General features: G+C 46.1%; 3 protein-coding genes across 4 annotated transcripts; all 3 read left to right on the top strand.

Moving 5' to 3' along the window:
- Window positions 1–40,531: 40,531 nt before the first annotated feature.
- LOC125510756 (scarecrow-like protein 21) lies at window positions 40,532–44,565 on the top strand. The gene is made up of 3 exons (XM_048676013.1): window positions 40,532–40,780; window positions 42,245–43,950; window positions 44,054–44,565. The coding sequence occupies exon 2, from the start codon at window positions 42,298–42,300 to the stop codon at window positions 43,921–43,923; it is 1,626 nt and encodes a 541-aa protein (XP_048531970.1). The 5' UTR covers window positions 40,532–40,780; window positions 42,245–42,297; the 3' UTR covers window positions 43,924–43,950; window positions 44,054–44,565.
- A 1,511-nt stretch (window positions 44,566–46,076) lies between these two features.
- LOC125510757 (uncharacterized) lies at window positions 46,077–48,151 on the top strand. The gene has a single exon (XM_048676014.2). The coding sequence runs from the start codon at window positions 46,379–46,381 to the stop codon at window positions 47,876–47,878; it is 1,500 nt and encodes a 499-aa protein (XP_048531971.1). The 5' UTR covers window positions 46,077–46,378; the 3' UTR covers window positions 47,879–48,151.
- An 8,447-nt stretch (window positions 48,152–56,598) lies between these two features.
- Window positions 56,599–60,362, top strand: LOC125510755 (Major facilitator superfamily protein). Of its 2 annotated transcripts, XM_048676011.2 has the most exons (5): window positions 56,599–56,754; window positions 56,868–56,982; window positions 57,108–57,325; window positions 57,409–57,959; window positions 59,091–60,362. In XM_048676011.2, exons 1-5 carry the CDS (start codon window positions 56,752–56,754, stop codon window positions 59,986–59,988), a joined length of 1,785 nt encoding a protein of 594 aa, XP_048531968.1. In that variant the 5' UTR covers window positions 56,599–56,751; the 3' UTR covers window positions 59,989–60,362. The 2 variants fall into 2 exon arrangements, with proteins under 2 accessions (XP_048531968.1, XP_048531967.1); XM_048676010.2 differs by lacking the exon at window positions 56,599–56,754 and having other exon boundaries at window positions 56,862–56,982.
- The last annotated feature ends 11,727 nt before the right edge of the window (window positions 60,363–72,089 follow it).

Genomic DNA, 72,089 nt, shown 5'->3' with positions numbered 1-72,089 from the left:
AATAGTAGACCATATTTATGTCAAAGTAACCAAATGGTCGCACGTTAATAGCTTTCCGTCCACATCTCGTCAAATTGACAAATTTCTACCGATTCAGCAGGAACTGGGTCAATTTTTAACTACAACCGCCTCACAGTTTGGTCTTTTTTCTAAAATTCATTTATGGGTACACAAGTAGCTATTTCATCAGAGATCCACCAAGAGTATTGCAAGATTCCATCTCTAGCTATGAACGGCCATATCCGTCATTTGAACGGATTTTGAAATTGGCATAAGAAAATAAAAACATAAATATGTAAAATATTTGCATTGTGTCATTATATGTGACCTAGTTTTCATCCTATATTTTCCGTATACGTCGAGAACATTTTTCTTTCTTTCTGTTGGTTTTCATTCTACATTTTTCTTTAGACACATGTAAGATTTTCAAATGCTTGGTTAACATTTTTTGAAACGTTTTATGTGAAGTTTGTTTTTCAATATATATATATAGAATAATTGGAAGTATAAATAATAAACAAAAGTAAAAAAAGAATGAACGAACAAAAAATAGAACAGTTAAAAAACGAGTCGCGGCCCAGTAGTTGGCCCACTCGGCGGACGAAAAATATAAAAGAAAAAAAGGTGCCCTTGTCCCACAAGGCCCAAGCCCACTCGACACTAGCCATTAAATAGGTTATGGGCAAGAATGTACTAGTCTCTTTGTTTCGGTGTGGTGGTTTGTCTCCTTAGGGGAACTCAACTGGTACCTAGTTTGAATCACGTGGTGTGGTTTCTTTTTTGCTTTATTCACCTTTGTGGGACGGGTCCTTTTTTTAGAGTGGCGTTTTGGCGCCGTGGCATTTCTTTTTTGCTTTATTCACCTTTATGGGACGGGTCCTTTTTTCTTTGAAAGTGGTGTTCTGGATCTTAGATGTAGATACACCTATCATCAAATATGTATAGAAAAATCCCATGTGTACATCTGGACATTCTATGTTCGCACACAAAATTTCGGTGAACAAGGGCATTTTTGTTGCATGGGTAAAAAAGATTAAAAATGCCTTGTGAATAGCTGTAATCAAGCATCGAAAATTGACTTTTTCACCCAAGCCAAGAAAATGTCATTTTTCATCGAAACTTGGTGCACACACATATAGTGTCCGGATTTACACGCGGGATTTTTTCTCGATTTTTTTAACTTTTTAAAATATGTATTTAGATAATGGGTGCATATACACCTATGAGCCAAAGTGAATTTCGCCTTTTTCTGCTTTATTCACCTTTGTGGGACGTGTCCCACATGTCATTCGTACTATGTTAGTTGGCCCCGTCTGTAAATGTAGACCCAGTTTAGTCAACAAGTCAATCTATAGACGGACCGACACATAAGCCAAAATGACACGACACATAGGTAAAATTGATGATGTGGACGTCCAGTCATCCATGTTACAACACCATGACCATCTGGATTGGTCATAATCAGCTAGAAATAAGGTTGTCGACCACTATTGTCTGCTTATGACCATTTTGTGTAAGGCAATTGCGACCTTTTTGACCAAAATAGTCACTATGGTTTATGGTTTCGACTCTCCTAAACAGGCCATGACCAATTTGATCGAAATGGTCATAGATTTATGACGATTTCTTCCACGGTCACTGTCAGAAGGTCACAATTGAGCATATTTCTTGTAGTGCCTCTATCGCCATGGTCCCTGGCGGTAGGGTCTAGCAGCCTACCGCCAGCGGTTGTGGCGGATCCTACCGCCAGAAGGTTTGGTTTATCCGTTACAGAAGGTTTGCCCCCCCCCTACCGCCATGGTCCCTGGAGGTAGGGTCCAGCAGCCTACCGCCAGCGGTTGTGGCGGTAGGGTTTGATCCTAACGCCAGGCCGTTTGGTTTATCCGTTACAGAAAGTTTGCCCCCCTACCGCCACTAACTCTAGCGGTAGGGTCCAGCAGCCTACCGCCAGGACCTGTGGCGGCAGGGTTAAAAACTCTGAAAACAGAGCACTTTGTTCTGTTCTATCCCTCTTCTCTTCCCAGCACAACAGTTTTTCAATAAGAATCATGCCAAATCACAGAATATGATGACAAACTGAATTCATTCATGACACCTTGCAAACATTTTCACACCAAATTCAATACAAATGGCAAATTCATTCACGACAAGTTCACGACACATGGCTTCTTGCCTTAGTACTACATAGTTCATGATAAATTTGGCATGGCTTCATCCGGTTACATGAGGAGTCCACCGAAGCGATGGCTTTACTGAGTCATACGGGGCCATTTCCCCTTCTTGTCACGTGCCTCATCCTCCGCTTGTGCCTTGCGAGCTTTTGCAAGCTTTCTTGCCCTCTCCTCCTCACGAGCAAGCTTCGCTTGGCGTGCCCTCTCCTCCTCGCGTTGCTTCCGCTCCATCCTCTCTTTCTGACGACGCTCTTCCTCCAAGCCTCTTTGAAACCTTTCTTCGAACAGCCGCTGGCGTCTAAGACAATCTTCTAATTGGTCCTTTTGGATATCTTTTGGCACTTCATGATCTATCCAGCTGAAGTACTTGCATAGAGGAGGCGGTGACTGCATATAAAACGGATGTTGGTGTTTACACACATTTTAGAGTAGCATGTTACTTCTCTAGCATACCGGTGGAAGGTCATAGGCGTTAGTTGGAAGCGCACGATCCTAAGCATAATTGGGGCAAACAAAATATCTCCTTCCTTCGGTCCATGACTTCTTTCGGTCGGTGTGACGCCCGGATACTTAAGCTATAGTGAACCTATACTAATGATGCCACGTCACCTCGATTACAGTGGCTAATCTCGCTTTAGTTCAAAACTGATTCGAATTCAAATTAAAAATCAAGCAAATAATAAAAGTTTTCAAATATTAAAACTAAAATGTTCGGGTTGTGCCAAATAATGCGTATGTAATTATTGTGAAGAAACCACACTTCTGTAAAGTATTTAAATGCTCTATATAAACAAAACAGCAGCAAAAACAATTAACTAAATGCCTTTTGTATTTTATAAACTATTAAACTAATTCATTTTGGAGTAAAACCTCTTGTGGCAGTGCCATTTAATGCAATTTGAATTATGAGGCAAGTTACACTTTTTACAAAAATCAATTGGTGGCTCTACTAAATGCAAACAGTGTAGAAAAACTAAACAGAAAAGAAAAAGTGAAAAAAACAACAACAAAAATGAAAACCCCCTGCTGGGCCGTGGCCCAGCTGGCCACCAGGCTAACCAACCGCCCCAGCCACCCCCACCCCACTCGTCCATATCCCCCCCCCGAGCAACCGAAAACCTAACCCCATCCCCCACTCGCTTCCACTCCTCCCTCCCACGTCGCCCTCTCCTTCCCCCGATCCAGATCTGGATCGAGAAGGGGCAAACGAACCGCCCCGACCCCGTCGTCCTACCCCGCCACCTTGACGCCACCCGGAACGCCTCCGCCTCGGTCACCTCGTCGCCGCTCGGATCGCCGCCCCGCTGCACGTCCTCACCTCCTCCCTCGCTGGACTGCATCCTCTCCGTCCTCGTCTTCTCCGTCCTCCTCCTCGCCCTCCCGTTGCCCCGTACCCTACGCACCACGGTGAGGCCAACCCCCGGCCTCTCTTCCTCTCCCCTTCCATGTGCCCGATTCGCGCACCGGCCTTCCCCCTGCACGTCCCGGGCCACGCCCCGACGCCTCTCGTGCGTGCCTGCCGCCGCACGGACCCGCTGATGCCGTCGCGTCACCGCCCGTATCCGTGGGGCGCCCCCGCCGAGCCGCGCTGTAACGCCCCGAGACCGATGTGCCAGGTGTCCTCCAGTTATTCGCTGTCGTTGTCTTGTCATTGCTTGCGTGTCATGCATCTCATATCATGTCATCATGTGCATTTCATTTGCATACATGTTCGTCTCATGCATCTGAGCATTTTCCCCGTTGTCCGTTTTGCAATCCGGCGCTCCTTTGTCACCCGATGTCCCCTTTTACCTCTTTTCGTGTGCGGGTGTTAAACGTTCTCGGATTGGAACGAGACTTGCCATGCGGCTTTGGTTTACTACCGGTAGACCGCCTGTCAAGTTTCGTGCCATTTGGACTTCGTTTGATACTCCAACGGTTAACCGAGGGACCGAAAAGGCCTCGTGTGTGTTGCAGCCCAACACCCTTCCAAAGTGGCCCAAAACCCAGCTAAACCTCCTCCATCATCTCGGTCGTTCGATCACGATCGCGTGGCCGAAAACCGCATCTCATTTGGAGACTCCTAGCTCCTCCTACCTATAAATATAGCCACTCCCCCGAAATTCCGGATCAAATCCACCCCTAACCTAGCAAAACCCGCTCCTTCGCCGGCGGGACATGTCCGTTTCCGGCCGGACACACTGCGCCGCCGCCCAGCGCCAATGACGCGCTGCCACGTGTCCCTGTCTTGCTCCCGCCGCCGCCGGCCCACGCAGGCCCAAGGGAGGCCCTACCGGCCCGCGGCCGCCGCCGCCCGTTTCCTCTCACCCGTGCCGCCCCTCGCCTCCAGGAGCCCGCGCCGGCCACCGCGCGCCTTCGCCAGCGTCCGCCGCCCGCCGCCATCGTCACCTCCATCACCGGCATCGCCCGCCGGTCGCCGGATCTGCCGCGCCTCGCCTCGTTCGCCCCGCCGCCACGGACCTCGTCGCCGGCGCCCACGCTCCGGCAGCCGCGCCGCTGCGCCCGGCCCCTCCTCGTCGCCGGCACCCTCTCCGGCCACCGTCGCGGCCATCTCCGGCGAGCCTCCGTTTGCGAACTACTACAGTGCCCGTGCCAGATCTCAGATCTGGAAATATCTCGAGGGTTGACTTTCTCCTTTCGAAACCCTAACCTTTTGGCATCTTCATCGCATCATAAGTTTGCACCCGTTGCTCCAATTCGTGCGTGTAGCATATCAAAATGTTCGTCTCGACGAGTAAATCATTTCATCTCATTGCATCATTTTCATTTGTGTTCATCTTGATGCCCGAAATGCTGTTGGAAGAGGGCTATATGAGGAATATGTCAGCTCTGTTTCAGCAAATGGCATTTTGTCGTTTTTGCCATGATTGATGTGTGCATGCTATGATCCTGAGCTCTACATGTATTTTGTTATATGCCATGCCATCTTTACAGGGGTGTATGCCATGTATTTTTGTGATAATTGTGGTGACTAGCACAAGCTTGCAAAGTAGCGTAATCGTTGATGCTGTTTTCAGGGACTTAGAATTTCACCAAGTCCTTGTCCTGATTTTGTTGTTATGCCATATGTTCATGTTGTTTCCTAGTGATCCGTGCCTCTTTTGAGGATGATCATTAAGGATGTTTTGTTAACATTGTGGTGCTCTATCCATCCATGTCTTTGTTTGCAATTATGGAGCACCCTAGCTTGAGTCAATCGAGCTCTACTTTTGCTATAAAGTGAATCCTGGCGGATTGTTGACATGTTTAGCGATTTTGCCGAGGATGTTGCTATAGATCCGTGCATGCTATGTTGTTGTTCTTGCCATGTCTAGCTTCTATGCCATGTCTTCTTGATGGTTGTATGCTTAGTTTGTCATGCCATGCTCTGTAGTGAGTGCATCGAGCTCGTAAACATGCCTACTCGTTAACTGTTTTGCATGCTCCAGTTTTTCACTAAGTCTGAATCTGTTTATGTTTTTGCCATGTTCACATGCTTGCAATTGTATTTTCTAATCCCTTTTGGCTCAAGGTCACTAAGGGACTTTTGTTAAGTGCTTTGAGTAGCTTCATGCCATGCCTTGCTTTGCCATGTTAAGTTCCTGTAGCATGTAGTTTTCATGCTCTAAAGATTGCTTCTTGATGATAAATTCCAGACTTGTGTTAATTTCACTAAGCCTGAAATCTGTTATCATTTGCTCTTTTGCCATGCTTGTTTGAACCTGTTAATGAGTCAATTAGCCGTAGCTCAGTGTTCATCTTTTGTCAAGCATCTTGAGTGGATCCCTGCCATGTATTTTGTTGCCATGTTTGAATGCTGTAGCATATTTATCTTGATGCATTTAGATGGCTACTTGCTATTTATCGCAGACCGGTGCCATATTTGTTTTGCTTGCCATTTCCAAACCGTGCATCCGATTCCGGTGATCTTTATATTGATTTCAACCGAAATCATCTCACCTTTCCAGTGGCATTCTTGGATTTCCAAGTTGAGGCCAGATTAAATCATTCCTTTCCAAATCATGCATATGCATCACATACCGCATCCCGCATATCATACCATGTTCATGTGTTGGTTGTTTACTATGTTGTGTGCTTTTTTCCGGTGTTACTTCTTCGGGTTGGTTCCGATAACGTCGCGTTTGTGAGGACCCATTCAACTACGTCCGTTTGTCTTCTTCATGGACTCGTTCTTCTTCTTTGCGGGATTTCAGGCAAGATGACCATACCCTCGAAATCACTTCTATCTTTGCTTGCTAGTTGCTCGCTCTTTTGCTATGCCTATCCTGCGATACCTACCACTTGCTTGTCATGCCTCCCATATTGTTAAGCCAAGCCTTTAACCCACCTTGTCCTAGCAAACCGTTGTTTGGCTATGTTACCGCTTTGCTCAGCCCCTCTTATAGCGTTGTTAGTTGCAGGTGAAGATTGGAGTTCGTTCCAGGTTTGTAACATGGTTATTTTGTTGGGATATCACAATATCTCTTATTTAATTAATGCATCTATATACTTGGTAAAGGGTGGAAGGCTCGGCCTTATGCCTGGTGTTTTGTTCCACTCTTGCCGCCCTAGTTTCCGTCATATCGGTGTTATGTTCCCGGATTTTGCGTTCCTTACGCGGTTGGGTTATAATGGGAACCCCTTGATAGTTCGCCTTGAATAAAACTCCTCCAGCAATGCCCAACCTTGGTTTTACCATTTGCCACCTAGCCTTTTCTTTCCCTTGGGTTCTGCAGACTCAAGGGTCATCATTATTTTAACCCCCCCCCCCCGGGCCAGTGCTCCTCTGAGTGTTGGTCCAACCTGTCAGCCACCGGTGGCCACCAGGGGCAACTCTGGGCTGGCCTACTGGAAGTTTGGACAATCTGAGTGTGCCCTGATAAAGAGATATGTGCAGCTCCTATCGGGATTTGTCGGCACATTCGGGCGGTGTTGCTGGACTTGTTTTACCATTGTCGAGGATGTCTTGTAACCTGGATGCCGAGCCTGATCGGATTGTCTTGGGAGAAGGAATATCCTTCGTTGACCGTGAGAGCTTGTGATGGGCTAAGTTGGGACACCCTGCAGGGATTTGAACTTTCGAAAACCGTGCCCGCGGTTATGGGCAGATGGGAATTTGTTAATGTCCGGTTGTAGAAAACCTGATGTTGACCTTAATTAAAATACATCAACCGCGTGTGTAACCGTGATGGTCTCTTCTCGGCGGAGTCCGGGAAGTGAACACGGTGTTGGAGTTATGCTTGACGTAGGTTGTTCTAGGATCACTTCTTGATCATAGTTGTTCGACCGTGCTTTCGCCTTCTCTTCTCGCTCTCATTTGCGTATGTTAGCCACCATATATGCTAGTCGCTTGCTCCAGCTCCATCTCATACCTTTTACCTTACCTATAAGCTTAAATAGTCTTGATTGCGAGGGTGTGAGATTGTTGAGTCCCCGTGACTCGCAGATACTTCCAAAACCAGTTTGCAGGTGCCGATGATAATCGTGCAGGTGACGCAACCAAGCTCAAGGAGGAGCTCTATGAACATCTTGTGCTTTGTGTTGTTTCGTCCTAGTCGATCAGTAGTGGAGCCCAGTTGGGACGATCGGGGATCTGTGTAGCACTTGGGGTAGTCTTCTTTTATTTTGGTTCCGTAGTCGGACCTTGTGTGTATCTGGATGATGTAATGCTTTATTCATGTAATTGTGTGAAGTGGCGATTGTAAGCCAACTATGTATCTCTTTCCCTTATGTATTACATGGGTTGTGTGAAGATTACCTCACTTGCGACATTGCTTTCAATGCGGTTATGCTTCTAAGTCGTGCTTCGACACGTGGATATAGCCGCATCGAGGGCATTACAAGTTGGTAATCAAAGCCTTCCCCGATCTTAGGAGCTCCCTGCTTGATCGAATCGCTGGCGTTGTTGAGTCTAGAAAAATGTTTTGAGTCATTTAGGAATTATATATCGGAGAGTTAGGAATTATTTTTACTCCTCAGTCCCTTCGTCGCTCTGGTAAGGCATCTTGATGTAGAGTTTTGACTCTTCTCTTCTCAAATTTCACTAAAAAGATTTTAGGATCACGCGGGTATCTTGGAATCGTTCCGATGGTTTTGTGACAAGAACATTGTTCTTGGTGCCTCCTGTCATTTAGGGGTTGTGGTAGTGTCCCGGGGAGTTGAGCTCCGAGGTGTTGTCGTCACAATTTTATCGTTGCAGTTCTGGAATACTTGAGTTTAGTTTCGCCGACATCGAAAATCTCTTTTATGCAGTTGTTGGTGAGATAACCTCGACGCCACCCAGTATTGGGGCGGGAGTTCGGGAGTATTGCCATAACTCGTATAACAGATGCTTTTCGAAGGTTGAGGTAGACGATTTTCGAAGGTTTCTTGGTTATGTGTTGAAGGATGGATACAGCTGGATGTAGGATTTGTTAGTTTTGGGTGAGATATTATGCTTCCCTGTATCCCCAACACCTGATTGCATAACCGGAAAATTTTGGGAGTTTATAAGTGGGAATTCAAGTAGCTCTTAGGATATCTTTCCGACAGATGTATGATACGAAATTGGGGTTCGACGTCTAGTGGTCCGCCTATTCACGGTTGCTTTTACAGTGGTCTCGTTGTGTCTTAAAGAGTCCTTGGCTATGCCGACTCAGGGACGCTTCGTATGTCATGTGCACTGCCTTGTACATGATGGTGATGTACGATCGAGCCCGTGTAGGCCCCACCACGAAAACTTCGGACGAAATCTCTATCATATGTTTGTTCCGGCTTATTTTGCAAGCCAATCCTTGTTTTGTTTTGAGTTGTGGTATTCGAGTTGCTTCGAAGTCAAGTGTTGATTCCATACCTTCCCTAAGCGGTGTTCTCATATTCCTATGTGAATACTAATCCTTCTCGTTTATTGAGATTGTCATGTCAATCCTTTTCACCGGTGTGTTTCTCTTCAAGTGGATCCGATCATTTCAACAACCGCAAGATCAAGTATCATTTCTTCTCAACGGTGTTTGTTTCATCCGTCTCCAAGTTGTCTTTGTTTTCCTGCCCTCCCACCCTTGTTTCTTCAAGGACTCAGATTTCTTAATCAAGTAATATTCATGTGAAGTCTCTCGATTCTTTTCCTTCATATTCTTACCCGGTGATTCTCAGGAAGATTCTAATGGAGCCTCAAGTTTATAATTCTTTGTTCTTTTATTTTCCCCGGTGTGTTCAATGCAATCTTTCGATGGTGATCACATCCTTTTCCTCATTTCAAATGCTTTTCTTATGCCGGTGCACCTCATATTCATTCACTTCTCGCTATTTAATTGTTCCGGAGTGCTCAAGATATCTTGAAGATTCGTGTTTTCCACTCTGCATTCGTTCAAGATCTTTCGAGGTTGTTATCTTATTCAAGCCATTTAATTCAACCGGTGCAATCTCTCTTTTCAAGTAATCGTTCAACGGTGTTTCTTTTGAGTGGTCCCTAACCCATAGGTCTTTTCCCAGGATCTTACCTGACTCTTCTTATTCTCCCGGAGTTATTCTCAAATCTTCCAAAGTTTGACGTAAGAATGAACTGTCATCAGTCAAATGTTTTTCTCCAAGATCTTTCAAATTCTTTTCATCGTTGGATCAAATTTTCTATTCTTCATTCCGGAGTGCCTCTACAATTATTGTTGGTACTTCTCATCGTCATTCTCAGGTTTTGAAGACCGAAGAAGACTTTTCCTCCATATCTATCCGCACTCTCAGAGATTCATGGCTCTAGCTTGATGTCATCCTCTCATAACTGTTTTTGATTGTGAGAATTCCTTTCACCTATCTGGAGTCCATCAATTCAGGTTTATTCATTCTCAGCTTTCAGTTATCATTCTCCAATCTTACCGGTGCTTCGTTCAAGTGATCTCTAATCGGCTCGTGATCTCTTCGTTCTCATGTATCTAAATCCTCTCAAGCATCTTCGTTCATTTTATAATTCTTCCCGGTGTTTCTTTATCTTCTCTTCGTTCATTTTCAATTCTTACTGTGGTTCGTTCAAGAGTTCCTCTTCCTTCGTTTATCATATTAATTCATTCGTTGTTTCAATCCTACCGGCGGTTCACTAAAGACCTTCCCAAGTTTACGCTATATCTCTCTTAATCCTTCCTACGAGAATAAGCAGCATGCCAAATCCTTTGGTTGTCATCAATTTAATTGATGAAGGATAAGCGTAATGTAATTCTTATTCTTGTTTCATTGACTAAATTCAACTCCTTATTCCGGAGCCTCATCAAAATTCTCGGTTTCAATTGTTTCATCTTCTCTTCCCGCAATTCCAAGCTCTCTCAATTATATCATCGCGAAGCTCCATCTAAATCATTGCAAGGATTCACCTTGTGTTTTCAATTTCTCTTTCTTTTCATTCCTTTGTTTACCGGAGTTCTTCATGGAGGTTGAAAGTGCGTTATATCGACTAGAGGGGGGGTGAATAGGCGATTTTTATGAAAGTCTTCAAAACGTGGGAGTTATGAAGACAAACAGTGAAGACTTTGCCTATTACTATGCAGCGGAAGTTAGATTACACTAGGCAAGCCATGGTCAAGTATTCAATAGAGTGAAAGCACAAAGACAAACAGCTGCAGTGTAATAAGGATCAGGTAGGAAGAAGTTATGAAGCCAAACAGATCATACATTCACGTTGTGAAGACAAAAGATAGAGCAAGCATGCAATGGCTTCACAATGAGTAACAGTAAGAAAAGGAAGTGAAGATGAAACCAGTGACTCGTTGAAGACAATGATGTGTTGGACCAGTTCCAGTTGCTGTGACAACTGTACGTCTGGTTGGAGCGGCTAGGTATTTAAACCTTAGGACACACAGTCCCGGACACCCAGTCCTGAACACGCAGCTCAGGACACCAAGTCCTCACCGTATTCTCCTTGAGCTAAGGTCACATAGTCCTCGCCCAATCACTCTGGTAAGTCTTCAAGGTAGACTCCCAAACCTTCACAGACTTCGTTCACTGGCAATCCACAATGTCTCTTGGATGCTCTGAACGCGACGCCTAACCGTCTGGAGGATTCACAGTCCTCAGGTGTAATAAGTCTTCAGATCACACAGACAAGAAGACTTAAGTGATGCCCAATGTTCTCTGGCTCTAGGTGGTTAGGGCTTTTCTCCTCGCTAGGAATTTTCTCTCAAAGGCTTCGAGGTGAGTTGCTCTCAAACGACAAAAGCCGTGCACTGAAATCTGAGCAGCCAACCGGTTATGGTTGTAGGGGGTGGGCTATTTATAGCCACTTGGCAACCCGACCTGATTTGTCCGAAATGACCTTGGGTCACTAAGGAACTGACACATGTCGCAACGGTCAGATTTCAAACTCTCATGGCAATTTTACTTGGGCTACAAGCAAAGCTGACTTGTCCGGCTCTGGACAAGATTTGCTCTCATTGTCTTCACTCGAAGACATAGGTTTTTGGTTTAGGCATCACTTCAGTCATTCTGACTGGTTCTCCTGGACCCCACTTAACAGTACGATGGTTCCTATGACTCAACACAAAAGAAAAAGAACTATGAAAGATCTAAGTCTTCGAGCTCCATAGGCTTCATAACGTGTCTTCTTTTGTCATAGTCTTCAACGTGAATATCTTCATATAACACTTTTGACTTCAGTGTCTTCATACATTTTTGGGGGTCATCTCTGGTAGTAAAACCGAATCAATGAGGGACTTCTACCTGTGTTATCCTGCAATTCTCACGAACACATTAGTCCCTCAACTAGGTTTGTCGTCAATACTCCAAAACCAACTAGGGGTGGCACTAGATGCACTTACAATCTCCCCCTTTTTGGTGATTGATGACAAACTAGTTGAAGTTTTCAACGGGGAATATAGTCTGTGAAATTGTAAAGGATGAGGAATTGTCTTCATAAGTTGCAAGGGCTCCCCCTGAAGATGTGCATATAAGTTAATTTGCTTTTGGAATGCAAATGCACATGGCAGGTTGTACTTTAGGAGATCCACTTCAGCTTATGATGACAATCCACTATGCATGTGAAAGTATATGAAGATAATGACATGCATAATGGAAAATGGACGTCTGCAGAATGAGCTAAGTGCGGAATTTATCATCGCACATGCGGAATTTATCTTCGCAAAACAGGGTGGCAAACAAGTAGCAGACGACCATCGAGTCTTAGTGTTACAACTCAAGGAACCAAATGAAGCAAAAACGAGAGTTGTAAGCACGAAGCAAAATGTAGCAAAACATAAAGTATCCGCCCATATGGACCCGCTTGAAGACTATCAACCCATATGCTTCTCCCCCTTTTGTCAGCAAGGATCAAAAAGGTTTGAAGACATAGAGTGTCTACTCGTTCGCAGAAGCAGCAGGGTCATTGGAGGTGTTTGGCGGTGCAGAAGAGCTTGGAGGTGCTGAAGCAGGTGGCGGTGATGTAGCATCGTCTTCTTCATCAATGATTCTGGCAGTGACTGTGGCAGCAGATGAAGAAAACTCAGAGTCTTCAAGTGATGGTGTGTTGCGCATCACAGCCCTTCTAGGAGGTGTGGTGTCAAACTTGAATCGTTCTGTGAAGCCATCCTCTTCAAGTTCAGCTTCAGTACATATCATTGAGATCCCTTTCCAGGTACGACGACAGGTTTCATGAGTGACGAAAGCATTTTTGGTGGCAAGATTTCGAAGACGATTAACATCCACCAAAAGGCTTTTCATCTGACGCTTTAGCCAGTCGTGATGCCTATCTTGTTTTTGTTGAAGGGCCACAAGAAGCTCTCGGTCAGTGAGAACACGAGTGCGCTTCTTGGGTATTGAAGCAGTTGCACTATCAGTGGCTTCAGTTGAAGCAGGGTGTGGCGCACGTGTAGTGCCAGCCAAAGGATACACCCTGGAGATGGCTTCAACACCTTCATCATTCTGAGTGAAGCTCTGGTGTTCTGCATTCTGAAGACTTATAGGTTGCTTGGCAGGCTCAGGATATATAGCTTCAGCAGAGGTATCCACATCTGGCAGGAAGATCCGATGGTTTCGGGCTGAGGGCTGGTACGAGATTGCAGAGTGCAGTTTGATCAGCCTCATCACCCAAGGAGCATAGAACTTCAAACCAAATAAGTCTGAGCCTGACGCTGCAAGTTGGCGTATGAAGAAATCCTGTGCGTTGAAGCACTTGCCATGAAGGATGCAGAATATCATAGTCTTCATTGCACCCTCAATCTTTGCATTTGGAGAGTGCCCCTTAATGGGCCAGAGAGTCCGCCGGATGATGTGATATATGGTCCTGGGCAGGTACTCAAGGTCTTCAACGAAGAACTCAGTTGGATAGGGTGCATCATGGGGCAATGGCTTCATCATTGAGAGCATCTGACTCATATTGGGTTCAGGCCTCTGGAATATGCTCTCAATAGCTTCATCATGTAGTTGATAGCCTTCCTCGAAGAATTCGCCAGGAGTGGGCAGGCCGGTGAGCTCAATGATATCAAATGCATTGGCTTCATGATGGACATTGCCGGTCATCCACTCCAGGGCCCATGTCTTCGGATCTCTATTGTATCCTTTAATATGGAGGGTGGCATAGAACTGAAGCAGAAGCCCTTCATTCCAGTGCTCTTCATCATTGACAAACTGCAGCAGACCCACTTGTTTAAAGCAATCCAGCGCTTCCTCTAAGCAGGGTAGACCAACAATGGCTTCAGCATCAAGGCGCTTGTGCGGGAAGATGCGACCTTGGTTGTATAGGACGCATGGATAGTAGCTGCACTGAGGATAGCTCCAGAACCTATCTGATGAAATCCTTTCCCTTGAATAGGGGTTCTTGGAGCTATTGAAAAATGTATTGTCTGCCTTGAAGCTATTGATGTCAAATGAGCCAGGTGTTGATGCAGGACCTGGGAACCTTGGAAGCCTTGGGACTGGCTTCTGGACATGAGGCCTATGCTCAACATGGTAATCAAATTGAGGACCTGCAGCAGACTCAGGAACAGAAGTGTCTGGATCAGTAGCTTCGCTGTCTGCTGAAGCTTTTGGTGGGGAGGGCTCCACATTGGCTTCAGTGTTTGTTGTGGCAGCCTCAACATTTTCAGCCTCCACTCGACTAGCTGGAGGGTCAGTCACAAGCACGTTCTCCTGGAGAACTGCTTCTTGGTGTAGCGGTGGAGTGGGATCTTGTGGTACTTCTTCATTTTCTTCGGCTGATGCAGCCGGAATGTCTTCAGCATAGACTTGAGGCCTTGGACCTTTGCGAAGCCTGCGGAACGCAGACGACGCTTGTGGGGTTGGAGTGGGCTGGGCCTCAAAGTCCTCTTCCTCTTGAGGGCGATCCGCCCATGACGCGTCTTGTGCAATTGGCGTCAGAGGACGACCAATGCTGATGAGCTCGCTTTGTTCATACTGAGGAAGGGCTGCATCATCTTGTACATTGTCCTGATGACCAATGTCTTCAGCAGCAATGGGGTCGGCTGCTGGTATGTCTTCAGCTTCAGGAGCCTCTGTGGAAGCAGGCTCATGAACCGTCAGTTGACGTTCTGCGTTTGGGTGCACCATAGCAATAGGTTCAACTATCAAGGGCTCTGTGGGAGCAGCCCGAGATTTCTTGATCTTTCTCTTCTTCTTGCTGGGGGCAGTAGGAGAGGCTTCAGAGCTTTTCCTTTTCCTTGCTTCAGCCTTAGCAGTTCTTGTCTCCTTTAGCTCTGAAGCTGTTGACCGGCTCTTTGGCTTCGAGCCAGTCATTGCAGTTGGGAAGACAATTGGAACCGCTTCTTGCCTAGATGCCTCTGGTTCAGCCATAGCAGGCTTCTTCTTCTTCTTCGCGGCCATCTTGGGGTCAATGCCTGGACGCCCAAGTGCCTTGCGCTTTTCAGCCTCATTGTAGGCTTGTACACATCTTTCCGCCAGAGACTTCATCCGCTCACGTGAGCCCTGAGCTTCTGCATGTTTCTTCAGAAAATTTTCTTTGAGCTCATGCAGCATGGTCTTGAAGCTCTTCACTTCTTGCACGCTGAGCTTGGCCATATGCTTCTTGAACTGAGCCTTTTCATGATCAATTTTCTGCTTCAGTTCAACTATGCGCTGGGCAATAGCAAGTTCTGAAGCAATAGCGCCTTGGAATGCGACGCTGAGGCCAACGGGCAGCTGCAGATATTCGAAGCTTATGTCAGGCGAGGCAAACCATTCATCGATGAAATTGTGGATGATGGCGACATCAAACAGAGGCAAATTGTTGAAGATTTCAGCTTCTTCTTTGCTTTTGATGAGCTGCTCTAGAGCGTCATCTCCAAGATCTTCATCACTTGATAGATCAATGGCTTCGCTGCGCAGAATGGCAGTAACTGTGAGTTCTTTGCTGGTGTGTGGCTGAGGCACCTTGTCCTTCTGGGGCTTGGAGACGTGGGATACGTCTTCAGACTGCACACTGTCTTCAGGAGGTGCAGTTGCCAATGGCTTCGCCCTTGAGACTTTTGAGGAAGGAGCCGGCTTTGAAGCTTTTGGCTTCTTTGATTGCTTTAGCTTCGGTACAGCAGGAGCCTCATCAGACTCAGAGTCAGCTGGAGGGTCATTCACAGCAGTTCCTTGGACTAAGATGTGGGTGATGAGGCCCTCAAGGTTGGCAAACGGACCGATGACATTGGGTTCTGCATAGCGTGTGCCATCTGCCCTTGGTGCGGAGGGGCCAGGGTTGAAGTCTAACCCAAATTTCTTCTTGTTCAGCTTCGCTGATTGTTGAGCAAACTGGAAGTTGCGCTTGAACAGATTGTCGTCACGACACCAGAGTAGTGACGACGGATGTGCATCATCAGGCTGTGGTCCTCGGACCATGCATGGGTAGAAGCCTTGAGCAATGGCTTCATCTCTGGTCCTGGGTATGAGATTCTTGAAACGGATGTCCCCCCATGGTCTCCTGATGGCACTTTTCTCAGCATACTCCTGGGTGACGAAGCGGTATTTGAACCATTGTTCTGCCCAATAGCATCGAATCTATTGGATTCGAGTCTTGCGCTACCCATAGTTCTCTTCAGGATCTGTTTTATACATTTCTGCTAGGTCTTCAGGCAGATCTTTGGAAGTTCCTTCACGTCTCTGTCTGCCCCCTTTCCTTTCTGCTGCTTCTGAAGCCATAAACTTTAACTTGAAAGGCTTCAAAACTTTCAAAGGCTTCAAAGGCTTTCTTTTACTGGACCAACAGGAACTGGCTTCAGGAGAGTTTATGTGATGCTGTAGGAATTCTGCAAATGAATGCAGACTATGAGAACCGAAGGATTCTCCCACGGACATGTACCTGTGACAGCATTAAGGTGCGAGGGAAGGGGAAGAGGTCATATGCATTCTCAGAAGGTTTTGAAGATTAATCAATTTAGAAGACATTGACCTCATCGTGCGAAGACATTCACTCATAGATAAGAAGTTGGTTCCAGATTTGTACGAACCCATAGATCAGTACAAGTGAGGAATCTAACTACTTTATGAAGCACAAGTGAATATACTAGGCATGTTATGAGATGCAGATTGAGAGATCTATCTTATGTGAAGAGAAACTTCTTATGGTAGAAAGTGACAGAACCATGAGATCAAAAGAGGCTGTAAAAAGAAGTTTTATTTACCACACTTGGAACTTCTAGACGGAAGTAAGAGATGATGCCGAGCAGTTCAGTCCTCCGTGCCCTAACTTGGTGACGGAAGACACCTACGACGACGGCGGAGACGATGTCCGCAGTCGGCGTGAGGACGGTGTCGGAGAAGTTGCGGCAGCGAAGCGCTTCGTCGCCGGCGTCGTCGAGTGCTAGCGGTGGCGCTAGGGTTCGTGCGAGGGTGGAAGAAGGAGATAATGACCACCGTAAGTGTGAATTTATAGGCTCAGGGGCGGCACTGTGCTATTACACAGGTGCCCCTGGTGATTCGCATCTGAGGAACGCGTGGCCAGTTTGCGGAAGTTTTGGGTTTGTTCCACGTCCCACGCACGCCTGGATTGTCGGGCGGTCGTTCCTGCTTCTCCGGATTTTATGTGGAGGAATGAGCATTGAAAACGGACTTTATGGTTGTCTCTTTATCTTCTGCTGACAAGGACGCAGTGAAGACATTCGACAGTTTCAACAGAATGCATATGACTTGGAAAGATAGAATTTGAGATAGAAAGCATAGAGAGATTAGGGTCCGATCACATTCACTTAGTTCAAAAGATTCAACCAAGAAGACATAGCTATAAGTGAATGATGTAGAGGACAGAATACTAGTATGTGTATATCTATATAATTAACGTAGTGAAAATAATCATGAAGACATGTTAAGTTCGAAGCCAAACCAAATGTGAATTTATTGCAAGGTAACGCCATGAGTGAAACACTTCAAAATAGAACGTTTGGTGGTGGTGTTACCCACCGTATAGGAAGTATTAGACCCAGACACGGCGCACAATTATCGTGGCGCTCCGAAGTCAAATTCCACATTAATGTATTCACACTTAGAATGTATGTCTTCATTGATTGAAGATATACTTTACTTTGTGTGTTGCACATCTAAGTCATCAATATGCATAAGTGTTAGGATGTGTGCCTGATCACAGGACATTTGAGGATTCCAAGATATTTAGCTCACACCGTAACTTGCAAAATATCTTCTCATCCAAGGGCTTGGTGAAGATATCTGCCAATTGCTCTTCAGTGTTGACGTGTATGATATCAATGTCTTCCTTCACAACATGATCTCTAAGAAAGTGATGACGAATTTCAATGTGCTTTGTCTTCGAGTGCTGAACTGGGTTGTTGGCAATCTTGATGGCGCTTTCGTTGTCGCAGTAAAGTGGCACTTGCTTCAGATGAATGCCATAGTCCTTGAGTGTTTGCTTCATCCACAGAAGCTGAGTGCAGCAAGATCCAGCAGCAATGTATTCAGATTCAGCAGTGGAGAGAGATACACAGTTCTACTTCTTTGAAGACCAACATACAAGTGATCGTCCCAGAAAGTGACATGTGCCTGATGTAGACTTGCGATCAACTTTGTCACCAGCATAATCAACATCCGAAAATCCAACCAAATCAAACTCTGAGCCTTGGGATACCATAATCCTAGAGTTGGCGTGTGAGCCAAATATCGAAGAATTCGCTTCACAGCTAAGTGATGTGACTCCTTTGGTGCCGCTTGAAATCGAGCACACATGCAAACACTAAGCATAATATCTGGCCTAGATGCATATAAATAAAGCAAAGAACCAATCATGGAGCGGTATACCTTTTGATCGAACTCTTTACCATTGTCGTCAGGACCTAGATGATGTTTGGCTGGCATTGGTGTTGTGAAGCCTTTGCAGTCTTGCATACCGAACTTCTTCAGGCAATCTTTGAGATACTTCTCTTGAGATATGAAGATGCCATTGCGTTGTTGTCGTATTTGAAGACCAAGGAAGAACTTCAGCTCCCCCATCATGGACATCTGATATTGCTCTTGCATCAGATATCCAAACTCTTCACTGTACTTCTGATTGGTGCAGCCGAAGATAATGTCATCCACATATATTTGGCACACAAACAGTTCACCATCATATGTCTTCGTGAAAAGAGTGGGATCCAGGGAGCCAGGTATGAAGCCTTTGCTCTTCAGGAAGTATTTGAGTGTGTCATACCAGGCCCTAGGGGCTTGTTTGAGGCCATACAGTGCCTTGTTGAGCTTGTATACCATGTCAGGATGTTTTGGATTTTCAAAGCCAGGTGGTTGTGCAACATACACTTCTTCTTCAATCTTGCCATTGAGAAAGGCACTTTTCACATCCATTTGATATAGAAGTATGTTATGATGATTTGCATAGGCCAGCAGTATGCGTATGGCTTCAAGCCTTGCCACAGGAGCAAATGTTTCATCGAAGTCAATGCCCTCCACTTGAGTATATCCTTGAGCAACGAGACGAGCTTTGTTTCTGACAACTTGACCATGCTCATCTTGCTTGTTGCGGTATATCCATTTGGTGCCTATTATGTTGTGCTTCCGTGGATTAGGACGCTTGACCAGTTCCCATACATTATTCAGCTCAAACTGTTGAAGCTCTTCTTGCATAGCTTGAATCCATTCAGGTTCCATGAAGGCTTCTTCAACTTTCTTGGGTTCTGATATTGATACGAATGCGAAGTGCCCACAGAAATTTGTTAGCTGAGTTGCCCTTGAACGAGTGAGTGGACCAGGTGCATTGATGCTGTCAATTATTCTGTCAATCTGCACTTCATTGGCAACACGAGGATGTACAGGGCGAAGACTTTGCTCTTGCTGATCTGTGTTGTTGTTGGGAGGAATGTCTTCAGGCTGAGCATTGTCTTCATGTTGATCAGGTGCTGAGATGATAAGTTCTTCTTCAGGATGAGCTTCAGAAGGTATAATATCTCCAGTTCCCATTAGCTTGATTGATTCACTAGCTGGAACTTCATCTAGCACATTTGGCAGTTGCTCTCTTTGTGAACCATTTGTCTCATCGAACCGCACATCCACTTTTTCAACTACTTTGTAATGAAAGAGATTGAAGACTCTGTAGGAGTGCGAATCCTTTCCATATCCAAGCATAAAGCCCTCATGTGCTTTTGGTGCAAACTTTGAGGTGTGGTGTGGGTCCTTGATCCAGCATCTTGCGCCAAATACTCTGAAGTAACTGACATTTGGCTTCTTGCCAGTTAGGAGTTCATAAGATGTCTTGTTCAGAAGCTTGTGAAGATAAACATGATTGATTCTATGGCATGCAGTGTCAATGGCTTCAGTCCAGAATTTTCTTGGAGTCTTGTACTCATCTAGCATTGTTCTGGCCATCTCAATGAGTGTTCTGTTCTTGCGTTCGACGACGCCATTCTGCTGTGGCGTATACGGAGCTGAGAATTCATGTGTGATGCCCAAGGTATCAAGATATGTATCAAGGCCAGTGTTCTTGAATTCAGTGCCATTGTCACTTCTGATGTGCTTTATCTTGGCGCCAAAATTGTTCATAGCTCGATTGGCGAAGCGTCTGAAGACATCCTGCACTTCAGTCTTGTAAAGGATTATGTGCACCCAAGTATATCTAGAGTAATCATCAACAATGACAAATCCATAGAGGCAAGCAGTAGTAGTAAAAGTTGAGTAGTGAGTGGGACCGAAAAGATCCATGTGGAGCAGTTCGAAGGGTTGTGTAGTAGTCATGATTGTCTTCGAAGGATGTTTTGCCCTTGCCATCTTCCCTGCTTCACAGGCACCGCATAAGTGATATTTCTTGAACTTGACGCCCTTGATGCCTATGACATGCTTCTTCTTCGCAGGGGTGTGGAGGTTCCTCATGCCAGCATGCCCAAGCCTTCGATGCCAAAGCCAGCATTCTGAAGCTTTTGCAAGAAGACATACTGCAAGTTGTGGCCCTGCTGAGAAATCTACTACATACAAATCATCTTTCCGATACCCTTCAAACACTAGAGACTTGTCAGATTCCATTAGTACTAGGCAACGATATTTTCCAAACATTACGATCATGTTCAAATCGCAAAGCATTGAGACAGACATTAAGTTGAAGCCAAGGATTCAACAAGCATGACTTTATCCATGCGTTGATCCTTTGAGATTGCAACTCTACCTAGACCCAATACCTTGCTTTTACCAGTGTCAGCAAATGTGATGTGGCTCTTGTCGGTTGAGTCCATAAGAAGGCTTCTTTTGCCAGTCATGTGATTTGTACACCCACTGTCAATAATCCATTCTGAAGACTTTGAAGTCGCTGGTGTCGTGCCCTATAGTGTAGTTAGGGGGATAGACTTCACGAAGAGAATTGTGAAGCAAAAACATTTGACGAACCAGTGGGTTATGAAAACTTAAATCCAGATTAGGACTAATAGGGAGAGTAGCATGCGATTCAGGAACGAAGTACATAATGATGCCATTCGGGCATTTTATCTTGCGCCCTACAAGATTTTTAAGGTCCCTAGTAATAGCATCAGAAGATTTTGTTTTTCTGCTGGAGACCTTTCCCTGCAAAAGAGAGTTAAGCTTTCTTAACCACCCACATCTTCAAGGGTGGCTTAGAAGCAATAAGTCTAAGTGCAACATCTGAGAATTTTGGCTTTGAAGCCTTAGAAAACAGTCTTGCAGGTGGACAATAGTACTCATAAGAATAAGCAGAATAATTTTTGGTCATATGAACATGACGGTTCGATGAACCGCTCTCATATTCATATGCCTGAGTATGGTTTCCCTGCAAAACATTTGCGTTAGTGTGACTCAGGTGAGTCCTCTGATTGTATGAAGCCTTTGGACCGTATGAAGCCTTTGGTCTGAGGTTTGTCTTCTTCAAGTGAGGTGTCATGAAGACATTCACAGGAATATTTTCCAGACACCTTTTCGTAACCCAGATCTTCTTCATAGGCGGTCCATTCCTGCAGTTAGTACCAATGTACCTGGCAAACACTTCACCATTCTGATTCTTAAACAGTTTATAGTTTGCATCAAAGGATTCATCAATGATAATGGGGTTAGCACAAGTGAAGCCAGATAAATTGGATGGATCTGCTGAAAGTTCCTTTGCAGCAACCCATGTGGTTTTGGGGTACTGCTCAGGTTTCCAGTAAGAGCCATCTGCATTTATTTTCCTTACGAACCCAACACCCTCTTTCCTAGGGTTTCGGTTCAGAATCTGCTTCTTGAGGACATCACATAATGTCTGATGTCCTTTAAGACTTTTGTACATCCCTGTTTCAAGCAATGTCTTCAACCTAGCATTCTCATCAGCAATAGCAGTGGTATCCTCAGCAGAGGGGTTAGTTACCACATCAACAGTTGAAGATATTGCAACAGCAGTAGCAGTGGAACATTCAGCAACAGAAGTAGCGTTATCACGCTCAATGCATTTAAGACATGGTGGTTCAAATCCTTCCTGAGCGGAACTGATCTGTTCGGCGCGAAGTGACTCATTTTCCTTTTGAAGATCTTCATGAGCCACTCTCAACTTCTCAAGTTCTTGCTTCCTTTGAAGATAATCATAGGAAAGCTTTTCATGAGTCGTTGAGAGAGTATCAAGACGATCTTCAAGTTCCTGATACTTAACATGAAGATTTTTTATGTCTTCAATTAAGGATTCAGATCGAGTCATTTCAGCACCCAACAGATCATCGCTTCTGTCTAACAGTTTTTGAATATGTTCCATAGCTTTCTGTTGTTCAGTTGCAATTTTAGCAAGTGTTTTGTAGCTGGGTTTTGAATCACAGTCAGAGTCATCGTCACTAGATGTTTGATAGCGAGTAGTGCGTGTGTTTACCTTGGCACCGCGTGCCATGAAGTAGTAGGTAGGAGTGGAGTCGTTCTTGTCATTTGCATCGGTGTCGGTGATGAAGTCATTGTCTTCAGTGTTGAAGATGGACTTGGCGACGTATGCTGTAGCCAGACTCGCAATGCCAGAATCAGACTCCTCCTCAGACTCCACCTCTGCCTCCTCAGAAGCGGACTCCTCCTATGAATCCATTTCCTTGCCAACAAACGCATGTGCCTTGCCAGATGAGCTCTTCTTGTGTGATGAAGACTTTGAGGAAGACTTGGAAGAAGACTTTGAGTATTTCTTCTTCTTCTTGTCGTCAGAATCATATTCCTTGCTCTTCTTCTTCCTTCCGTTCTCATTGTCCCACTGTGGACACTCAGAGATGAAGTGTCCAGTTTTCTTGCACTTGTGACATGTTTTCTTCTTGTAGTCATGAGCAGAAGCTTCATCATTCCTTGAGCTTGATCGTGAAGACTTTTTGAAGCCTTTCTTCTTGGTGAATTTTTGGAACTTCTTCACTAGCATTGCAAGTTCCCTTCCAATGTCTTCAGGATCATCAGAACTGCTGTCAGATTCTTCTTCAGATGAGGAAACAACTTTTGCCTTCAAGGCACGAGTTCGCCCATAGTTTGGACCGTAGATATCTCTTTTCTCAGAAAGCTGAAACTCATGTGTGTTGAGCCTCTCAAGTATGTCAGACGGATCGAGTGTCTTGAAATCAGGACGTTCTTGAATCATCAGGGCTAGGATGTCAAACGAACTATCAAGTGATCTCAGCAGCGTCTTGACGACTTCATGTTTGGTGATCTCAGTGGCGCTGAGGGCTTGAAGCTCATTTGTGATGTCAGTGAGCCGGTCAAATGTGTGCTGGACATTCTCATTGTCATTCCGCTTGAAGTGGTTAAAGAGGTTGCGAAGAACACTGATTCTTTGATCTATCTGGGTTGATACGCCTTTATTGACCTTGGAGAGCCAGTCCCAGACCAGCTTGGATGTCTTCAAGGCACTCACACGGCCATACTGTCCTTTTGTCAGATGACCACAGATGATATTTTTGGCAGTAGAGTCCAGTTGAGTGAACTTCTTGACATCAGCAGCAGTGACACCTTCTCCAGCCTTGGGAACGCCATTCTCGACGACATACCATAGGTCGACGTCAATGGCTTCAAGATGCATGCGCATCTTATTCTTCCAGTAGGGATATTCAGTTCCATCGAAGATGGGGCACGCAGCGGAGACTTTGATTATCCCTGCAGTCGACATAGCTAAAACTCCAGGTGGTTAAACTGAATCACACAGAACAAGGGAGCACCTTGCTCTGATACCAATTGAAAGTGCGTTATATCGACTAGAGGGGGGGTGAATAGGCGATTTTTATGAAAGTCTTCAAAACGTGGGAGTTATGAAGACAAACAGTGAAGACTTTGCCTATTACTATGCAGCGGAAGTTAGATTACACTAGGCAAGCCATGGTCAAGTATTCAATAGAGTGAAAGCACAAAGACAAACAGCTGCAGTGTAATAAGGATCAGGTAGGAAGAAGTTATGAAGCCAAACAGATCATACATTCACGTTGTGAAGACAAAAGATAGAGCAAGCATGCAATGGCTTCACAATGAGTAACAGTAAGAAAAGGAAGTGAAGATGAAACCAGCGACTCATTGAAGACAATGATGTGTTGGACCAGTTCCAGTTGCTGTGACAACTGTACGTCTGGTTGGAGCGGCTAGGTATTTAAACCTTAGGACACACAGTCCTGGACACCCAGTCCTGAACACGCAGCTCAAGACACCAAGTCCTCACCGTATTCTCCTTGAGATAAGGTCACATAGTCCTCGCCCAATCACTCTGGTAAGTCTTCAAGGTAGACTCCCAAACCTTCACAGACTTCGTTCACTGGCAATCCACAATGTCTCTTGGATGCTCTGAACGCGACGCCTAACCGTCTGGAGGATTCACAGTCCTCAGGTGTAATAAGTCTTCAGATCACACAGACAAGAAGACTTAAGTGATGCCCAATGTTCTCTGGCTCTGGGTGGTTAGGGCTTTTCTCCTCGCTAGGAATTTTCTCTCAAAGGCTTCGAGGTGGGTTGCTCTCAAACGACAAAAGCCGTGCACTGAAATCTGAGCAGCCAACCGGTTATGGTTGTAGGGGGTGGGCTATTTATAGCCACTTGGCAACCCGACCTGATTTGTCCGAAATGACCTTGGGTCACTAAGGAACTGACACATGTCGCAACGGTCAGATTTCAAACTCTCATGGCAACTTTACTTGGGCTACAAGCAAAGCTGACTTGTCCGGCTCTGGACAAGATTTGCTCTCATTGTCTTCACTCGAAGACATAGGTTTTTGGTTTAGGCATCACTTCAGTCATTCTGAATGGTTCTCCTGGACCCCATTTAACAGTACGGTGGTTCCTATGACTCAACACAAAAGAAAAAGAACTATGAAAGATCTAAGTCTTCGAGATCCATAGGCTTCATAACGTGTCTTCTTTTGTCATAGTCTTCAACGTGAATATCTTCATATACCACTTTTAACTTCAATGTCTTCATACATTTTTGGGGGTCATCTCTGGTAGTAAAACCGAATCAATGAGGGACTTCTACCTGTGTTATCCTGCAATTCTCATGAACACATTAGTCCCTCAACTAGGTTTGTCGTCAATACTCCAAAACCAACTAGGGGTGGCACTAGATGCACTTACAGAGGTTCTACATGATGGTTCATCAAGGATTTAATTCCTTCTCGAAATGTTCATCGAGATTCTTTTCAGGGGAGCTCAAGCATTCTTCATCTTGCAATCCGGAGTGCAATTCTTTCTACCATATTATTGGAGGTGGTATTATGTCATTCTTGATAATTTGAGTTCATGTTTCATGATTCGCATGTTGTGAAGAATGAGGTATTTTAAATCCATCAATCTCGTCATTCGAGTTATCTTGGTTTATATTTCACCTAAAGCTTCCCCTAAGGATTGTTGCTATTTATGGTGCGTATAAAGGACCCAAGTTCTTCTTTATCCTCCCGATGAAATACTTTCTCGTCTCCTTGTTCATACCAATCCAATTCTTTTTTCCGTGAGTGGCAGGTTGTCACCTCATAATTTGAGATGTATTCCATAAGACCATATCAAGCGTATTCTTTTCGTTGTTGGTGTTCCAACAACTCCGCTCGAACCGTCTCCTAAGGATGCCTTCTCAAGCTCTTTTGTGGCATAAGATGGCATTTTCTTCTCCATTCTTTTATTTCAATTATCTATCTTCTATTCTTTTGTTCTGGAGCCATTGTGATGTTGCTCTTTTCTCTCATCATCTTGGATCGTGTTCTTTTTGTGCTTATCCATTTAACCGGAGTGTGTGCCCGCTGCTCAAGTTCTTTCATTTTATCAAGCCTTGCATATCTTTCCAACCGGAGTGCTGTTTGAAGTTGTTCTTCCTTGTTTCTTTTTTCTAACGGAGTGTTTTCAACTTCGTTCATCTCCGTTGTATTCTTTTCTTGAAATGGCTTAACCTTTCAAGGTTCTTTGGTTTCACTCATTTGTCAAAGAAGCAACTTAGTTTTTACCTCTTCTCTTTCTCTTCCGTTTTCCCTCCGATGCCATTCTAGATCTCGGGACGAGATCCTCTCGTAGTGGTGGAGTGTTGTAACGCCCTGAGACCGATGTGCCAGGTATCCTCCAGTTATTCACTATCATTGCCTTGTCATTGCTTGCGTGTCATGCATCTCATATCATGTCATCATGTGCATTTCATTTGCATACATGTTCGTCTCATGCATCCGAGCATTTTCCCCGTTGTCCGTTTTGCAATCCGGCGCTCCTATGTCACCCGGTGTCCCCTTTTACCTCTTTTCGTGTGTGGGTGTTAAACCTTCTCGGATTGGAACGAGACTTTCCATGCGGCCTTGGTTTACTACCGGTAGACCGCCTGTCAAGTTTTGTGCCATTTGGACTTCGTTTGATACTCCAACAGTTAACCGAGGGACCAAAAAGGCCTCGTGTGTGTTGCAGCCCAACACCCTTCCAAAGTGGCCCAAAACCCACCTAAACCTCCACCATCATCTCGGTCGTTCGATCACGATCGCGTGGCCGAAAACCGCACCTCATTTGGAGCCTCCTAGCTCCTCCTACCTATAAATATAGCCACTCCCCCGAAATTCTGGATCAAATCCACCCCTAACCTAGCAAAACCCGCTCCTTCGCTGGCCGGACATGTCCGTTTCCGGCCGGACACACCGCGCCGCCGCCCAGCGCCAATGACGCGCCGCCACGTGTCCCTATCCTGCTCCCGCCGCAGCCGGCCCGCGCGGGCCCAAGGGAGGCCCTCCTGGCTCGCGGTCGCCGTCGCCCGTTTCCTCTCACCCGCGCCGCCCCTCGCCTCCAGGAGCCCGCGCCGGCCACCGCGCGCCTTCGCCGGCGTTCGCCGCCCGCCGCCATCGTCACCTCCATCGCTGGCGTCGCTCGCCGGTCGCCGGATCCGCCGCGCCTCGCCTCGTTCGCCCCACCGCCACGGACCTCGTCGCCGGCGCCGCCCCACGCTCCGGCTGCCGCGCCGCTGCGGCCGGTCCCTCCTCGTCGCCGGCACCCTCTCCGGCCACCGTCGCGGCCATCTCTGGTGAGCCTCGGTTTGCGAACTGCTACAGTGCCCGCGCCAGATCTCAGATCTGGAAATATCTCGAGGGTTGACTTTCTCCTTCCGAAATCCTAACTTTTTGGCATCTTCACCGCATCATAACTTTGCACCCGTTGCTCCGATTCGTGCGTGTAGCATATCAAAATGTTCGTATCGACGAGTAAATCATTTGATCTCATTGCATCATTTTCATTTGAGTTCATCTTGATGCCCGAAATGCTGTTGGAAGAGGGCTATGTGAGGAATATGTCAGCTCTGTTTCAGCAAATGGCATTTTGTCATTTTTGCCATGATTGATGTGTGCATGCTATGATCCTGAGCTCTACATGTATTTTGTTATATGCCATGCCATCTTCACAGGGGTGTATGCCATGTATTTTTGTGATAATTGTGGTGACTAGCACAAGCTTGCAAAGTAGCGTAATCGTTGATGCTGTTTTCAGGGACTTAGAATTTCACTAAGTCCTTGTCCTGATTTTGTTGTTATGCCATATGTTCATGTTGTTCCCTAGTGATCCGTGCCTCTTTTGAGGATGATCATTAAGGATGTTTTGTTAACATTGTGGTGCTCTATCCATCCATGTGTTTGTTTGCAATTATGGAGCACCCTAGCTTGAGTCAATCGAGCTCTACTTTTTCTATAAAGTGAATCCTGGCGGATTGTTGACATGTTTAGCGATTTTGCCGAGGATGTTGCTATTGATCCGTGCATGCTATGTTGTTGTTCTTTCCATTTCTAGCTTCTATGCCATGTCTTCTTGATGGGTGGATGCTTAGTTTGTCATGCCATGCTTTGTAGTGAGTGCATCGAGCTCGTAAACATGCCTACTCGTTAACTGTTTTGCATGCTCCAGTTTTTCACTAAGTCCGAATCTGTTTATGTTTTTGCCATGTTCACATGCTTGCAATTGTATTTTCTGATTCCTTTTGGCTCAAGGTCACTAAGGGACTTTTGTTAAGTGCTTTGAGTAGCTTCATGCCATGCCTTGCTTTGCCATGTTAAGTTCCTATAGCATGTAGTTTTCATGATCTAAAGATTGCTTCCTGATGATAAATTCCAGACTTGTGTTAATTTCACTAAGCCTGAAATCTATTATCATTTGCTCTTTTGCCATGCTTGTTTGAACCTGTTAATGAGTCAATTAGCCGTAGCTCGGTGTTCATATTTTGTCAAGCATCTTGAGTGGATCCCTGCCATGTATTTTGTTGCCATGTTTGAATGTTGTAGCATATTTATCTTGATGCATTTAGATGGCTACTTGCTGTTTATCGCAGACCGGTGCCATATTTGTTTTGCTTGCCATTTCCAAACCGTGCATCCGATTCCGTGATCTTTATATTGATTTCAACCGAAATCATCTCACCTTTCCAGTGGCACTCTTGGATTTCCAAGTTGAGGCCAGATTAAATCATTCCTTTCCAAATCATGCATATGCATCACATACCGCATCCCGCATATCATACCATGTTCATGTGTTGGTTGTTTACTATGTTGTGTGATTCTTTCCGGTGTTGCTTCTTCGGGTTGGTTCCGATAACGTCGCATTTGTGAGGACCCGTTCTACTACGTCCGTTTGTCTTCTTCATGGACTCGTTCTTCTTCCTTGCGGGATTTTAGGCAAGATGACCATACCCTCGAAATCACTTCTATCTTTGCTTGCTAGTTGCTCGCTCTTTTGTTATGCCTATGCTGTGATACCTGCCACTTGCTTGTCATGCCTCCCATATTGTTAAGCCAAGCCTTTAACCCACCTTGTCCTAGCAAACCGTTGTTTGGCTATGTTACCGCTTTGCTCAGTCCCTCTTATAGCGTTGTTAGTTGCGGGTGAAGATTGGAGTTCGTTCTAGGTTTGGAACATGGTTATTTTGTTGGGATATCACAATATCTCTTATTTAATTAATGCATCTATATACTTGGTAAAGGGTGGAAGGCTCGGCCTTATGCCTAGTGTTTTGTTCCACTCTTGCCGCCCTAGTTTCCGTCATATCGGTGTTATGTTCCCGGATTTTGCGTTCCTTACGCGGTTGGGTTATAATGGGAACCCCTTGACAGTTCGCCTTGAATAAAACTCCTCCAGCAATGCCCAACCTTGGTTTTACCATTTGCCACCTAGCCTTTTCTTTCCCTTGGGTTCTGCAGACTCAAGGGTCATCATTATTTTAACCCCCCGGGCCAGTGCTCCTATGAGTGTTGGTCCAGCCTGTCAGCCGCCGGCGGCCACCAGGGGCAACTCTGGGCTGGCCTACCGGAAGTTTGGATAATCTGAGTGTCCCTTGAGAACGAGATATGTGCAGCTCCTATCGGGATTTGTCGGCACATTCGGGTGGTGTTGCTGGACTTGTTTTACCATTGTCGAGGATGTCTTGTAACCTGGATGCCGAGCCTGATCGGATTGTCTTGGGAGAAGGAATATCCTTCGTTGACCGTGAGAGCTTGTGATGGGCTAAGTTGGGACACCCTGCAGGGATTTGAACTTTCGAAAGCCGTGCCCGCGGTTATGGGCAGATGGGAATTTGTTAATGTCCGGTTGTAGAAAACCTGAATTTGACCTTAATTAAAATACAACAACCGCGTGTGTAACCGTGATGGTCTCTTCTCGGCGGAGTCCGGGAAGTGAACACGGTGTTGGAGTTATGCTTGACGTAGGTTGTTCTAGGATCACTTCTTGACCATAGTTGTTCGACCGTGCTTTCGCCTTCTCTTCTCGCTCTCATTTGCGTATGTTAGCCACCATATATGCTAGTCGCTTGCTGCAGCTCCATCTCATACCTTTTACCTTACCTATAAGCTTAAATAGTCTTGATTGCGAGGGTGTGAGATTGCTGAGTCCCCGTGACTCGCAGATACTTCCAAAACCAGTTTGCAGGTGCTGATGATATCGTGCAGGTGACGCAACCAAGCTCAAGGAGGAGCTCTATGAAGATCTTGTGCTTTGTGTTGTTTCGTCCTAGTCGATCAGTAGTGGAGCCCAGTTGGGACGATCGGGGATCTGTGTAGCACTTGGGGTAGTCTTCTTTTATTTTGGTTCCGTAGTCGGACCTTGTGTGTATCTGGATGATGTAATGCTTTATTCATGTAATTGTGTGAAGTGGCGATTGTAAGCCAACTATGTATCTCTTTCCCTTATGTATTACATGGGTTGTGTGAAGATTACCTCACTTGCGACATTGCTTTCAATGCGGTTATGCCTCTAAGTCGTGCTTCGACACGTGGGAGATATAGCCGCATCGAGGGTGTTACACGCGCCCCGCTCCGGCCGGCTCCTTCCGCAGCGCGCGCTGCACCATGATGTCTACTACACAACCTTCTTCTTGTAGACGTTGTTGGGCCTCCAAGTGCAGAGGTTTGTAGGACAGTAGCAAATTTCCCTCAAGTGGATGACCTAAGGTTTATCAATCCGTGGGAGGCGTAGGATGAAGATGGTCTCTCTCAAGCAACCCCGCAACCAAATAACAAAGAGTCTCTTGTGTCCCCAACACACCCAATACAATGGTAAATTGTATAGGTGCACTAGTTCGGCGAAGAGATGGTGATACAAGTGCAATATGGATAGTAGATAATGGTTTTTGTAATCTGAAAATATAAAAACAGCAAGGTAACGAATGATAAAAGGGAGCGTAAACGGTATTGCAATGCGTTGAAACAAGGCCTAGGGTTCATACTTTCACTAGTGCAAGTTCCCTCAACAATAATAACATAGTTGGATCACATAACTATCCCTCAACATGCAACAAAGAGTCACTCCAAAGTCACTAATAGCGGAGAACGAACGAAGAGATTATGGTAGGGTACGAAACCACCTCAAAGTTATTCTTTCCAATCAATCCGTTGGGCTATTCCTATAAGTGTCACAAACAGCCCTAGAGTTCGTACTAGAATAACACCTTAAGACACAAATCAACCAAAACCCTAATGTCACCTAGATACTCCAATGTCACCTCAAGTATCCGTGGGCATGATTATACGATATGCATCACACAATCTCAGATTCATCTATTCAACCAACACAAAGGACCTCAAAGAGTGCCCCAAAGTTTCTACCGGAGAATCACGACGAAAACATGTGCCAACCCCTATGCATAGGTTCATGGACGGAACCCGCAAGTTGATCACCAAAACATACATCAAGTGAATCACGTGATATCCCATTGTCACCACAGATATGCACGGCAAGACATACATCAAGTGTTCTCAAATCTATAAATACTCAATCCGATAAGATAACTTCAAAGGGGAAACTCAATCCATTACAAGAGAGTAGAGGGGGGGAGCAAACATCATAGGATCCAACTATAATAGCAAAGCTCGCGATACATCAAGATCGTATCACCTCAAGAACATGAGAGAGAGAGAGAGATCAAACACATAGCTACTGGTACATACCCTCAGCCCCGAGGGAGAACTACTCCATCCTCGTCATGGAGAGCACCGGGATGATGAAGATGGGCACCGGAGAGGGATTCCCCCTCCGGCAGGGTGCCGGAACGGGTCTAGATTGGCTTTCGGTGGCTACGAAGGCTTCTGGCGGCGGAACTCCCGATCTATTGTCCGTTCTGGAAGTTTTAGGATACGTAGGTATATATGGGTGAAAGAAGTACGTCGATGGACCGAAGGGGGGGCCACGAGGCAGGGGGCGCGCCCTAGGGGGGTGGGCGCGCCCCCACCCTCGTGGGCACCTCCCTTCTTTTCTGATGTGCACTCCAAGCTTTTCCGGTAGCTTTCCTTCCAAAAATAACTTCTCTAGTTGATTTCGTTCCGTTTTGACTCCGTTTGATATTCCTTTACTTCGAAACACTGAAATAGGCAAAAAAACTGCAATTCTGGGCTGGGCCTCCGGTTAATAGGTTAGTCCCAAAAATAATATAAAATTGGATAATAAAGCCCAATATTGCCCAAAACAGTAGATACCATAGCATGGAGCAATAAAAAATTATAGATACGTTGGAGACGTATCACACCATCATCGCTCACACCCACCTGTTGCCGCGTCTGCTGATGCCGGCCCCATGCGACCACGCGCACCGCAGCCCTCGCCGGCCATGTCCATAGCGACCAGCCAGCGCCCACGCGGCTTCGCGCTCGCCCGCTCGTGCGTGGTCGCGTCCTTCCGCCTACATCCGCTGCCGCCACACGCGCATCCGCTCGCGACCCTGTCCTTCCTCTCATCGGCCCGTGCCCGCCGCTGCCCTTACGCCGGCGTCCCACTCCGGTGACCGCCCGCGCCGCGCCGCCGACCACGCGCTCGGCGCCGGCGCCCCTCTGCGCCCGGTAGGCTCTCTCCTGGTCGGGCGCCCGCAGCGCCAAGCGCCCGCTAAACCCGCATCAGCCCCCTGGCCCAATGACATATGGGCCCCGCCCACAGAACGTGTTAAAAAATAGAATTAAAAGAATTTAAAAATTAAATAAAAATGATGATAATAATAATATTAATAAATTTAGTTAATTAATTAACTTAATTAACTATTGCTAATTAGCTAAACAGTCAATGACATGCGGGACCCACGCGTCAGTTTGACCAAGTCAACTGACTGTTGACTGCTGACATCACCCTGATGTCATGCTGACATCATGATGGCATTTCCAAATTAATTTAATTCTGTTAATTCCAAAAATGATTAAAATTTGAAAATTAATATAAATTAAACCGTAGCTTGGATGAAAAAAACTTTGTACATGATAGTTGCTCAGAACGGCAAGACGAATCTGGATACGCAGCCCGTTCGTCCGCCACGCATCCCTAGCATAGCGAACACGCAACTTTCCCCCTTCGGTTCGTCTGTCCAAAAACGCGAAACACCGGGGATGTTTTCCCGGATGTTTCCCCCCTTCACCGGTACCACCTCTTACCGCGTTAGGGCACCCCTAGCACCGCTACTTGTCATGTCATGCATCGCTATGCATCTGTTTGCTTAATATTTATTGTTTCTTCCCCCTCTTCTCTCGCTAGACACCGAGACCGACGCCGCTGCTACCCAGTACGACTACGGTGTTGACGACCCCTCTCTCTTGCCAGAGCAACCAGGCAAGCCCCCCTGATCACCAGATATCGCCTACTCTCTTTTTACTTCTTGCATTAGAGTAGTGTAGCATGTTACTGCTTTCTGTTATCCTATCTTGATGCATAGCCTGTCCTTGCTACTACCGTTGTTACCTTTACCTGCAATCCTAAATGCTTAGTATAGGATGCTAGTGTTCCATCAGTGGCCCTACACTCTTGTCCGTCTGCCATGCTATACTACTGGTCCGTGATCACTCGGGAGGTGATCACGGGCATATGATATATACTTATACTGTTACATTACTTATGATACTATTCGGAGATGGGGGCTGAAGGGGCAGGTGGCTCCATCCCGCTAGAGGTGGGCCTGGGTTCCCGACGGCCCCTGACTGTTGCTTTGTGGCGGAGTGACAGGGCAGGTTGAGGCCACCTAGGAGAGAGGTGGGCCTGGCCCTGGTCGGCGTTCATGGATACTTAACACGCTTAACGAGATCTTGGTATTTGATCTGAGTCTGGCTACTGGCCTATACGCACTAACCATCTATACGGGGACAGTTATGGGCACTCGACGTCGTGGTATCAGACGAAGCCTTCGTGACGTCAGCGACTGAGCGACGCGCGCCGGATTGGACCGTAAGCCTGCTCTTGTATTAAGGGGCTAGTTCTGCTTCCGGCCACGTACGCAACGTGCAGGTGTGCAATGGGCGATGGGCCCAGACCCCTGCGCCATAGGATTTAGACCGGCGTGCTGAGCTCTCTGTTGTGCCTAGGTAGGGCTGCGACGTGTTGATCTTTCGAGGCCGGGCATGACCCAGAAAAGTGTGTCCGGACAAAGGGGATCGAGCGTGTTGGGAAATGTGGTGCACCCCTGCAGGGAAGTTAAACTATTCGAATAGCCGTGATCTTCGGTAACAGGACGACTTGGAGTTGTACCTTGACCTTATGACAACTAGAACTGGATACTTAATAAAACACACCCTTCCAAGTGCCAGATATAACCCGGTGATTGCTCTCTAACAGGGCGACGAGGAGGGGATCGCCGGGTAGGATTATGCTATGCGATGCTACTTGGAGGACTTCAGTCTACTCTCTTCTACATGCTGCAAGACGGAGACTGCCAGAAGCGTAGTCTTCGACAGGATTAGCTATCCCCCTTTTATTCTGGCATTCTGCAGTTCAGTCCACCGATATGGCCCTTTACACATATACCCATGCATATGTAGTGTAGCTCCTTGCTTGCGAGTACTTTGGATGAGTACTCACGGTTGCTTTTCTCCCCCTTTTCCCCCTTTCCTATACCCGTTTGCTGCGACCAGACGTTGGAGTCCAGGAGCCAGACGCCACTGTCGATGACGACTACTACTACTCGGGAGGTGCCTACTACTACGTGCAGCCCGCTGACGACGACCAGGAGTAGTTTAGGAGGATCCCAGGTAGGAGGCATGCGCCTCTTTCGATCTGTATCCCAATTTGTGCTAGCCTTCTTAAGGCAGACTTGTTTACTTATGTCTGTACTCAGATATTGTTGCTTCCGCTGACTCGTCTATGATCGAGCTCTTGTATTCGAGCCCTCGAGGCCCCTGGCTTGTAATATGATGCTTGTATGACTTATTTTATTGTTAGAGTTGTGTTGTGATATCTTCCCGTGAGTCCCTGATCTTGATCGTACATGTTTGCGTGTATGATTAGTGTACGATTGAATCGGGGGCGTCACAGTCGGTGGACTCCTTCACCTTGCAAACATCTCCACACCAACATGGCGGAATCTTCACATCTTTCTCTTTCACCTTGTCCAAAGATGCGTCCTTCCACTTGTGTGGCATGTCTTCTTGGTGAGCACATAGTGGCCTCGTCATGGAACCGGATGAAGCCATGCCTACAACAAATAAAGATGTTAAGTCAAATATGAACACATTGACATGTAAAGAGGCAAATATATCAACACATGCATGAACATATTAAAAGTAGTACCATTCACATTATTTCAACCATCCAGATTGAGCAACACGTCGATAGGCCTTCCCCTATCAACCCGACGTGTCCTAGATCCAGCGGATCCACGACCACGGCCCCCTCCAAGGCTAGTCCTTCCTCCACGGCCACGGCCACCTCCAAGGCTAGTCCTTCCTCCACGACTACGACCCCCTCCAAGGCTAGCCCTCCGTCCATGTGTTTGACTAGTGCCCGTGTTGGTTCTTGGTTTCTTGCATGTCCTAACATTGTGTCATGTGTCGTTGCATTCTCCACAATTTTTGTTCTCCGGTGGCTCCATGAAATGACCACTACCAAATTGCTTCATTCCGGTGTATCCAGCTAGATCATCCATGTCACTCCGGAATCTCTTCTTTCTTCTTCTTCCCCTCATAGGCACCATGAGTGCGGGATCTGGCACAATGTCTGGCCCAACATACCTAGGCCACTGTGAGGCATCAAGGAAAGGATTGAACCGAGGCGCCCATGTCAACCTTGTTCGTTCCAATGTGAACTCGTGCAACCGCACCGTTGTGCCATCGGATACGCGCATGTTTCTCGCCCGTGTTGCGGTCATCAAATGCGAGCAAGGCCAATGATACTTGTGTGGCCTCTCACACTGGCACCAACGGTTTTTGAGGTGCACCTCGTAAGCAACTCCACCATAAGACCTACCATCCCTTGTTGTCCCACCCGGCTCATCGATTTGATAAATCATTTCTTTTTCATTATACGTGACCACTTGTTGTTTGGCAGACTTGCGCACTTGATGGAACAACCAATCCTGAACCTTGAATGGATAGTCCATCTTTTCGCCAGTTCACTTGGCCGTGCTTTCAGAATGCTTTAGGAAATACTCGTTGAGCTTGATGAAAGTGTACTTAAGTATTGCGGTCACCGGCAAGGAACAGACACCCTTCAACACATTGTTGAAACATTCCACCATGTTGTTTGTCATGTCCCCATATCGCATACCTCCTTCATCGTAAGCGTGTGACCACTTTTCTTTATCCGGCTCGTGCCTAAGCAAGAATTCTTTCCCCCCTTTGTTCTTCTCCAAAGCCTTGAGGAGTTTATCATATCGGCTTTTGAATGTGTCGGTGTTGAATGCAACACAAACAAGGGTAAGGTCTTTGCAAAACTCCTTGCTCTTGCATGCCCGGTAAAAGTTTGCAACAAAGTGTCTCATGCACCAATAGTATTGAAGCTTTGGAAGATCGGGAATATCAATGTCTATTGCTTTGAGAATCCCATGATGGCGATCTGATATAATGCATACCTCTCGCTTGCCTATCACCTTGGTTCTCACATGCCCCATGAACCACTCCTAATTATCATCGTGCTCCGAAGGCACCAATGCAAATGCCACCGGCAACACGTTATCATTTGAAGAGTGGGCCATCGCCACCATCAATGTGCCCTTGTATTTGCCGGTCAAGAATGTACCATCTATAGACAAGACCGGGCGACAATACGTGAATGCCTCAATGCATTGTCCAAACCTCCAGAAGGCACGACGAAACACTCCTCAATTGACTCCACCCGATGGTGCATTCTCGGGTTTCGATGAGCAATGGTTGCCAACATCTTGGGAAGAATTTTATATGCGGCCTCATAATCACCATGCAACATCCTAATAGCGTTTTCCTTCGCCATCCATGCCTTCCCATACTTGACCGGGAATCCGAAAATTTCCTCAATCGAAGACATGAGAAACTTGACCTTCACGGTTGAATCATGTGCTATTTGATGCAACAATTTGTATCCTAGATACTCAGAAGTGAGTTGACGGTGTCCTTTGCTTCGGTCGGCCTTGTCCTGGGCACGCACGTGTGAGTGCCAACATGACTCTTCAACACCCATTACCCGGTTTCCTTGATTTTTCTACCGCGGACCATCCATTTGCAACCTTCTTAGTCACATTTGACTGTGTACCGAAGTTTTTGATTTGAATGACCAACAACAAACGGCCTATGGTTCCTAATGGCATAGTCACACAACCATATCTTGAACTCTACCAAAGAACCAAACTTGATGCCTGATACGTCTCCAACGTATCTATAATTTTTGATTGCTCCATGCTATATTATCTACTATTTTGGATGTTTATGGGCTTTATTATACACTTCTATATCATTTTTGGGACTAACCTATTAACCCAGAGCCCAGTGCCAGTTTCTGTTTTTACCTTGTTTTAGGGTTTCGAAGAAAAGGAAAACCAAACGGAGTCCAATTGACCTGAAACTTCACGGAACCCATTTTTGGAAGGACAGAAGCCCAGAAGACTTGAAGTGCACGTAAGGGAGGCTTCGAGGAGGCCACGAGGTAGGGGGCGCGCCCACCCCCTGGGCCCTCCACCCTCGTGGGCCCCTCGTGGCTCCCCTGACATACTTCTTCCGCCTATATATCTCCATATACCCTAAAAACATATGAGAGCACAATAGATCGGGAGTTCCGCCGCCAGAAGCCTTTGTAGCCACCGAAAGCCAATCTAGACCCGTTCCGGCACCCTGCCGGAGGGGGCAACCCCTCTCCGGTGGCCATCTTCATCATCCCGGTGCTCTCCATGACAAGGAGGGAGTAGTTCTCCCTCGGGGCTGAGGATATGTACCAGTAGCTATGTGTTTGATCTCTCTCTCTCTCTCTCATGTTCTTGATTTGGCACGATCTTCATGTATCACGAGCTTTGCTATTATAGTTGGATCTTATGTTTCTCCTCCCCCTCTACTCTCTTGTAATGGATTGAGTTTCCCCTTTGAATTTATCTTATCGGATTGAGTCTTTAAAGATTTGAGAACACTTGATGTATGTCTTGCCGTGCGTATCTGTGGTGACAATGGGATATCACGTGATTCACTTGATGTATGTTTTGGTGATCAACTTGCGGGTTCTACCCATGAACCTATGCATAGGGGTTGGCACACGTTTTCGTCGTGATTCTCTGGTAGAACTTTGGGGCACTCTTTGAGGTCCTATGTGTTGGTTGAATAGATGAATCTGAGATTGTGTGACGCATATCGTATAATCATACCCACGGATACTTGAGGTGACATTGGAGTATCTAGGTGACATTAGGGTTTTGGTTGATTTGTGTCTTAAGGTGTTATTCTAGTACGAACTCCAGGGCTGTTTGTGACACTTATAGGAATAGCCCAACGGATTGATTGGAAAGAATAACTTTGAGGTGGTTTCGTACCCTACCATAATCTGTGCGTTCGTTCTCCGCTATTAGTGACTTTGGAGTGACTCTTTGTTGCATGTTGAGGGATAGTTATGTGATCCATTTATGATATTATTGTCGAGGGAACTTACACTAGCGAAAGTATGAACCCTAGGCCTTGTTTCAACGCATTGCAATACCGTTTACGCTCACTTTTATCATTCGTTACCTTGCTGTTTTTATATTTTCAGATTACAAAAGCTATTATCTACTATCCATATACCACTTGTATCACCATCTCTTCACCGAACTAGTGCACCTATACAATTTACCATTGTATTGGGTGTGTTGGGGACACAAGAGACTCTTTGTTATTTGGTTGCAGGGTTGTTTGAGAGAGACCATATTCATCCTACGCCTCCTACGGATTGATAAACCTTAAGTCATCCACTTGAGGGAAATTTGCTACTGTCCTACAAACCTCTGCACTTGGAGGCCCAACAACGTCTACAAGAAGAAGGTTGAGTAGTAGACATCAATGCCTTTCTTCAAATGAGCATTCTCATCCTCATTTTCTGGTCGAGGATCACTGAATTTGGGGCACGGCGTTGGCTCAGACAACCAGAATCTCAGCCCACCGTCAACGACGGCATTGTCCGCAAGACTCACATCCCTAAACAACGGCGGTCCTCTCTCCTTGCCGGTCACCTTCTTGTAGATTTCATTTTCTTGCGCAGTCAACCCATCCTCATCCAATTCTTCCTCCGGACCCTCGTCATCCGAGTTATACCCACACATACAGTTATAAGGGAGGGTACGGTCCGTGTCTTGTTGCCGCACAATGACATCCAAGTTACCAATTGGATTGTAATGAATCTCTTCATTCTCCGAGTAAGCATCCTCTTGAGCAACAATAGCATCATCATCAACATGACCACTAGCATCTTCTTCAACATGAGGAATAGCATCTTCTTCAACATGAGGAATAGCATCATGACGGAGTACTATGGCGCTAGCATTGATATGATCTTCATTGGGTTGGCTACTTGGTGGTTGGCTAGAACAATTGGGGACATACACCTTGGTACTATCATCATGTATGGGGGAGGATGCATTGCGGTTGAGATCAATTTGCAAAGGAGGAGGAGGATCAACCTTTGTGGCAAAGATCTCAAGAGACTTGTCTTGTGATGCGTCTACTTTTTCCTTGTACACATTCCAATGCAATTGGGAGGTGATGGGCATACTCTTTAATTGGAACTTTACTCCCAATCCAACGTCATACCTCCCAATAAGCTTAACCACGACATTTGAGACATTCCAATGTAAAACGCTTCTCACTTTAACTACAAGATCATCAAAGCTTGGACTTGTGTCAAAAACCATAGCCTCTTCCCCTTCATCGTCATTTCCAAGCATAAATGTTGACTTGTCCAAATAATAAACATTTACGAGCTTATGCATCTAAGAAATTGGAAACAATATAATCAATCCATATATGTCCTCCAACCAACACAAATGGACAAATGAACTAAATTTTGTATAAATTGGACAAGTAACTACTATTCATACTAAAGTTAACCTAACCATTAACCCTAACCCTAACCATAACCCCTATAACCCTAACCCCCAACATAACCACCATAACCCTAATCCTAACCCTAACACCTAACATAACCATAACCCTAACCACAAATGCATCATAAATGCACACAACAACATCAACACCTAGGGTTTGCAATAAATTGACCAAATCAACACAAAACAAAGATCTCAACCAATCAAAAGGAGGGGGAATGGGGGAGGTACCTTGGGTGATGAAAATGCTCCGGATCCACCGATGAAATCTCAAGCAAGTGGAGTGCATCTAGGGGGGTTTGTGAGGGGGAGAGATGGGGGAAAGGAGCTGAGCACGAGGAAGAAGATGAGTGGGGAAGAAGAGTGGTGGTGGGGCCCACAAACAAGCCCCTTCCCACCTTATCCACCACACATGACCCTACCGCCAGAGGGTCTGGCAGTAGGCTTCAGTAACCTACCGCCGTACCCGATGGCGGTAGGCCCTTTTCCACGTCAGCGTCTGCCAACGGCCGTCAGTCGCCGTCAAAGGACCTACCGTCAGAGGGGGCGGCGATAGGACGTGCAAACCTACCGCCAGACCCCCTGACGATAGGCAAAAAGGTCAGATCCCGAAATATTTTTGAATGGGGTCAGATTCTAATTTTATTTGCAAAAAAGGTCAAAACATGAAATTTTGCCCCGCCCCGCACCCCAAATCGCTGCCGCTACTGTCCCCGGGTGGAAAATATCCGGTGCTACCGGCGGCCCCAGCACTGGCCCACCGCCGGTTCTGCCGGCTGGTAATGCTGCTGCCACTTTACTTATTCTAATCAACCAGAGTCCAGAGGCCTCGTCTCATTTTCTTCTTCCCCACCATCCATCCACCCGTCTCCATCACCCATTTCCCCTCCCCTCCTCCCCCTTCTCTCCCCGCCCGCTCTTCCTCCGTCAATCCCCCCTATCTCCTTCCTCCCTCTCTTGTACTACTCGGAGCACCTCCACCCCTGACCCTTACCCTGACCGCCCATCCATCCGTTTCTTGTTTCTTGCGCTGTCCGGTCAAGAATCTGAGATCCTGTCCGCCGCCGCCGCTTGTTTCTTGATGGCCGCATAGGTATGGCGGCCCTGCCCTGTCTTTCTTGCGCTTGTTTTGCTTGTGATGTGATTCATGTTGCTCAGCAGCCCTGCTACTTGTTTGGTTGCTCTTGAATTTTGTAAGTTCATGGCGTTTTGTGCTGTTGCTGCTAACCAATTTCATGAATTTGTCCTCGGTTTGCCCCTCAAAAAATGCCCCCACGCCGCACCTCGGAAGAATAAACTAGGTTTAGCTGTTTGCCTCTATTATCTCTAGTCACACTCGTGTATTATTTTCTTTGTATAAATAGAAGTCTATTTTATCTGCGGCTCAATACAACTAAATTCCCAGTGATAATAGTCTGTTTTATTGTTTTTAAGAGAAAGATCTGTAATTTAATTTATGCCCTGTTCTTGATATACCATTGCTTCTCTGCTCATCCACTTGCTTCAAGTCCTATGGGGCCTGGTCACCCTCAGGTTCATAATTCAATTTCTTTTTTCCAATTTGATAGGCTTCTTCTCGACGAAATTGGGAATGAAAGTATGCCTAGTTTCTTAAAAAAAATGCATCGATTGAATTCTCGCTGGTTGCTATTGGCTATGCTGTAGTAGATGAAAAGACAACTAAAGTGGGGATGCTTTTTTTTTCTTTCTTTCTGGAACACGGCTGCAACACATCGCTAAGGTAGCACCAGTGATACAACGACCAAACAAAACAAAACAAAAACGAATTACAACTAGGCGATTAAACATAATCTAAAAGGAAAGGAAGAAAAAAGAAAAAGCCTAAAAGCAAACTGGGAATAAAGTGGAGCCTAAATTGACCAGAGAATAATGCATTCGTGTCAGCCGTTCATTTTGCTACTTGGCTTCTGCACAGCCACTCAGCCAGCCAGAAGCAGGCTTATGCACAAGCCTGAAGCCACCAATGTTCGGTAGGGGACGGCGGGGTGTATACATGATTACATGGTGGAACTATGGCCTTGAATGTGAGCTGTTATTGATGTATTTCAAAATAGAATCTCAGTAATTGAATCATCTTGATCTGATTTTCTGAGGTTCAATAAAAGCTTTCCTTTATCTAATAACCTGTGTTCAGTCTGTTTGATTCGCAATTGTCTTATCAAAATATTGGTAGCTAAACAAGGAGTGGCAAGAAAGCATATGGTGAAATTGCTTCTTCTTACTTCTTACCGTGAAATGATTAGAAACATCAACTTCAAATTGATGTGGCTTGACACTGTTTGGTCAACAATTAAATTTATATGAGTTTGTTGAAATGATGTTTGTCTACTTGAACATATGGTCTTCATTGCATTTGCTCTATACTTTCTGAAATATAATTTGGTTCAAAACCATATGCCCATGTAAAATTGATGTGAGTTCAGGTGTTAACTTCAAAATTGATTCAGGATGCGCTTATGCATTCCTTCCTTGGCTTCTGTGACTTTGATGGTGTGCGATTGATGATAGCAACATACTAATTATACTTACTTTAAAGATGGCAGGATCAACTTCATTTTGAGCTTGTCCCACAAGGTTGCAATCACCAGTATGTCAGCTAAGGCTTCAGAACGTACGTATAGATGCTCAGATGATTCACAAATGGCGTACTACAACAACTCGGTGCCTTTAGCAGAAAATGGACGGTTCTATATGATGCAAAATCATCTGGATGTTCACTACACATCTTCAGGTGATGGGTCACAGAAAATTAGTTCCAATCCTCAAGTATTTGAAGCACAGTACTGCACACTCGAATCATCATCAGCAAATGGTGTTTATCCTACACAGAGTTCGACATCTTCTCATAGCATCTCCCCTATAAGTGGGAGCCCCCTGTCTCAGAATGATAGCCACTCATACCACACATATGATTCACCCCCAACTGCTTCATGTGTTACCGAGATACCGGATTTCCAGAGTAAACTAAAGGAGCTAGAAAATGCAATTCTTGGACCTGAATTGGACATAGCCTCTGACAGCCCCGAGAGCTTATTGCAAGCCAACCATCCTTTGAGACAAGATAACTGGAGACAGCTTTTGGGAATTGACACGGGAGACTTGAAGCAGGTGATCATAGCATGTGGTAAGGCTGTTGCTGCGAATGATATGTATGCGACAGAACTATTGATATCTGAGCTAGGTCAGCTGGTGTCTGTCTCTGGAGATCCAATGCAACGCCTAGGAGCATACATGTTGGAAGGGCTTGTGGCCAGGCTCTCTTTCTCTGGAAGTAAGCTGTATAAATCCTTGAAGTGCAAAGAACCTACAGGCTCTGAGCTCATGTCTTACATGCATCTCCTCTGTGAGATCTGCCCATTCTACAAGTTTGGTTACATGTCAGCCAATGGTGCCATAGCAGAAGCTATCAAAGGCGAGAACTTCATTCACATCATTGATTTCCAAATCGCACAGGGGAGCCAGTGGATAACTATCATTCAGGCTCTTGCAGCGAGGCCCGGGGGTCCACCATTCCTAAGAATCACTGGTATAGATGACTCAAACTCTGCTTATGCCCGAGGTGGTGGACTGGATATGGTTGGGACAAAATTGCATAGTGTCTCTGCTTCGTGTGGCCTGCCCTTTGAGTTCAATGCTGTTCGTGCTGCTAGCCATGAGGTTTATATTCAGCATCTGGACATAAGACCTGGGGAGGCTATTGTAGTGAATTTTGCCTATCAGCTGCACCATACTCCTGATGAAAGCGTGAGCGTGGAAAATCACCGGGACAGGATTGCAAGAATGATCAAGAGCCTGTCCCCTAGGGTGGTGACTCTTGTTGAGCAGGAGTCGAACACAAACACAAGTGCATTCTTGCCAAGGTACTTGGAGACTCTCGACTACTATACGGCAATGTTTGAGTCAATAGACGTTGCTCTCCCAAGGGATGACAAGAGACGGATTAGCACGGAGCAGCACTGTGTCGCAAGGGATATCGTCAATTTAATCGCGTGTGAGGGTGCTGAAAGGGTTGAGAGGCATGAGGTGTTTGGGAAATGGAAGGCTAGGTTTGCAATGGCTGGATTCAGGCCGTACCCGCTGAGTTCGGTGGTGAACAACACCATCAAAACACTGCTGGATAGCTACCACAGTTGCTACAGGCTTGAGGAGAGGGACGGAGTCCTTTACCTTGGTTGGAAGAGCAGAGTGTTGGTCGTGTCTTCTGCATGGTGCTGACATGTCCTGAGGAGAAGCTCATGTCATGTATGTGCGCTGTTTTTATTGCTGAAACTTAATTCTCGAGTGATTCGTGTTATGTTGATCCACGATATTTCTGTAGCCTGACTTGTCCTTTCCCCAATTTCAGATGGAACCTGAGCTTATAAGGGCTTCTGCTTGTCGGTTCAGTTGTCTGTCTGCTCACTGGCCATCTAATTCACTGGAACCTGAGCTTGAGTGATTTTCACTGGAACCTGAGCTTGAGTGATTTGTGCTTTCTCCAGTTTCAGATGGAACCTGAGCTTATGTAAGGGCTTTGCTGCTTGTCGGCACCAGGAGTTGCTGTGATAATACCGCGACAGCCGTAATGTAGAAGCAGGCGTAGTTATTAAATAAATAAATAAATATGTTTATAGCTAGGAATTTGGTGTGTTGTGGTTTGCTCCCGTTGTAGGATTGACATGCTTGTAATATACTGTGCTAATTAGAGGGTGTTTAGAGATGATTAAAAGCTATGCAGGCACAAGCGGCGCCTGTTACATGTGTCCTAACCGTCGTTGATTTGTGTAATGATCAGGCCTGGTAATGATGACGTGATGGTTTATTGTAACCTCTTGTGCTGCTTGCTGCCCTGAAATAATACTACAGTACTGAATATCATCGATCATCGCGTACTGATTCAGGAGAAAAGTCTAGGATCGTGGGACTCGCTTCATCCTTCATCGTGGCCTGGTGCTTTTGTTCGTGGAACGTTTGTCTGGTCATGTGTCTGTTGGTCTTGCTTTAGTCTTTTTATTACTGTCTTGTGAGACTGCTATGATACTGTTTGGGTAGTTTTGGTGGTATCAGGTTTTTCTCCTGTAATAGGTGCAGGTTTCCTGGACTCCCTCCGTCCTACAGTATAATATAAGAGCGTTTTTTGACACTAGTGTAGTCTGCACTCCCTCCGTCCCATAATAGAAGAGCGTTTTTGACACTAATGTAGTAGTTTTTTGTTTTTGCTGGTGCGCTGGTCTTTGAATGGTTGTAATACGCTGGATACTGCTATCTTTTTGTAAAGCGATTAATGGAAAGGGGGATGCCTGGGTGAAAAAAAAGGAAGGTGAATGATTATACCAGAAATATAATTGCCCATCCGCAAGAAGAGAAAAGAAATATAATTGCTGAGATGATCAGTGTGTTACTAACTATGACAGCAACAGGAGCTGCGAGGAGCATATACCCAGCTGTAGTAAGATGGTCTAAATTTTTTCTTCTTTCCCATTATGGTCTAAATTTTTAGAATAGCAAAATTATCTTCTAGAGCATGTAATAAGATGGCCGTACAAAAAAAATTGGCTTGCATTGGTTGCCGGAAACAGAGCATGCCTGAAGCAGCTCCCCTGTTTCCGCTAGCTGCGTCTGCATGCATGCTCTGTCTCGTCCCTGGTCCCAGAGTAAAGGGCATCTTACTATCTTAGGCATTGCATTCTGAATTTCTGATTCTTTCTCGCCACAACCATAACTGAATAATCTCCGTGCCTGAAAAACAAGCAACTTGTCGTCGTGAGTTCATCTGAAATAATGATGCCTGCACATCCTTACTGCCTCTTTGAAACAAATACTATATATTGTACTGTAGCTGTTACAGTGTAGTATGATAGTACAATGCACCTTCCACCAATACTATGTAGGCTTTGCAGTTTTGGACTTCACGTGGTTATTTTCCCTTATTCTTACTGGGTGCTTAATAGTTACTCCCTCTGTAAACAGATATAAGACGTTTTGATCACTATAAAGTATTTACAGAGGAATATTACGTAAAACAAAATCGTGAGTGACCATGGGTGCTAAATTTGTTAATGTTTTGGAGAGCTTAGCATCCGAGTAACCATTGGTATTGTTCAGGGAAATGCCCATGATGACCTGTGCTACGAGCCAGCATACTGTGACTACGATGTTCTTATTTTTTGCAGTAAGAGTATGCAGTGACAAGTTTTGAGGAAACCTTATTTGGTTGGTGAGCCATCTTATTATTTTTATATCCCATCAGTAGCTGTCTTTATTTTGTCAACTTTTTGCTCATCTGCACAAAATAAGAGAAACATCAAAATAGTCTGAAAGTGACACTCTTGTATTTGGTCCATTTGTGGAGTTTTTGTAATTGTTTTTGTTTTGAGGCAGTCCACTTGTGGAATTAGGAGACTTGTTGATATTTACAAACCACAAAATGGTTCTTCCAGCTGCATTCTTTAAAATGTATAAACAGAAGACTGAAATAAATACTTTTTGTGGTGTAGGAATATTCAACTGTTTGAACTGCATTAAGTCACTGATTATGCTTTGTTGAAAAAGTCATGCTTCTGGAAGACTGCAGCCTTTATTGACCGGCCCCTTCAAGTCACCTCTGGGATCGTGTTGCTGCTCTTAATCTGCAAATTATCTTCCATTTGGTCATTGCTCCCAGGGAGGTCTCATCTCAGCTCAGTTCAGCATGGAGGTTCTGATTTCAGCAGCTGCGGGCGATCTTGTCAGCAGGTTCATCTCTTTCCTGGCTCAAAGTTATGGCACCCACACATGCGAGGAGGAGGATCGTACAAGGCTGGAACGCATCTTGCTGAGGATGCACAGCGTTGTTGAAGAAGCAGAGGGGCGGCACATCACAAATCGAGGGATGCTCCGGCAGCTGAAGGCGCTCATCGAGGGTATGTATCTTGGGTACTACATGCTGGACAGGCTCAGGGTCCAGTCTCTTGGAGAAGAGAGCATCGAAGATGACGAGGTGAGTCATCGGAGCCAATCTTTTGCCGTTTCTACTTTTAATACCGCCAAGCGCCTTCGCTTTGCTGCTTCTATATCAAAGAACACACCAGTAGCATTTGGGACCGGGAGCACAACAAAGTTGAAAAGTGTTGTTGAAAGTTTGGAGGCTCATACTGCAGATATGAGAGAGTTTGTGATGCTCCTTGGCAGCTGCCCTCGCCTGTCTCGCCAGCCATATGATACGTATCTACACATGGATAAGTGCATGTTTGGTCGCCACATCGAGAAAGAGCAACTCCTCAACTTCTTACTATCCGGTGTTGATAGTCATGATGGAACAAATTTCAGCATCCTTCCGATCATCGGCCCGTGCAGAGTCGGAAAGAAAACTCTGGTGCAACATGCTTGCAGGGATGAGAGGGTGCGGGGTCGTTTCTCCGACATGTTTTTCTATAAAGGCGATGACCCGCATATTGGAGAATTTGCGGTCAACTGCAAGGCAGGCTCGGGGAAGTACTTATTTGTTGTTGATTTCAGTTGGGATGTGAATGCGGCAGCATGGGAAAACTTCCGATCATGTCTGCAGAAGATGCCAGGTGCTGGGAGTAAAATTGTAGTGATAGGCAGAACAGATCAAGTTGCTGAAATGGGAACTGCCCAACCCATCAGGATGAAGAGTTTGCCGCAAGAAGAATACTGGTACTTCTTCAAGGCACTTGCCTTTGGAAGCATGGATCCTGATGAGTACCCAAAACTGGCATCTCTGGGAATGCAGTTGGCTACTCAGCTAAACGGATCTTTTCTTGGTGCAAATATAATTGGTGGGGTATTAAGAGCTAATCCTGATACTAAATTTTGGTGCAGCATGTTACTGAGGATAAGAGAACTAGTTCGCAAGCATGGCTCCTTCGGCATACACCCTGTGGACCTTTTCGAGAGAAATATCCCTATCAACTTCACCAAGTTGTCCTATGTGGGGGCTAAGGTTCAAGGATGTTGGGCTTACGATTTGAGGGAGACTGGCCCGGAGCAAAGTGAGCTGCCAAAACTGACATGGCAACAACTGATAACCGGTGCTGAAATTCCTGATGATGAAGACAAGTTTGATGTGTTGGCATGGAGATCTCGGATCCCACCTTACCGCGACTACATAGTTACTTTTGAGAAACAGAAACCACGTCGTAAAGTCAGCAGGAGGAATCATCTTGCGCCAAGAAAAACATGGGAATAAATGCTAATCTGGCAAACACAAGTGCAAGGATGTATCCTTATCCTATAGGTCAATAAATAGGTCATTATTATACTCTTGTGTTTTACTTATAGCTGTATGTGCCCATGTTACTGTGGAGATGAGACAAGTCCATATTTTACCCCTTCCTCAGCCTTTTGCTGGAGTTCAAATGCAGCTCTCAACTCTAATACAATCTTGTATTGTGTGGCAGCCATGAAGTCGCATGAAGTCAATGCGACTTTATCGTCTTTTTCCTCCTTTATCCTTACTAAACGACCCATTGCGTCCTTGGCCCAAAAAAACAAATGTACTCCTTCTGTAAACTAATATAAAACGCTCTTATATTAGTTTACAGAGGGAGTAGTCGAGAAGTGAGGCTATCTACATGAAGTTTGGTACGAACACATAAATCCCACTCGACAACGTCAAATACATTCGATGAGATCATGGCGGACGTCACTCCTGACAAGAGTCAAGTCTAGCCATACTCCTGATAATAATTTGTTGAGCTCGCCGGAGCTGGAGGGGGAAGAGAAGGCTGAGGTTGCATATGAGACAGGAGGAAGCAACAGCGCAAGGCGTCAGGTAATGAATTATTCAGCTGTCTGATAATATATTCAGGACAGTGCCAACGATTTTTACAGACCCATCTGACATCCTACCCCGGTTCAGTTTCAGGCTCTTGATGCGCTTCCTGGGACTCTAGGATCAACAGCTCCAGTCGTATCTCCGTAGTGGCCATAAGTTTACGGGCCCGCACCATCTCGTTGTACACGCACATACAGGACCGCTTCAGAAGTTTTCCGTCGTAGAGTGATCCATCATTCCTCAACTTACAGAGCTCTTCTTCTGAGAATTCCTGAAAATAAACAACCATGGGCGTATTTACTGAAGGAAAAGAGCGAAGTACTTCTTTTCTTGAGTCCTGACAACTTAGTGAATGCGAAGTTTACATCAGGGAGATGCTAAGAACAATTTTACAAAATATTGTACTTGGTCTATGATTTACCAGTTCGGGATATGCTTCATCATCGTCGTGGTCATCATCGTCATCATCATCGTCATGAGGGAAGATTAAAATCTTCAAAGCTGTCGCAATTTTCATCACGCTCCATCCCTCACACTGAATGCCGGACACCTCTTGGAGGATCTCACCACATCTTTGCAAACATTCAGAATGCTTGGGCCCGCATACTAACTAGCAGTCATACAAGACGCACGCATACTCGATAATCTTGTCATTAACCTGGCAGGATACAAGGAGCATTGCATAATCATCTCTCTAGCAGAAAAATGTTTGCAAAAAGGAAAACATCTAGACGAATAACATTGCATCGAAAACTTCGGTCACTGCAGCGAACTATTGGAAAGTGAATGTCAAGGAGCTATAAAGCAGAGCATTTCATGCCAGACGTAGGGGGACATTAAGCGAAAGGTATTCTCACCATTTCCGGCGTGACATCGAATCCATGATGATTGAGGACAGTTTTCATCCCATAACTCATGGGAAGCCGGTCTTCTTTGCTCAGCTCACCATCTTCAAGAGGCACTAAACTCTTCATGAGATTTTTTATGCCCCACATGACCTCCAACACAGCTTCATTATACAGGCAGCGTATTTTCTGCCACGGTGAAAGTATTGCTCAAAATTGCTCCTGGACATAGTAAGCAAAGAAGAGAGCTAATTAATACTGACCAATTTTGCTTCGATGATTTCTTTGTGCTCAGGCTTTCCGACAGCTAGCAGCTGACCAGGGGCGTGCCATCTTTGGATCATCTCTGCAAGTTCTTTGCTGACACCAGTATGATTAAATACATTGGCCTTGTTCTCGAATCTCCTGAACTCTTGTAGCCAAATGACCTGATCAAGATATGAAAAGTAAATAATAATAATTATTCAAACTCTAAATCATGAGAGGAGGCCAATTCAGTAGTTATGTCTAAGAAGATATAGCCTTATCCAAGTCCTGGTTTTCGTGCAGCGTACGTAAATGAAAATAACTTCATGAGCTAAGATAATGTCTTTCAAAATGCATGGACACTAGTGGTCTTTTTTGGTAGTCTCAGGGCTAAACCATATTATATCTAGCTAGCAGTTACTACTAGCTAAAAATTGATGCACAGCAATACACTCCTTACGTTCCAACCTGTACCAGGTGATTATTCATAAATCGCTTTGCTCACACAATGTTGAACTTTCAGGGAAAAAAAGGTTTTTTTTTTTGGCATGCCTGCAACAGCGTCAACTATATGCTCTGCCAACAGAATACAAAGAAAAAAAACAACTAATGACCTCAATATACAAGAATACAGAGTACAAAAAAAATGGGAAAATGATAATTATTTTGATGCAAAGGAAAGAAATGTGTACAGACTTTGTGCGGCATGTAGTCCTTGACAAAGTTGGCCCAGATTTTCTGCAGGAAAATCCAGAAGGTTAGGTGAATGACAAGGCAAGATCAGCTGGCAAGCAAGTATGCGGCGGCCTCATACCCGGCAGGCGTCCTAGTTGAGGAGTGCGCCGGATTGGTAGGTGGCCCATACCCGGCAGGCATCCTGATTGGGACCTCAGGTCTTAGATGTTTAGTTTTGGCTGCGAGGTCTGTTTAGTATTAGGCCCAGACTATCAGCATCCCTTCATCAACTGGATAGGAGTAGCGACAGATGTTGCCAGACAGGGGCTTTAGTCTTACTGTTATATGACTTTGTAAGGTCTTGTGTGAATAGTTAATAAAGTGACTGCATGCATCGTCCAGATGCAGAGGTCGGGGATCTTCCTCCTTTTCTAAAAAAAGCTGGCAAGCAAGTAAATGAGCAGAAGGAAGAACATACTACCTCCTCGGCTTTTTGCTAGTAGAGTTGGACACCATCATACACGAATACGGCGAAGCCAGAGGGTGTCTCAAACAGCAGTAAGATGGCCCCACTGTGACCCAACTTGTCAACTGCACGCAAGTGAAGCAAGCAAACTCAGGCAGTGAGGGAGGGTTACCAGGGAAAAACTAATAACCGCCCGTTCATTCAGATATATAATCGGGCGTGGAGTCGATCAGTTAGGTCAGAGGCTCACTGATACGGGCGATCTTCGACTTGGGAGGAGGAGAGGGATGCCCTTACGCTTCCTGCCTTTCTGCCCCATTGACGTCGATCGTGGTGGACGTCGGGATCCACAGATTGCCAGAGATTTGCGGCGGCCGGGGTCGATTATTTCTAGAGGGTGGCTGTGTCGTGCACTTCACTCGAGCTTCATGTAAATCTGGGAATAGTAATTTTTTTCGAATCTTAGTTTTTGGTCTCTTTGGTTTTTGATTTGGTCTATGTATATGAAGGTCTGGTCTCTATATTGGATTGAGAGATGGAAAGCCAGTTTGGTTCGGTTTGGGTTTGGGTTGTGCCCAAGAACTGACCAGGTAGGTTTGAGTTGGGATAGGATTTCTCGGTCCAAAACGAGTGCAAAGTACTTATATGGTATGAGGCTGAAAATCGATAGATTAGTCTGAGCCGCCGCTGCCCAGACGTGCTAGGGTTAGGGGCCATCGTGCCGCGGTAGTGGCCTTCCCCTTCCTCTTCCAACCGGGCTCACACCCCTTTCCATTAACTTTGCAATGAACGGAAATACATCAGTCTGTTTGAGTACTGTCGAAAATATCATCCACTAGCCAAGCCAAAGCTAAATGAGACAGACTAGAAGCAAAAAGGAGACTGAAAGGGGGGAGCGAGTTGACGCATCGCCAGAAAAACCACTGTTAACGACCCTAAAACGGATCACCCACCATGGGGCGAAAATATGACAACACTAAACCACTGCCCAACAACATCCCGGGGGAAGACTATAGGAAACTGGAACAACCAGAGAAGACCATAAGAACAACAGACTCCAGCGGGCATCAAACCCCAGTGGCCTTCCCCTTCCTCTTAACCACTAGAGATTATCATTGGTTCCTTCTGGCTTCTGCTGTAGCTGTTCTTCCCCCAATCCCTTTTCAGTTTTCTCTTTCACCCTCCCGCCCGCGGGAGTGGCCATCTTTGGCGCCGACGACGAAGACCAACATCCCGAGCCTCTCTGTGCATGAACGTGGCAGTATGTCCACATGTGCAACATGAACAACTGAACAGGGCCCCCAGCATCGGAGGGCCCCCAATTTTTTTGTTAATCAAGGTATTAATTGAAGCATTAATGCTAGAGTAAATAACTGTTGGAAGTACTTTACGCCAAGCAACCCTATGTATCTATCTCCAATCACAATCCATCAATCTAGTATGTGACGTCGTTAGGTCTTTTGAACTTGTGCTTCCAGCTGGTGTAATTTCTTATGAAAAATTACAGTGTTGACAAAAAAAAAATGATTGTAGAGCCTAATTTTAATTTGCACAGGGTCTCTCATTTCCCTGGTATGGCCCTGTTTATAACGACTGCCAGAGTGCGCAATATGCAACCCTGTAGCAACCAGCAGCTACGCAGGCACCTACGCATGACTTTGTCTACGGTTTGAATCTGTGTGTTCGATCCAACGGCGACGGGCACGTGGGGGGGGGGGGGGGGGGGGGGGTACGGCGAGCGAGAGTTGTGGGAGACACCGCCAAGTTGCAAACGCCGGTCGCCGGTGCTGGAGCCGATGTTGTGGAGGACGCCGGGGACGACATGGGTCGTGTTGCAACAAGGTTTACAACATGGGTTGTGTTGTCATGAGAGATGGACGGAGAAGAGAGGCGAACGGCTGATGACCCGATCAATCTTTACCAAAGATGAGCCAGCAAAACACGTAGTACGAGCCTCAACAGCGTCCGATTATGGATCATGCATAAATCGGCCACCAGTCGCCGTGCACAAAATAGTTTCGTTTTCCCAAAACCTCGTGCTGATTACACACGCGTGTATGGCATCGTCTGAGTGCGTGTTTTCTCGGTAGTGGACAAACAGGGAGAAAATACTGCTCAGCTCTACCGAAAATATCATCAAACCCGATGAGAAGCATGAACTGAGATTGTAGAGACGTCCCGCCACGCAAATCATCCGAGGCGGGTTCATCCGGTAATCGCTAGCTAGCTGGCGCCACGTCAGCGTCGGAATTGCCTGGCCTGCATGGATGCGTGTCCCCATCCGGCCAGTCCAACAACTCAAACTCCATTCGGCCGGTGGAGCTGGCTGCTTGGCAGACTTGCCGTCGCGCAGGAAGGAGCCGTCCGTCCACGTCGAACCGCGGCAGCCAGTGAGATCTTGACAAGTCAGCGTCGACGGCAACCTCCGTCCCGGAGCCAGCCACCTGGTGGCAGTTCCGTAGCCGACTTCTACGTGTGGCCCGGCGGCGCTGTGCGTCCACGCGGGCCGGGGGGCACGTCGACGGCCGGCTTCACGCGGTGGCTCCCCACAAATCCATCGGATCTTCCTCGCCACCAAACTGGCTGTGTTTTGCACTGCCCACGCGCACATGACGTGCGTCCACGCACGATGCAGTATACGTACGGGGGTGAGGTATCTTGGTGAGACGTACTTTGAACCGAGTGTCATGTACTTCCTCTATAGCATATTCAACTTGTTCCATTCCATGAATAAATGCAAACCATATAAGCATCACTTCTTGATTCTACTCCAGATCAGACCATTCGATAGAAAATAAGAAGTTAGAGCAACTCCAACGGGAAGACCCAGACGGACGCGGATTTTGTCCGCTTTTTGTCCGTTTGGGTCGGCCAAACAGACATCCGTGTCCGCTTTTGTATTTGGGTCAGCTGATGTGCCCAACGGGGGTGCGGATCCATTTTGGACATGTACGTTGTATTTGGGCGCCGCGCTCGCCGTGCTCGTCGCCATGCCCGTCGCCCCGCCCGCATCCTGCCTTGCCCGTATCCGCCGCCCGCGCGCCCCGCGCTGACCTGCTACCACGCCGCGCCTGCGCCTACGTCCTGCTGCGCGCGCCGCCGCGCCCGCGTCCTACCTCATCCGCGTCCAACCGCCTGCACGCCCGCTTCCGTGTCCTGCCGCGCCCGTCGCCGTGCCCGCAAGCTCGCCGTACCCGCGGTTTGGATGTGCGCGGGGGGGTCCCGGAGCTGCACCACGGCCACCACGCGGCGCGAGTGCGGCGGTGCATGGCGAGCGGGGCTACCGGGGCGCGTGCGGCGGCGCAGGACGAGCGCGGTGGCGGGGGGCGCGTGCGGCGGCAGCGCAGGGCGAGCAGCGGTGCGGGGCGCGTGCGGCGGCGGGGGGCGCGTGCGACGGCGACGCTTTGGGCCATTTTCCCTCCTGGGGGCGTAGTCATGAAGCTTAGGTGTTTAGACCATGTACTTGGTTCGATGATTGCTTTATATATAAAGGGGGTGAAAGCTTGTTCCGAGAAATATGTCACATCTTTGGCTGATGGGCGTCAGCTCACAATGAAAGTACACTAGGTGCCTCCGCCATGGTTTCGTTGACAAGCTCCATAATTTTTTCCCGAATGTGCAAAGATTGAGTATCACTACATTGATAGGAAAGTAAGGGTGTGTTTGGTTCAGGTCATGGGGTGAAATGTAACGGGTCCATTACGTTCCTAGGCCTGATTCCTGTGTTCGGTAGCAGCGAAGAATTGGAACCTATCCATTCCCTCAAACGGAATATTCGCGTGAGATGCGGAACACACTCGTACCTCCGATTTGGAGGAACCACGCGGAACGCCTCGCATCTCCTGCCTCCCCCACGACTCCCTCGTCTCCGAACCCAATCCCAGCGCCACCACTCCCTGTCGTTCTGCGCCCTTTCTTATCCCCTTCTCCGGCGCCGCGTCTCCTCGTCTCTCACTCTCCGGCAACGCCTCTCTCTATCGCCTACCAGAGCTCCGCCGGCCTCCGGCCTCCTTGCCCAAGCTCCGCGCCGGATCGCTGCGGTTCTCCGCTAGCTGAAGCTGGAATACAACGAGCGGCTGCACCTCGCAAGCCCCTCGGTGGCGAATTTCTGGCGCTGGCCGGCGACTGGGCAAGTAGCTGCAAGCGGCGACGACAATGATTGATTTCATTCGTAGCTATCACAACAAGATTTGGAACCGTTTAGGGGTGGATGCCTTGTATTATCCCTAATCACAACACCTTGGTACCTTTTCCTAATCACGACAAGCTTGATTTTCAATATGTAGATGGATGACTTGTATTTTGACAGTTTTTGGACATGTAGGTACTTGTATTTTTTACAGATTTTTGACATGTAGATATTTGTATTTTGACAGATTCTTAACATGTGTATGACGGAATAACTAGCATTTATTTGACAATTTTTTATTACATGTATCCTGTTTGTACTTGATGCCAAAGTCAATAATTTGAGTGGTGCAATCAACAAATTCATTCCATTCCATCTCAGAAACTAAACACCGAAATGTAACCATTCCATTCCTGTGAATTGCCCCTATCAAACACAAGGACGGAGCCAACCTATTCCAATGGAATGAAACCATGACATTCCATTCCACTTCGTTCTCGAACCAAACACACCCTAAGAGTTGGGTGTACATGGTACAGACGTACGGTCATCGCTTACACGTGCTCATTGACGATGGCACAAAGGTGAATGACCGGAGCAGAGACATGGGATGCTCTGCCCACCATAACAAAAGCCTATCTCTCGGGCAACAAACTATCTCACCTGAAGGCCCCTGCCTTGGCCCATCGGCATGCGTCGTCTTGGATTTGTTGCACCAGGCACGAGATGGAGGGGTGTTAGCCTGTCAAAGATGCACCCATTTCTGGTGCTTCCAAAGCCACCAAGCCAAACTCTCCATCATGCCTCTTTTGTCCAACTTAACTCTCTCGGCTAACCCCTACGTCTTCACTACTACCACTGTAGTATGGCGAGATATGGCTACAAAACTATTAAAAAGGGGATTACAGTCTTTTTACATAAAAATGAGAACTCTAAGTGGCCTATCTTGCGTGCAAGTTATCCCGTATGTGTGACATAATGTGAGCCGCTCATTGGCCATAAACACATGCATTTCTAAAATATTGATGCATATTTGAAGCCACAAATCATCAAGGGTGCAATACACCCAGGTTTAGCTACAAGTTTTTCGAGAAACAAAATACAAAAGAAAAGTGCTATCACGGAGTTGATAATCTTACACGAGTAATGATAGAGCTATGGGGGCTTTGTTATGTATTTAACAGATCTATTAACATGGGTCAGTAGGATTGGTGACAGGGGCCTGCACCGGCTGAAATTAGAGGGGGGCAGAGAGCCAGAGAGTAAGGCGTTGTTCGGTATCGCTCCGCTCCACACCTCCGGGAGCGGAGTTGGCGGAGATGTAGTTTAAAATGGTGGAGTTGCAGTTTCCTCGCTCCGGAGATTTCGTGAGTGGGTGATTATCGAACAGGGCATAAAACTCAAGTAATAGGTCCGCACGTTTAGGATTATATTGATGTTACACCTACCGCGCGGCAGGCAGGCGTGGTGAGCAATCTTCACATCATTCAAAAATACTGATGTTGTGTTACACCTACGGGTGGACCGGTACGGAATATGCTTATAGTACGGAGTCCATAATCCACACGGAGAAAGCTTACACGGAAAATGTTGGCCAAGCCAGAGCCACCCACCACAAAGTCACAAACCACGCAACCGCCCAGGTCATCATCTTACTTGTCCGTCCGATGGCAAAGACGTGGCCAGCATACATCCTCCAGTCCCTGCCCGCTCACTGCCGCTAGATCATCTCCACTTTTTCTCTTTTTCGCGCTACCTGGCCAGAAAACGGAAGTTAATCCAGACAAGCAACCAGCGAAACTCAGCATCAACCACAACCACGAGAGCTTAAATCATCGATCTCTTGCTCATCCTCTCAGCCTGCCTCACAACACAAACGTTCCTCTCCTCCTTCCCTGTCTACGTACACAAGCTAGCACCGGCAATGGTGAGTGCCCAGACATTAGCTGGGTGGGCATGCACATGCTTGCATGAGGATGATTAGTTATCTGCATGAGATTGCATGGCGAGTTGCTCACGGTTCTGTGCAAACACATGCAGGTTTCTGCCGGCGGCCATGGCGGCTACAGCGACGCCGATGATGCCGTCGACTTCCGCGGCAACCCGGTGGACAAATCCAAGACCGGGGGATGGCTCGGAGCCGGACTTATCCTAGGTACGTATACGTACGCCGTCATGTGCGCCGCATTCAGCCGGCGCACTTGAATTTGAAGGCTGTATTAATGAGCTCAGGGCGCGTGTAAAGCCATCAATGGCGTTAATCTGGACTTGCTGTTGCAGGGACGGAGCTTGCGGAGCGTGTGTGCGTGATGGGCATATCCATGAACCTGGTGACGTACCTCGTCGGCGAGCTGCACCTCTCCAACGCCAAATCTGCCACCATCGTCACCAATTTCATGGGCACCCTCAACCTCCTAGGCATCGTCGGCGGCTTCCTCGCCGACGCCAAGCTCGGCCGGTACCTCACCATCGCCGTCTCGGCCACCATCGCCGCCGCAGTAATTAACCTACCACACGCATCCACTTCCACTTGTACCGTGCTTCTGCATGCATTGCGTCGCTAACCGATGGACCAACACAGGGCGTGAGCTTGCTGGCGGTGGACACGGTGGTGCCGAGCATGAGGCCGCCGCCGTGCGTGGACGCGCGGGGCGCGCAGGGGCACGAGTGCGTGCCGGCGAGCGGCGGGCAGCTGACGCTGCTGTACGTGGCGCTGTACGTCATCGCGGCCGGCGCGGGGGGGCTCAAGGCCAACGTGTCGGGGTTCGGGTCGGACCAGTTCGACGGCCGGAACCCGCGGGAGGAGCGCGCCATGGTCTTCTTCTTCAACCGCTTCTACTTCTGCATCAGCCTAGGGTCCCTGTTCGCGGTCACCGTGCTGGTGTACGTGCAGGACAACGTCGGACGGGGCTGGGGCTACGGCGTGTCGGCCGCCGCCATGGCCCTCGGCGTCGTCGTGCTCGTGGCGGGGACGTCCAAGTACAGGTACCGGCGGCCGGCGGGGAGCCCGCTCACGGTCATCGGTAGGGTGCTGTGGACGGCGTGGAAGAAGCGCAAGCTGCCGACCCCTGCCAATGCCGATGAGCTCAATGGATTCCACACGGCCAAGGTGGCCCATACTGACAGGCTCAGGTAATTATTAGTATTTATATTTCAAGAAAAATTCAGCACCAACCGAAATCACCGAATTTCAGTGAATATCAGTGATTTCAGTTTGCATTTCGGTCAAAACGCTGAAATATTAACCTGAATTCAATTACATGTTTGAATTTTTTTGAAAAATAATTTGAAAAATATTTGAATTCATGTGTACTACTGAAAAATTGCTGAAATATTTTGGCCAGAAGGTAGATATTTCAATGTCTGCTGAAATTAATGAAATTCAGTGAATTTCATCGAAATCTCACTGAGTGAAAACCATGTTTACATCACTTTTTTTGGAGGCCATTTGCACTAACTAGATGCCGACGAGTAACTACGTGCTATTTTCAAGCATGTTAATGAAGTTCGTTCAAACAATATTTGAATTTGACCAATTTTTACTAAAGTTAAGTCGATTTTGATAGATTGAAATCCACTTTTTAAATTACCTAAATTTTGGATACATGCATGAGATACAAAATTTTCTGTTACCGAAATTGTAAACGCTACCACACAAAAATAATAATGGTGGATGGGCCATTTCCATCCTAAAGATGCTGACAAGATGTGCTACTTGCTGTCTGAGTAGGATCATATGCATGTGGCTAGCTGTTCGTATTATAATATCAAATATCACTGCTCGATCGTTCGTTGTTTCCATCATCATTTTATCTTATTTCATTCGAAATAAACAAAATGGTGTTTTGGATATCAGCCACATAATTTCCCATGGTTAACATGGACTGTGGACTAGCACCGTTCGTCCGGGACAGCTAGGACTTCATAATTATGATGTGTACTCTTCCGCTAGTACGAGCACGCCACTTGTCCCCGTGTCATGTCTGTGTCGACGTTGAGATGGAGTTGCCAGGGAAGCTAACAAAAAGGATAACTCGGGTACATGGATCTTCTGCTCCAAACTCAAATGGATCCAGATCCAAAAATAGAGAAAAAATAAATCATGTGGGGTGGTTTAAGATAGACTGTCTTATCAATGTATCATCGACCGAGACATAACGAAGTCTCAATCGACCGAGATTTATCAAGACTGCTATTATATACGATATTTGTCCATGTTTTTGCTTAAAATGTGCATGATTAACTTTTGTGATCCCCATGCAGGTGCCTCGACAAAGCTGCAGTGATGGATCAAGTCGACCTGGCCGCAACTCCGAAAAAGCAGGAGCAGGCATCAACCTCAACAATGACGGAAGTGGAGGAGGTGAAGATGGTGGTGAAGTTGATGCCTATCTGGTCCACCTGCATCCTCTTCTGGACAATATACTCCCAGATGACCACATTCTCCGTGGAGCAAGCCACCCGCATGGACCGTCGCCTCAATGCCGGCTTCGAAATCCCCGCCGGTTCCCTCTCCGTCTTCCTCTTCCTCTCCATCCTCCTCTTCACCTCCCTCAACGAGCGCTTCCTCGTGCCGCTCGCCGCCCGCCTCACCGGCCGCGCGCAGGGGCTCACCTCGCTCCAGCGCGTAGGAACGGGCCTTGTCTTCGCAACCGTGGCCATGGTCGTGGCCGCGCTAGTCGAGAAGATGCGCCGCGACGCGGCGAACGGGGAGTCGCAAGTTGCCATCAGCGCGTTCTGGCTGGTGCCGCAGTTCTTCATCGTGGGCGCCGGCGAGGCGTTCGCGTACGTGGGGCAGCTCGAATTCTTCATCCGCGAGGCGCCGGAGAGGATGAAGTCCATGAGCACGGGCCTTTTTCTGGTCACGTTGTCTATGGGGTTCTTCTTGAGTAGCTTCCTCGTTTTCCTTGTCCACACCGTGACAAGAGGGGCATGGATACGGAATAACCTGGATAGGGGGAGGCTTGACTTGTTCTACTGGATGCTGGCTGTGCTTGGGGTGGTCAACTTCGTTGTGTTCGTGGTGATTGCGAGGCAGCACGAGTACAAGCCCAACACGTCAGTGGTTGTGGCTCCCACTGAGGGGGACAACGATACCACGAAAAAGGAGACGGACGGCGTCCTTGTGGTTAGTGAGAACACTGTGGGGATGGATGTGTAGGGAGTGTGAGTTTGTAAGATATGCATACGAATAGCAAATTGAGTGTAAACTTAGATGGTTAGATTTTTTTGGTGGAACCAGCCCATCAAAGTTCAAGTCTCTCAGACTTGACATGGGTGTTCACATTTTTCTGAATTTTATTTTAGGCATTCCGGAGATGTGTGTTCAGCGGGAGATGATGTTCGCATCGATTGGAAAGTGCATCGGGTGACTTTGTCAATCTCAAGGTTTGCCGCTTCAGTCTTTCAGAGATGCTCCTAGGGGTAGGGTATGCGTGTGTATGTTCATAATGATGAGTGTTCGTGTGTATGTGAGCGTTGCATTTGTAATTTCTTTCTCAAAAAAAATCAAGTGTATTCGTTTTAGTAGAACAACAGTTGACAGGAGGCAATGATGACCTCTCCTGCACCATTTGTGAGTACCATACCTGCACCAACTAAAAAAGGCTTTACGCCTCATTTTATAAATAAAGCACCATAGGGCATAAGCATCCAAAGTTAACAAATGGAACCACGACGGGTACCAACAAAAGAAAGAATGAAAACAACTCACAGAGTACAAATGAAACATAGGAACAGATCCATCTTGAGGGCCCCAACTCAACAAGCAAAAAACCACAAAATGACGCACAGCCAACCAATAGAACATCAATGGCTGCGTGATCCGCGGTGCTGCTAAGCGGCCTCCAAATTTGTATAAAGCCACAAAATTTATATATCACATCGATCGGGCGTCGCAACGGAAAGCGTTTGATAACTAGCTAATTATATGAATCGTCCAAAGGATCCAAGAAAGGGCCCCGATCCCAATCCACATAATGTGGCGCGTCCCTACCGGTAGGCCATCAATTCCTCAAAGAGGTCAGGTAAGCTGGTGTGGCACCACCTACCACTTCCCTGAAGCAACTCCACAAGAATTACGCTAAAACACACCAGAATAAGATAGATTTCAGTCCTCTGGTGCCGTATCACAAAGAGGACACAAACCATCATCCGGTCCATGACGTTTGAGTACCTCTACCCCTGAAGGTACTGGACCATGAATCCACCGCCGAATGAAAATCCGGATCTTCAAGGGGAGTTTCATTTTCGAAAGTAAAATCAAGGGTTCTTGGCTAGTCAAGGGAGCAATGGCATGGTAGAGGGATCTAGTGGAGAACCGGTGACCGGATTGAAGGTGCCAGGAGACCCGGTCCCGATCGGAACTCGGGGTGTGAAGGGCCACACACTCCAAGAGGCCCTTCCAAGCATCTTGTTCAGCAATGCCAAACGCATGACGAAAAGCATGGCTCCCAAGATCAATAATGGCAGCCTCAATCGAGATATAGGGTAAGGAGCAAATGGAGAAAATCTCCGAGAAGCGGACAGTAAACGACATATCACCCATCGAACGGTCAATCCAAAATAGAGTGGATGAGCTAGACCCTACAAAAATCGAAGTACCAATCCGGAGAACCGAAAGGAGTTGAATTATAGATTGTCAGAATTGGGAGGCCCTGAAGCATTGACAAAACGCCAGAGGCTTGGCCCCGCAAGTACTTGGATCGGATAATCTCCAGCCAAAGCCCGCCCTCATTGTTCGCTATGCGCCAAAGGCACTTGGACAGGAGATCAATGTTTATCCACTTGGAGGACACAATACCTAGACCTCGCCGGTCATTAGATTTGCAAATGAGACCATTTAACCATATGGTATTTTTTTATCACCCTTGCATGCCTAGAAGAATTTTGATTGGACAGTGGCTATCTCATGATGAAGAGTTTCATGGAGGCTGTAGAAGCCCATAATGAACATGAGAAGGCTAGTCAGGGGCGAGTTTAGGGGCATTTTCCATGCCATCTGGAGAGCCACCTACATTGCCAGGCTCAACTCGATATTGAATCTTGGATACGGACAAACAAAGATCCGACACCGAGAGTCTAGAATCACTAATGGGGTCCCTAGATAAGAGGTCCCCAATCGACAGTTCAATCTGTCGGCAATGCTTTGATGCATGGTCTCATCATACCCCATGACCATGACCTCACTTTTATGAAAGTTGATGGTTAATCCCAACATCTGTTGGAAGCAAAGTATGGGAAATTTGAGGCTCAAAATATCTGCGTCAGATCCTTTGACCATTATGATGGTGTCGTCCGCGTATTCCAGCATAGAGTGCCCTACAACCACGAGGTGAGGAACCACTCCTTGAATGTGACTGGATGCCTTGGCCTTGTTAAGGATCGCGGAAAGAGCATCCATGACCATATTAAATAGGAACAAAGAGAAGGGATCTCCCTATCTCACCTCAAAGAAACTTGGGTAGAACGGCCCTACCTCGCTTTTAATATTTGGTCGTGCGGCCACTAGAGACAATTTGCACAACCCTTGTCACCCAACGATCATGAAATCCCTTGCGGATCAATACTTCCCTAAGGAAGGACCCGTGGACGGTGTCGTAGGCCTTATGGAAGTCAATGATGAGAAAAATTATCAACTAAGAGCGCCGGTTTGTCAGTGGCAGTGACCACAACTGATCTAGTGGATGCCATGATGAGTCTCTCCTACTATAGGTATTATCAACATTAGCCTTGCCTGATAATCTGCTATATACTCAAGAACCTATATTACATAGGGAGTTGAAGTAGCTACACAAAAAATTGTTTAATGCTTCTATATGAGGATTACTCTTCCCGTGAACCAAGTCATTTCTGAAGGAAATATGCCCTAGAGGCAATAATAATGTTATTATTTTATTTCCTTATATCATGATAAATGTTTATTATTCATGCTAAAATTGTATTAACCGGAAACATAATACATGTGTGAATACATAGACAAACAGAGTGTCACTAGTATGCCTCTACTTGACTAGCTCGTTAATCAAAGATGGTTATGTTTCCTAACCATGGACAAAGAGTTGTTATTTGATTAACGGGATCACATCATTAGGTGAATGATCTGATTGACATGACCCATTCCATTAGCTTAGCACCCGATCTTTTAGTATGTTGCTATTGCTTTCTTCATGACTTATACATGTTCCTATGACTATGAGATTATGCAACTCCCATTTGCCGGAGGAACACTTTGTGTGCTACCAAACGTCACAACGTAACTGGGTGATTATAAAGGAGCCCTACAGGTGTCTCCAAAGGTACATGTTGGGTTGGCGTATTTCGAGATTAGGATTTGTCACTCCGATTGTCGGAGAGGTATCTCTGGGCCCTCTCGGTAATGCACATCACATAAGCCTTGCAAGCATTGCAACTAATGAGTTAGTTGCGAGATGATGTATTACGAAACGAGTAAAGAGACTTTCCGGTAACGAGATTGAACTAGGTATTGAGATACCGACGATCGAATCTCGGGCAAGTAACATACCGATGACAAAGGGAACAACGTATGTTGTTATGCGGTCTGACCGATAAAGATCTTCGTAGAATATGTGGGAGCCAATATGAGCATCCAGGTTCCGCTATTGGTTATTGACCGGAGACGTGTCTCCGTCATGTCTACATTGTTCTCGAACCCGTAGGGTCCGCACGCTTAAGGTTTCGATGACAGTTATATTATGAGTTTATGAGTTTTGATGTACCGAAGGAGTTCGGAGTCCCGGATGAGATCGGGGACATGACGAGGAGTCTCGAAATGGTCGAGACATAAAGATCGATATATTGGACGACTATATTCGGACATCGGAAAGGTTCCGAGTGATTCGGGTATTTTCGGAGGTACCGGGGAGTTACGGGAATACGAGGAAGAAGCAATGGGCCTTAATGGGCCTTAGTGGAAAGGAGAAGGAGGTGGCGCGCGCCCCTCCGAAGCCCAGTCCGAATTGGACAAGGGGTTTGGGGCGCGGCCCCTCTCTCCCTTCCTTCCCCTCTTCCCCCCTTTCCCCCTTCTCCTAGTTGGACTAGGAAAGGTGGAAACCTACTCCAACTAGGAGTAGGAATCCTACTCCTCCTTGGCGCGCCCACAAGGGCCGGCCGGCCTCCCCCTTGCTCCTTTATATACGGGGGCAGGGGGCACCCCATAGACACACAAGTTGATCCACGTGATCGTTTTCTTAGCCGTGTGCGGTGCCCCCCTCCACGATATTACACCTCGATCATATTGTAGCGGTGCTTAGGCGAAGCCCTGCGACGGTTAAACATCAAGATCGTCACCACGCCGTCGTGCTGACGAAACTCCTCCCCGAAAGCTTTGCTGGATCGGAGCCCGGGGTGCGTCATCGAGCTGTACGTGTGTCAAGAACTCGGAGGTGCCGGAGTAACGGTTCTTGGATCGGTTGGACCGGGAAGACGTACGACTACTTCCTCTACGTTGCGTCAACGCTTCCGCTTCGGTCTACGAGGGTACGTAGAGAACACTCTCCCCTCTCGTTGCTATGCATCACCATGATCTTGCGTGTGCGTAGGAATTTTTTTGAAATTACTACGTTCCCCAACAGTGGCATCCGAGCCTAGGTTTTATGTGTTGATGTTATATGCACGAGTAGAACACAAGTGAGTTGTGGGCGATATAAGTCATACTGCTTACCAGCATGTCATACTTTGGTTCGGCGGTATTGTTGGATGAAGCGGCCCGGACCGACATTACGCGTACGCTTACGCGAGACTGGTTCTACCGACGTGCTTTGCACACAGGTGGCTGGCGGGTGTCAGTTTCTCCAACTTTAGTTGAACCGAGTGTGGCTACGCCCGGTCCTTGCGAAGGTTAAAACATCACCAACTTGACAAACTATCTTTGTGGTTTTTGATGCGTAGGTAAGAACGGTTCTTGCTAAGCCCGTAGCAACCACGTAAAACTTGCAACAACAAAGTAGAGGACGTCTAACTTGTTTTTGCAGGGCATGTTGTGATGTGATATGGTCAAGACGTGATGAGATATAAGTTGTTGTATGAGATGATCATGTTTTGTTGAAGTTATCGGCAACTGGAAAAAGCCTTATGGTTGTCTCTTTATTGCATAAGATGCAAGCACCAAATAATTGCTTTACTTTATCGCTATGCGATAGCAATAGTTGCAAGAGCAATAGTTGGCGAAACGACCGTGTGACGACACATTGATATAGATCAAGATGATGGAGATCATGGTGTCATGCTGGTGACGATAGAGATCATGACAGTACTTTGGAGATGGAGATCAAAGGCGCAAGATGATGATGGCCATATCATGTCACATATTTTGATTGCATATGATGTTTATCTTTTATACATCTTATTTTGCTTAGTTTGACGGTAGCATTTTAAGATGATCTCTCACTAATTATCAAGAAGTGTTCTCCCTGAGTATGCACCGTTGCGAAAGTTCTTCGTGCTGAGACACCACGTGATGATCGGGTGTGATAAGCTCTACGTTCAAATACAATGGGTGCAAAATAGTTGCACACGCGGAATACTCAGGTTATACTTGACGAGCCAAGCATATACAGATATGGCCTCGGAACACGGAGACCGAAAGGTCGAGCGTGAATCATATAGTAGATATGATCAACATAGTGATGTTCACCAATGAAACTACTCCATCTCACGTGATGATCGGACATGGTTTAGTTGATTTGGATCACGTGATCACTTAGAGGATTAGAGGGATGTCTGTCTAAGTGGGAGTTCTTAAGTAATATGATTAATTGAACTTAAATTTATCATGAACTTAGTCCTGGTAGTATTTTGCAAATCATGTTGTAGATCAATAGCTCGCGTTGTTGCTTCCCTGTGTTTATTTTGATATGTTCCTAGATAAAATTGTGTTGAAAGATGTTAGTAGCAATGATGCGGATTGGATCCGTGATCTGAGGTTTATCCTCATTGCTGCACAGAAGAATTATGTTCTTGATGCACCGCTAGGTGACAGACCTATTGCAGGAGCAAATTCAGACGTTTTGAACGTTTGGCTAGCTCAATATGATGACTACTTGATAGTTTAGTGCACCATGCTTAACAGCTTAGAATCGGGACTTCAAAGACGTTTTGAACGTCATGGACCATATGAGATGTTCCAGGAGTTGAAGTTAATATTTCAAGCAAATACCCGAGTTGAGAGATATGAAGTCTCCAACAAGTTCTATAGCCAAAAGATGGAGGAGAATTGCTCAACTAGTGAGCATGTGCTCAGATTGTCTGGGTACTACAATCGCTTGAATCAAGTGGGAGTTAATCTTCCAGATAAGATAGTGATTAACAGAATTCTCTAGTCACCACCAAGTTAGTAGAACTTCGTGATGAACTATAATATGCAAGGGATGACGAAAGTAATTCCCAAGCTCTTCGCGATGCTGAAATCAACAAAGGTAGAAATCAAGAAAAACATCAAGTTTTGATGGTAGACAAGACCACTAGTTTCAAGAAAAGGGCAAAGGGAAGAAGGGGAACTTCAAGAAGAACGGCTAGCAAGTGAACAAAAGTATATTTGATATACATGTTATTGATGTGTACTTTACTAGTGTTTATAGCAACCCCTCAGTACTTGATACTGGTTCAGTTGCTAAGAGTAGTAACTCGAAACAAGAGTTGCAGAATAAACAGAGACTAGTCAAGGGTGAAGTGACGATGTGTGTTGGAAGTAATTCCAAGATTGATATGATCATCATCGCACACTCCCCTATACTTTCGGGATTAGTGTTGAACCTAAATAAGTGTTATTTGGTGTTTGCGTTGAGCATGAATATGATTTGATCATGTTTATTGCAATACGGTTATTCATTTAAGTAAGAGAATAAATTGTTGTTCTGTTTACATGAATAAAACCTTATATGGTTACACACCCAATGAAAATGGTTCGTTAGATCTCGATCATAGTGATACACATATTCATAATATTGAAGCCAAAAGATGCAAAGTTAATAATGATAGTGCAACTTATTTGTGGCACTGCCATTTAGGTCATATTGGTGTAAAGCGCATGAAGAAACTCCATGCCGATGGGCTTTTGAAATCACTTGATTATGAATCACTTGATGCTTGCAAACCATGCCTCATGGGCAAGATGACTAAGACTCCGTTCTCCGGAACAATGGAGCGAGCAACTGACTTATTGGAAATCATACATACTGATGTATGTGGTCCGATGAATATTGAGGCTCGTGACAGGTATCATTATTTTCTGATCTTCACAGATGATTTGAGCAGATATGAGTATATCTACTTGATGAAACACAAGTCTGAAATATTTGAAAAGTTCAAAGAATTTCAGAGTGAAGTGGAGAATCATAGTAACAAAAATAAAAGTTTCTACGATATGATCGCGGAAATAAAATATTTGAGTTACGAGTTTGGCCTTCAGTTAAAACAATGTGAAATAGTTTCACTACTCACGCCACCTGGAACACCACAACATAATGGTGTGTCCGAACGTCATAACCGTACTTTATTAGATATGGTGCGATCTATGATGTCTCTTACCAATCTACCACTATCGTTTTGGGGTTATGCATTAGAGACAGCTGCATTCACATTAAATAGGGCACCATCTAAATCCGTTGAGACGACGCCTTATGAACTATGGTTTGGCAAGAAACCAAAGTTGTCGTTTCTGAAAGTTTGGGGCTGCGATGCTTATGTGAAAAAGCTTCAACCTGATAAGCTCGAACCCAAATCGAAGAAATGTGTCTTCATAGGATATCCAAAGGAAACTATTGGATACACCTTCTATCACAGATCCGAAGGCAAGACTTTTGTTGCTAAGTTCGGAAACTTTTTGGAGAAGGAGTTTCTCTCGAAAGAAGTGAGTGGGAGGAAAGTAGAACTTGATGAGGTAACTGTACCTGCTCCCTTATTCGAAAGTAGTTCATCACAGAAATCTGTTCCTGTGACTACTACACCAATTAGTGAGGAAGCTAATGATGATGATCATGTAACTTCAGATCAAGTTACTACCGAAACTCGTAGGTAAACCAGAGTGAGATCCGCACCAGAGTGGTACGGTAATCCTGTTCTGGAGGTCATGTTACTTGACCATGACGAACCTACGAACTATGAGGAAGCGATGATGAGCCCAGATTCCGATAAATGGCTTGAGGCCATGAAATCCGAGATATGATCCATGTATGAGAACAAAGTTTGGACTTTGGTGGACTTGCCCGATGATCGGCAAGCCATTGATAATAAATGGATCTTCAAGAGGAAGACAGACGCTGATAGTAGTGTTACTATCTACAAAGCTAGAATTGTTGCAAAAGGTTTTCGACAAGTTCAAGGTGTTGACTACGATGAGAGTTTCTCAATAGTATCTATGCTTAAGTCTGTCTGAATCATGTTAGCAATTGCCGCATTTTATGAAATATGGCAAATGGATAAACAAAACTGAATTCCTTAATGGATTTCTTAAAGAAGAGTTGTATATGATGCAACCAGAAGGTTTTGTCAATCCTAAAAGTGTTAACAAAATATGCAAGCTCCAGCGATCCATCTATGGACTGGTGCAAGCATCTCGGAGTTGGAATATACGCTTTGATAAGTTGATCAAAGCATATAGTTTTATACAGACTTGCGGTGAAGCCTGTATTTACAAGAAAGTGAGTGGGAGCACTACAACATTTCTGATAAGTATATGTGAATGACATATTGTTGATCGGAAATAATGTAGAATTATTCTGCAAAGCATAAAGGAATGTTTGAAAGGAGTTTTTTTTCAAAGAAAGACCTCGGTGAAGCTGCTTACATATTGAGCATCAAGATCTATAGAGATAGATCAAAGCGCTTGATAAGTTTTTTCAATGAGTACATACCTTGACAAGATTTTGAAGTAGTTCAAAATGGAACAGTCAAAGAAAGAGTTCTTGCCTGTGTTACAAGGTGTGAAATTGAGTAAGACTCAAAGCCCGACCATGGCAGAAGATAGAAAAAAATGAAAGTCATTCCCTATGCCTCAATCATAGGTTCTATAAAGTATGCCATGCTGTGTACCTATTGTATACCCTACACTGTGTTAAGCAAGGGAGTACAATAGTGATCTAAGAGTAGATCACTAGACAGCGGTCAAAATTATCCTTAGTGGAATAAGGAAATATTTCTCAATTATGATGGTGACAAAAAGGTTCGTCATAAAAAGTTACGTCGATGCAAGTTTTGACACAGATCTGGATGACTCTTAGTCACTAGTAGAAAAAGGGCCTATAGTCCCGGTTCGTAAGGGCCTTTAGTCCCGGTTCCTGAACCGGGACTAAAGTGTCGGTACTAATGCCCCGACCCTTTAGTCCCGGTTCAATCCAGAACCGGGACTGATGGGCCTCCACATGGGCAGTGCGCAGAGCCCAGGCAGGAGACCCTTTGGTCCCGGTTGGTGGCACCAACTGGGACCAATAGGCATCCACGCGTCAGCATTTCTGTGGCTGGGGTTTTTGTTTTTTTTGAAGGGGGTTTTGGGGGTTTTGGGGGGTTAATTTAGGTGTTTCATATATTGTGTTAGCTAGCTATAATTAATAGAGAGAAGTGTCCTCTCTTATGTCCGTGCTTGGTTGACGCTACGTACTATACATATGTATAGAGAGGACTAGACACGCTAGCTAGCTAGTAAACAAACAAAGGAAACAGAAGATCGTCATGAACATATATGCATACAGAGAGAAGTGATATCGACCACCTCTCCTTCTCCGAGAGATTGGTCGAACAACAAGTTCTCGTATATCTATCCGACACTACCGGCTACATATATACAATAATTATCTCTTACAAATATAATCATACGGACTCATGGTTCACATAGTATTCTCCATCTTCAGCGATCACGTGGTCAAGAAAGAATGCCGCCAATTCCTCTTGAATTGCTCGCATGCGAGCTGGTGCTAGGAGTTCATCCCGCTTCCGAAACATCTAATTTGAAGAAGGGGGTCAATACATATATATATGAATGAATGAAACTCAACACAGATGATGGTAATAAAATAAAATTGTGAATGTTGTTATTTACGTACTTCATATTGTTCGTCAGAGTACCCGCCCCGCTCACAGGTCGTGTGGCGGATGGACTCGTAGACGTAGTATCCACAGAAATCATTCCCTTTTTCCTGCCACAACCACTTTACAAGAAATAGAGGTCAATCAAACTGATAAGCAAGAATGCTAAATGGTATTGATGAAACTAGCGCTTGAATCACTAGCTAGGAGATGCACGGAACATGCTACTATAGTACTTACTTTCGGGTGTCTAAATTCCAGCTCCTTCGGCAGTCCCAGAACTTTTCTGGTGAATTTTCTCCAAACCCTGCCGGACAAAGAAAACAATTACTTGATATCAGGAAATGAACAAAGTTGCTGATATGGTGGATAATGATCGATTTAACTTACTTCTTGTGGATTTCAGTCATGTCCGCATACTCCTGGGGATCTTTTCGTTTAGAGTCCAAGACGGTTACTACTCCCCGCTCAAGCCTAATCTCTAGGAGAATATAGTGGTACCTACGCACGCATGCATAACTCATCAATTACATTACTATAATCTGGACTAATATATAAGGGAAACCGAATATGCACAAGACAGTAACACTCACTTGAAGTTGTAAGGAAAGAGTATTATATCTTTGTTTTCATTTTTTTTGAATGATCGTAGCAAGTTGGCCTCGGTATCTTCAGGACGATGTTCAACCTCAGTTGCATCTATGAGATATGTGTTAACGAACCCAATATCACCGATTTGTCTTTTCTTCAATTCGGCGATCTTCAATCTGCATAATATAGTGAGGATAATTATAAATACATGCAATGAAAGAGATGAGCTATATAGAGAGACTTAATGACAGAAGTAGTAGTACTTACAGACAGTAGCAGGTGACCGTTGTTTTATCGAGGGCCAATTGATTGCAAAACTGATAGAACTCCTCAAATAGAATAGGCAACCGTTCAATTCCAACGAGGTCATGCTCCGGTTTAACTCTCGCATACAAAGTATTCCTCCCCTCAGACTCTCTGCAGATTTTCAAGTACCAATCATGTAATCTTCGCATCATTGTTGTTAAAGATTTTTCATCTTTGACGAGAGGCTTCCCGTACTCGTATCTGTGTATCTGCTGCTCCATGGGATCATAATGTACATCCTCGGGCAGGTAATCGTCAACATTGCCATAACCGGGCACCATCCTCGGATCGACGATGTCGGTAGGCACCTTGAGGGGGGGGGGCACGATTGTGTCGCTTGTTCGCTGAGCTGGGCAATTTGTTTCCCAGCCGCTCGTCGTTCTTTCAGCCTTTGATCACTGACTGTACTTCCCGACCGCTCCGCTTCGGCCCATGTCTTTGCAATAATGCGCTCATAGTTGCCTTTCGGCAAAGACTTGGGTGGTTTTGCCAGGGCAGCCAGAGTGCGCTTCACTTTCACCGGATCTACCTTCTCCTCCGGAGGTGGATGTCTCTTTGCTTTCAACCCTTGAAACCAGTCATCCACTTCGGTTCGCGCGATCTTCGCGTTCTCCTCCGGGGTCCTCTCGTATGGTAACTTCTCTGGAGTCTTCAGAGAAGGACCGAATCTGTATGTCCTCCCACCTCTGGTTGTACTGCTAGACGCCGACCGAGCAAACGGAGCGGTTGTCTTCTTTACTTGCTTAAGAGGCGGAGGATAAGGACTACGACGCGCCGGAGCAGCTGGAGCGGCAGCAGGTCTCTTCCGCCCTTGCTGACGAGGCGGAGAAGGAGGAGGCTGGCTGCTCGGGCGCGTCGGCGCAGGCGGAGAAGGAGGCGGAGTGCCGCCACGCGTCGGAGAACGAGCCGGCCGAGGGCCCTGATCATCACTCGCCGGAGGAGGGGGCGATGGAGGAGGCGGAGTGCCCTGACTTGCCGGAGGAGGAGGAGGAGGCGGAGGCATCCAGTTCGGAAGGTTGATGAGCTCCTTCCGCCATAGGCATGGAGTCTTCAGAGCAGACCCCAGCCGAGTCTCCCCTTCACCGGTAGGGTGGTCAAGCTGGAGGTCCTCAAATCCCTCCGTTATCTCATCCACCATCACCCTAGCATATCCTTCTGGAATCGGCCGGCAGTGAAAAGTTGCGCCGGGTTCAGTAGGATAAACAGAGCCAACAGCCGCCTTGACCTTCAAATTCATCCATTGCGTCATAAGGTGGCAATTTTGAGACTCCGTTATAGCATCCACGGGATAGCTGGCAGGAGCCGTCAAGGCATGCTCCGGCTGAA

Source organism: Triticum urartu, chromosome 5A (assembly GCF_056163025.1).
Source record: "Triticum urartu cultivar PI428250 chromosome 5A, HENAU_Tu73, whole genome shotgun sequence".
Taxonomy (NCBI): Eukaryota; Viridiplantae; Streptophyta; class Magnoliopsida; order Poales; family Poaceae; genus Triticum; species Triticum urartu.
Note: the sequence above shows the minus strand (reverse complement) of the source record. Positions and strands in the feature narration are given on the sequence as shown.

Bases quoted from the DNA above. Each gene is read 5' to 3' on its own strand.
- LOC125510756 (XM_048676013.1), top strand. From the start codon at position 42,298: ATGTCAGCTAAGGCTTCAGAACGTACGTATAGATGCTCAGATGATTCA.
- LOC125510757 (XM_048676014.2), top strand. From the start codon at position 46,379: ATGGAGGTTCTGATTTCAGCAGCTGCGGGCGATCTTGTCAGCAGGTTC.
- LOC125510755 (XM_048676010.2), top strand. From the start codon at position 56,862: ATGCAGGTTTCTGCCGGCGGCCATGGCGGCTACAGCGACGCCGATGAT. The intron at 57,326-57,408 runs GTAATTAACCTA...GGACCAACACAG, and splicing joins CGGCCACCATCGCCGCCGCA to GGCGTGAGCTTGCTGGCGGT. The intron at 57,960-59,090 runs GTAATTATTAGT...ATCCCCATGCAG, and splicing joins GCCCATACTGACAGGCTCAG to GTGCCTCGACAAAGCTGCAG.